This window comes from Protopterus annectens, chromosome 17.part0, assembly GCF_019279795.1.
Source record: "Protopterus annectens isolate FY-2018-M chromosome 17.part0, PAN1.0, whole genome shotgun sequence".
NCBI lineage: Eukaryota > Metazoa > Chordata > Ceratodontiformes > Protopteridae > Protopterus > Protopterus annectens.
In genome coordinates this window covers 187,338,262-187,410,350 of record NC_056751.1, presented here as the reverse complement: position 1 = coordinate 187,410,350, position 72,089 = coordinate 187,338,262, and positions in this window count along the sequence as shown.

The following is a 72,089-nucleotide window of genomic DNA, read 5'->3' as shown; positions in this document are numbered from 1 at the left end:
AGCTCAGTGAAAAGAGGGGAGACCTATAGGCACTGCCATAAGCATTTGGATGTGTACTGCAGCCATATATGGTCAATTCCTGTCTCAAACTTCAAAAGGAGATATTGTGGGAACTTAGACTCAGGTGATCAGATGAGGTCATTCTGCAAGTTATCTTGGATATTATATTTTACAGGCAGTAATCTCAGAATATAGAGTATTCTGTTTGGGAGCCTGACTAGAAAGACTGCTCACATATTTCATCTTGCCTTGCCCATGTAAGTTACTAGAGAACAGTAAAATTATCTTAGATTCAGTCAGGAATATAGTGAAGCTTAGTTTAGATATTGCTTTTCTTTATTTGAGTCTGTTCTTCAATGTTCTTTTCAATATTTTCTGTGATTTGAACTCTGTGGTTTACTGTGGATATATATTTGGTATTGTCTTGTTCTTTTATTATTTATTATTAAATATATTTAAACTTTTCATTATGGCTGGTCCTTTTTAGAAAGTATTAACCTTTCAGAGTACTTATATTTATTTGGTAACACTGTGTGGGCCACTCCAGAAGTCCTAGCCATCTTGGTGAACTACTACCATTTGTATTAGTATTAGTATTGCACAGTATAATTGGACACCCTTTGTTAAGGACCTTAGAGTAGCTGATTGTGAAGTGTCTGGTGGCAGTGATAACTACCTTATAGTCTGGGCAGAAGGGGGCATAACTAGTAGATCTGTGCTAGCCTTTTCCAGGTGTGTGTGTGTGTGTGTGTGTGTGTGTGTGTGTGTGTGTGTGTGTGTGTGTGTGTGCGTGTGTGCACGCAAATCAAATCTCTGAAATTCTGTGTGTGTCAGCTACTTGGGACAGGGACACGAAGCACTGGGTTTACAGAGAGGGTGCTGGAGAACTTGGCTCGGATACTAAGCTGAGTATCTAACCCTCCAGCTGTACCAGTGAGGACTCTTATTGGGGATCTGGAGGGAGACAGATATAGAGACATCCAGACCCCTGGCTGAGTGTATTCCTATGTGCTCTTAAGGGAAATTGTACTTGATGCATAGAGACCTGCATCTGGAAATACTGAGTGTATCCATTTGTATTCCAAGTGCACATACCTCTGCAGTGTCAGTCGTGAGGAGTCAGGCTCCTTCAGTACTGGCCCAGCGTAGGATGACACATATTAATGCCTATCACATATTGTCAGCAGTAGTGGGTATAACATAGGTATTCGCCTTTATAGTGTTATCATTACATCAGCATTAAAAAAATCATAAATATTTAACCGGGCAAGCTGACATTTCTGTTACAGAATATAGAAAGCCTGTACCTCATGGACTGACAAAGATGATGTGCTTTGTAAATCAGTAATGGGATGAACTGAAATGCTTGGATGTAGAATGGCATTCTGGAAAGTGTAATGGTCTGACTTTTTTTATTATTAACTACATTTCTGAAATTGGCACATGGCATTTTATAAACAGGTGGCATGACTACCAATTATCTCTGTGTTTTCAGAGGAGTCCTTAATTTTGCAACAGAATTGTACTTTGTCTCTCTCCAGTTCAGTGTTTTAGTTTATTTAGAAAGATGGACACATATATGATTATAGTTGACTTGCTCAACATGAATTGATGATTGATGTAATAACTGTAGAGCTCTTTGTGTGAAAGGCTGTTTGTGAGACCTTGTATAGGATAGATTCTGGATTGGTCGACAAATGTAAGTGGCAAGGTTGGAAGTTTGTTTGTGTTTTAGGGTAGAGTAAGAGTTATATAAGGGAAATATATAGTGTGAGCCTGAGTGTGAATGTTGTGAGTGTGAGTGTTTTAGGATTAGAGTAAGGGTGAGGTTAGTGAATAGATTTAGTGTGCATGTGTTTGTGCATATGGTTAATTTCTAAGCTGTCTTGTGTATTGGCAGTTTTATGGAAAGAGATATTCAAAGGTAAGCTGTATGGAAGGGCAAAGCTTTTTTCTGTAACACTACTTCTATTTAGACAAATTTGAGCTACATGTGTGGTAGCCTGGTAGGTTATAGGTAGTATATCAGAAAAGGAAATCCATTTCTTTTTTCAGTGTACTGAATGTCGATGTTTACTATTGTTGATATAATGAACTGCCAGCACATTATGCTCATTGTTTTTGTGTCGATCATTTAATATGCTTACCATTCATTTTGTGCACGCACACACACACACACACACACACACACACACACACACACACACACACACACACACACACAGAGATATTTTATCTGTGCCAAACTGAAACATTTTCTTTGCAGTTTATTATTGTGGGAAAGCATTATACTGCACTTTAAAATGACCATGGGGAAGCAACCTACAGCAGGTTGCTCTTGAAAAAAATATTTACTTTTACGAGTGCTGTAAGAAATAAAAATAAAAGCAATAAATTAGACCAGTATTTACATGATTCAATGTAAAATAGTTGTTAATGTGAAGCAAAATGCATTTTACAACTGATGAAGACGTTGATTACTCTTTTTTTACAGATTCTAAGCTAAAACATCCTTGCTTTGCAATTTATGATCATGGGGAAATATACTATGATAGCAGAAAGTCAACATAAACAAAATTATACTGCCACCACAAGCTCTCCCAGAAGCTCTAGCATACAGTTGAAACTACTGTTACCTAATCCAGAGTAAAACTATATCATAAGAAAGCAACACATATAGTTTTGCTCCTGATTAAAATATATAAATACTTCATATTGATTTCACAGGTATACATTTGTGTTTGAATTAATACAGTTTCAAGATCTTACTTTATTGACCCAGTGTGCTGTATGTATACAGCATACAACCTCACAATAACCAGTATCTTAGGGCAGTTAAGGTGAACTTCTTTTACATGTTTTTTACAAAAAATTTATCATGTAGAGTGTAAACATGTATATATGACTGGAAGTTATGGCTCTGTGCAGTTGTGTGGGAAAAGCTAATTATGATTTTATTGTATTTTCATGCGATACTGTGACATCATGCTGAACCTGAATGCTAGACATGACAATGAATAATTAGATCAATATGCCACTTTGCTATGAAGTATCAGCTATAGTACTCACTGGCAAATTGCTTCAGTAACTGGTACAGTTAGCCTGATCTCTTATGCTATTACTTCCTGAATGTGCAGTAGTCAGGAGTGAGCCACCACTCCATACATGTGCAATATGAACATCAGAATATATCATACTACAGCTGATGAAGTGCAATATTGTAAGCAATCACAATGTGAAGTCATAGTTTTCCAACACCTACTAGTATAATATTGTCTAATGTCTTTCTGTCCAATTGTGGTAATTTATTGTGTTAATATTTTAATTATTACTGTATGTGCATTAGTCTTACTGTCATTCAAACTATGTGTTCATTGTTATGTCTTGCATGGGGACCAAAGCAACGTAATTTCATTTGCACTGCTGTGCATATCTGATTGACAATAAAGTTTACTTTGAGTTTGATCATAATGCATGAGTTCCAATATTTACTTTTATGACTGAAATCCATTTGTGAGTCTTATAAGAGATGTGTTCATGTGTGCATGTGTGCGTGTGTGCGGGTGTGTGTGTGTGTGTGTGTGTGTGTGTGTGTGTGTGTGTGTGTGTGTGTGTGTGTGTGTGTGTGTGTGTGTTTCTTTGTAAGAAACAAGAGTATCCAGCAAGTGGATCTTGTAAAACTAACAAAACAGTAAAATGTATCCATGCTATTCTGGTTATATACAGAGAGGAAAAATGAATCAAGCCACATTTACAGCTCACCTCTTTTAAAACTTACTCACTTTTTACAATTTAAACCTAATAAATTATTTCAAACAAAATTGGAATTTTTATATTTACGTTATCTTTTAATATTTTTCTCAACATTTAGATATATAAATAAATATATGCACACAGGTCTACTTCATATAGTCGACTTACCATTTCTTCGACTTTCACATCATTGAAACCACATTGGCAAAAGTTTAAAATCACGAACACTTGTAGCATTGCATTTTCCCTTCAGAAAAGTAACTACTTGTCCGTCATGGTGAACATTGCCCTTTTCTCCACTGTCGTGCGATCCCAGAATTGGTATATTTAGTTAGGGGGCTGTGGGGGTGAAGACCCCCACTTTGGTGGGTTTAATTTTGTCACATTTCTTAGACATTGGTGGTCAACTGGTTACTTTCCTGGAGGGAAAATAAACTGTTCAAGGTGTTAGTGATTTTAAACATTCAACATTGTCATCGCAATGATGTGAAAGTCGATGAAATGGTAAGTCGACTATATGTAGTAGATCCATACACATACGTGTATAACCACACATCAAAAGCGCATGTTATTGAATGTCACATGATCAAATGCAACCAGTCATTCACCAGCTGATCAAAAAGCAAACAAGAAAAGTTTAAACATATTTTTGCACACCCCCTGCTAATTACCTATACCAACTCCGAGATCACATTACAGTGAGGAAAGAGTAAATTCCCCATTCCCCACTGTACTGCAATCTCGCACTGAAAAAAAAGCAGTACATGGAATTATCTGATTTTTGATCAGCTGTACTGGATTTTTTTCCTTTTGATAATTTTAATTTTCGATGAGTCGACTGCAACCCACATACACCTGTGTATATATATCTCATTTGATATGATTCAGATTAAAATACAGAATTATGAGGAAGCAGTATAAATTTACTTAAATTAGTTGAAACTGTGGTAATAAAAGAACAACATATGGAAAGAAGTATTGCTCAAGTGCAAACATACCAGGGTATACAATTTATAGATAAAATAAAGTACATATGATAGAAGGAGGTGCATTTCTCTGTGTAAGAGAAGGAATCAAAGCATCAGAACAAATCCATAAGTAAGAAGGTGGGAGCATGGTGAATCACATTGGAAACTGAAAATGGCAGGAGGGTCCTGAAAGGGGCTGCACTCACAACTTCATCCTCAGATGTGTACCCTTACAGTTATAGATATAGGCTTGTATTGCCGATGAGAGACTTTAGTTCACCACATATTAACTTGAGCACATTGACTGTTGCCTTTCCTAAGAGCAGGACCACAGCTGATGTCTGAAAAAGGACAGATGTCAGGCAGCTACTCCTACACAATGCTTCAAAAGTAATGACCTTAAACTGGTGGTTTAAAGAGGGATGGAAATGGGATGTCAGGCCTGGAAATAGCAGTGGATGAGAACAGTTAGTTATAAAAGAATGTAGCTTGATATCAGCTTAAAATATGGCTTCATAATATACATAGTATTTCCTTGTCCAAGATGATATTTTTCTTCCTAAAAATAATCTTTTTACTTCTGTGGCATTTCAGTGCGTATCATTGTCCTACCACATACCACATTACGTTTATAAGAAATGTCATGATACTTTCATTAGAAATTTGTCTTTAAGGCACTTATATTATACTAGCATTATTATTGTTATTATCATTGTTATTATTATTATTATTGTTGTGTTTCTTTTTAGCACAGGAAAAGCCCTCAAAACAAGGTATTTGCAGCTTTTTTTCCCACCCACTTTTCTCATAAACCTATTCAGTCTGGCATTTCACAGCTTTTTGTGCGGTGTGTGTGTGTGTGTGTGTGTGTGTGTGTGTGTGTGTGTGTGTGTGTGTGTGTGTGTGTGGCATCAGGAGCAGCCACAGACAGAATTTAGAGACGTGTGAAACCACTGAATGACAAAAGGAATGAATGAATGAAGGAAGGAGTCCATGCAATTAATTCTTTACATACTTACTTTCACAAAAATGCAATATAATGTAAGCACTTTCTGTAGCTGAAAAGAGGAGTCATTACAAAATGTAAAATGTGTGTGTGTGTGTGTGTGTGTGTGTGTGTGTGTGTGTGCGTGCGTGCGTGCGTGCGTGCGTGTGTGTGTGTGTGTGTGTGTGTGTGTGTGTGTGTACCACAAGACGAAGACCACAAATCCATGAGAGTCACCAGAAAACAGCTAATGATAATAAACAGTAATTCTGAATGCATGGTTGTCCTGTGCATGCATGTCCTGTGCATTCGCAAAAATAAACATTCAAAGGGCTGTACAGAGATCACGGAACAGTGCGGTTAGGGAAATATATCCCTTTCCTCACTGTAGTGTGATCTCAGAGTTGGAATATATAGTTGGGGGGGTGGGGGGTGCAGGGTGGGCTTGCCCCCCCCTGCATAAATGGTATGTTAGTTGTAGGAGTTTGGGATTTATGGCAAGGGTGGCATTGTCGTTAATTGCCGTAAAATGTCAAATTAGATATTTTTGGCAATTACTGCAGATTTATGACTAACTGAACAGTCGTAAATCTGTAGATTCGACATTAATCATCGACATTTAGGTACAAAATTGATTTTGAATTTCGTAATTTTAATAGTTGTTGTTTGTCTTTCGGCTTTTTCCCAGTAAGGGGTCGCCACAGCGGAACTCTGGTCCGCTAATGATTGGCAGTAGATTTTTACAAAATGCCGAGGTGCCAGCTCGATGCCCAACCTTCAACGAAGGCACACCCATTTACGCACGCATGTCTTTATTTTAATAGTAAACTATATAAATATATATATATATGTGTGTGTGTGTGTGTGTGTGTGTGTGTGTGTGTGTGTGTGTGTGTGTGTGTGTGTGTGTTTTATCATAGTAGTCCTTCAATTACCCTTTCAATCTAAACTAAGCTTTCTGGAGGCAAGCTATGACAAAATTAAGCAGTTCTTCACAGCAATCCTAACATACAAGGAAGTGGTGGTGAAAACAAGGGGTATACATAAAAAATGCCATCATAGGTTAAGATGGGACTGAATAGATCATTTGATTCTGGAACTCATCTCAACACTCGTTTTAGCCACTATTAAACTGGGATTAAACTTCCTAGTTTGTCATCTGTTGGTTTGTGTAAATAGAAGCTGGACATTGTGAGCAGTCTTATACAGAAAAATAAGTGTTCATCTAAGAATAAGCCTAACCTAGTTTTAGTTTAGGTAAATTACAGTCTGGCATAGAAAAATCCTGGATTTAATTTTACTTCCATAATGAGGTATTATTTTAATAGCTCAGGCATAGAAGATCCTGAATATAGTTTGAGGTCTGATTTAATTATGTCTGATCTTCAAAAACTACCTAATCAAAGTATATTACAAAGGATGCCAAAAGTTCATGGAGATTGATGACATTTTAATGAAACATTTTGACTGTCATCAGGAAATGTAAAAAGCAGGACTTAAAGACACCCGACAGTGCGTGGCTGCAATAGACACTCACAGGTAGGTGCTGTAAGTTTGCCCTAAGAGGGAAGAGAATTCAATCTGCCTTGAGTTCATAAGAGAGAGATTGTCTGCTCATACTGAGATTTTGCTACAGGACATCAAAGTATAAACTATGCATCAGGTGGTAATACAACACCATCTCTGCACTTGAATGCCCAACTTCTTTTGGTCAGGTTCAAATCTTTTGTGATTAAGGAAATAATTATTTCATTATTTTGGGCAGCAAGGTACATCATTAAAAGGGAGAAAGTTATGTTTCTTGTGATCACTATTACTCTTTGGTCACTGGGTCCAGGAGGGTTGCATTCCAGCCAAAAGTGTATTTATGCAGGCAAATGAAATGGACATTTAAAATTTTGCACCTTGCAAAACTTAGACTTTTGCCACCATCAGAGCCAAAAATGTTCAGTTTCCCTGATAACGCTCTTCATAGGATGAAACAGGTACACCCTTGTTGTCTGTTCCAGTGAAATATGCAGATGCAGCTGAGATTTTGGGGAAGTGACCATCTGTTCAAAAATTAAACAGAGGTAGATCCTGCTGTTTCCTAAAAGAAAGCAGGAGAAACAGTGAGTAGCTTTTGTCATGAAGAATAACAACAATGTTTGGGTCTGGCTGACATTTAAACATTGAAGTCCCTTCCTAATGAAAGGAAGTGCAATCTCTTGTGAACAAGCTTCTGAAAGAACAATATTCTGCTTGTTATCATGAAGAGCAGACAAACTGTATCTTACATTTATGCAATGGCCTAGTTACAGGGTTACAGGCTTAATCCTTTTGTAATCCCTTGTTTTTAATAACTTTTAAATTAACCAAATAGACTGAAAATTATTTTCTTATTAGAGTACGGTGTTCGGCATATGTGACATCAAGCTGATTAGTTGCATGAGTATGAAATGAGAAAAACCCAGAGAATTACAATTGTTTTTTTTTTTTTGACTGAGCATCTGATTTTGGGACAAAATATGTGGACACTTGGAGGGAATTTCATCATTAATTTAAAGTAATGTTAACAGCTATTTTTGATGAGTATTTACAGATAATACAACATGTAAAACCAAAAGCAGAACCAAGAAATCAGTGGAACAACACAACCCAATGCAAGCAGGATGGTAGATTCAACATCTTTTAATATCCAATAAATGCAATAAGGAACAAAATGTAACACAGCAGTACAGTTAAGCGCGCTTTCACTTAGTACAATACCAGGCTTCTTCAGAACAAAGAAGCAACCCAATTCCTTTCATTTAAATAGTTCAAATTAACAATCAAATCAGTAAATCAATTAAACTATGCAGTTACAAATGAAATAAACTTCATTAACCCTTTAAAACCCTACTAAATTCAAGAAGCAAATACAATAAAATACAAAGACTAGTATCAACTCACAGAATTTTATAATTCATACATAAATTACCCCTAATAGCTTAAATATCATACTAACTATAATATTAAATATTGAATCTTAAAATGCAGTTCTTAAAATTGAATGTGCAAACAAAATATGTGCAATAATTCATCATAGATACTTAAAAATATATATATAATCCTAAAACATGCAAAACAGTAACTACAGTCATCATAGCAGCAATATGTGTACTAATATCAAATTATATGGTGTATTATAATTTAGCAGCCCTAAGTTTTGAAACACCATTAATACTAATGTAATCACTGAGTTCAGGGGTTCTGCCTGCATCCAACTTCAGCTGCCAGAATAATTCCATGTATTCCAACCTGGACTCCCAGCTCCCACCTTGGGGATCAGCTAAAACTTGTTCCAACACAAAAAATGTGATTTTCATTTCTTTACAGGATAAGGAATGTCTAAAAAAGGCATTAGATTCCTTCCTTTTAGGAACTCATATAAATGCTCATAGACCATTTTCCTAAGTGGTTTCTCTGTTTTACCCATGTAAAAACTCTGTCAGATTTCACAAATCCCAATATATACCACCCCTTTCATTCCACACTTGTAATACTTACGCCTTCATCCTAAACCCCCTAGATGGAATAAATATTTCACTCTTGTTCAGAATGTACCCACGTTGTTGACAGGCTCCACATTTGTGGGTCCCACGTCTTAAATCACCACCTATCTGCATGGAAACCTCCTTCTTTTCAAAGAGTTCCTTAAGGTTAGTGTCCCTGCTTCTAACAAAAGTGGGGTGGTTCGGGAGGTATATACTGGTGTCCTCACTGACCATCAAAATAAGCCAATATTTTTTATAGTGTCCTCCACATGGGTAGATGTCATAGAAAAGGTGTGAATAAAGGCCCCCATGCTTAGATCCCCCCTCTTCTGATGTCTCAACCTCCACAGTACTAATACCTAACAAAGAAAAAAACTTTTTATCCTTGTTCATAATTACCTCGTTAGCTAAACTATCCACCATTTGTTTGGGATATCCTCTTTCAAGGAATAGTGATGTCAAAATCCTAACCTCCTCTAAGAATTCTGAATTCCCACTAGTCATTCTTGAGGCCCTAATCATCTGACCCTTCACTATCCCTTTCTTTTGATAGTGAGGGTGTCCGCTCTCAAAATGCAAGTATGAATTTGAGAACAAAGACTAGTTTAGACTGAAAACAGTTGTTAGTCACGTCCTTATACAGTGTAATATCTAACTAATTAATAATGAAATCACTAACTGTGTGTGTAAAAGACAAAAAGTCTGTAAACTGATTGAGATATATCATAAACTCATCAAACTTTTCTCTAGGGCCATCCCATAATAAACAAATGTCGTCCAAATAACGGGTGTAAAATGTAATATAACCCTGCCAATCTGTGTTAAGGACAAACTTCTGTTCCCAATAATACAATACACAGTTTGCATATAAGGGGGCACAGGCTGCCCCCATCACAACACCTTTCCTTTGTTGGTAAAACTCCCCATTGAAATAAATGAAATTATTCCTGAGAATGGTGTCCATGAATTCCATAATCAAATGTATAGTGTTCCCATCTAGGCCAGATTCTATTGATAGAATTTCCCCAAACCATTCCAGACCCAGCTCATGTGGGATGCTTGGAAATAACTCAACTACATCAATGATAACCAGCAAAATCTCTGGGCCATATTTATCCTTAGTTATCCTTTTCAAAAAATCCCATGAATCCTTTGTTATATGTACCACAGAGTTAATAAACTTCTTGAATTGCAAATCAACAAAAATAGCTAAAGGTTCAGTAATGCTACCAGCTCCTGCTACAATGGATCTGAATTTCATGTTGTCAATCCCTTTATGGGTTTTGGGGATCCCAAATATACAGGGAATCCTAGGTTGCTCAACATGTAAGTAGTTATATAACTTCTCATTAATACTACCCTGCAGTAGATGGTCCAATAAGTAATAATTAATTTTAGAATGAGCAATATTAATCTCATTACGAGAAACTACAGTATAATGTTCTGGGTCTTGTAAAATGTTTAACATATGTGTATCATAATCATCATTGTACATCAAAACAACCCCACCCCCTTGTCTGGCTTCATCACTCTACATTATTCTTCCCTCAGTTGTTTAAGTGAAGACATCTCTTCATCCAAAAGGCTGGTACTCGGCCTACCCTTAGTATCTAATTGCCTAACTTCCTTTTCTACCAGTTCTTCAGAAATGTTTAATGACTGGTTAACTGGTGGGTTAAACAGGCTTTTCCTACTCCACTCAGAACTGTTCAGCTCCTCCTCCGTAAAAAAGATCTGTAAATTGAGTTGTCTAATAAACATCTTGAGATCAATCAATGTATTCACCAGAAACATGGGTCTGAAGGGCACAAAATGAAGCCCTATAGTAAACAGTTTAAAATAGACATCATTAATAACCGTATCTGTAAAGCTGAATACAGTAAAATTATCTTTTTTACTTATTCTTTTATCACACTCTATATTCATACATAACTTGTTCACTGTGTGCTCATTCTCCTCAAGGGATGAAAGCGGTACCATTAAGTCTGTCGGTAGTTCCGACTCTTCCCTGGATACCTGCCCCCCTTCCCTCCCCTGAAATATTGGGGGTTTTGATATGAATGGTTCCTCTGCTTTTCTGCCAGTCTTTCACTTCTTCTCACAGATGGTTCCCCTAAAGGGTAACCTGCATGTTCATTGTTATTGATATTATCACCATCCATGTCCAACATTCCCAAAAACACATGATTGGAATTAGAAGTAGAAGGGCCAGTTTTAAAAAGGGGGTAAGCTGTCCCCTCCCTGAACACCAGCAGGTCTCTTTCTAACTTCCTAATTTTCCTACTAACAATTTTGTCACAAAAGTTATCCAATTGTCTAAAAAGACCATCAGATTTTACTTTATCAAAATTAAGCACACTCTCATTCGTAACCTTGTTATGTAAAGAATTCATTTCATTTAACAAAACCTCTCTCTGACTCTCATAATCTCAAACCATTAGTTTAAGCAGTTTAATCCCAGTCTTATTAAACAATTCCATTAGCTGCTGATAAAGCCAACTGATTTACTTTACATTGTTGGGACACTTAAAAACTCCCAGTCCCTTAGGGACTCGATTAACAGTAATGTACTCATTTAAATAATCTATTTCTAATTTATTCATCTTGAAAGCATATAACTTTTCTTTAAAAAGTTTAAAAGTCTCATCAAAAGTCTCAATAGTATTATTAAAAAAACTTTCATTAAAATTGAATCTCTGACTTGTCCAGGTATCAAAATTTAAATTATTGTCAGTACCTTTGTTTCCATTGCAGCCTTGGCTGTTTTGTTTGTTATTTAAGTCTTGTTTTGTTTGATTTTGATGCTCCGTACATTGTGAAAAGGCCGCCTGCCTCTCTCCAACTCCAGAAATAACTTGATTCGGTGTCACACGTAAATTACGTGTATTTTGCTGTTCAAGCAGCTGATTTTGGTTGCCCGGCAACCCAGTGTATAATTCAGAAGGTGAAACCCTCGTGTTCTCCACTAGCTGGGTTAAAAGTGACAGTACTTTGTCGAACTCGCCCATTGTCACTGGTGAGTTTAAAAGACGTTGAATCTACCGTCCTGCTTGCCTTGGATTGTGTTGTTCCATTGCTTTCTTGCTTCTGCTTTTGGTTTTACATATTGTTTTATCCATGGCTGAAGGAGTGGATTCTAATGTATTTATGGACACCCCAGTGATTTTGAAAGATGTCCTGGAGTTAGATGACAACTTGCCAGTGACAAGAGGCGAGTTTAACAAGGGACTGTCACGTTTAACCCAGCTAGTGGAGAACATGAGGGTTTGTCCTTCCGAATTATACACTGGGTTTCTGGGCAACCAAAATCAGCTGCTTGAGCAGCAAAATACACATAATTTATGTGCGATGACGAATCAAGTTATTTCTGGAGATGAAGAGAGGTGGGCGGCCTTTTCACAATGTACGGAGCATCAAAATCAAACAAAACGAGACTTGAATAACAAACAAAGCAGCCAAGGCTGCAACAGAAACAAAGGTTCAACATTAATTTCAATTTTGATACCTGGACAAGTCAGAGATTCAATTTTAATGAAAGTTTTTTTTTAATAATACTATTGAGACTTTTGATGAGACTTTTAAACTTTTTAAAGAAAGGTTATATGCTTTCAAGACGAATCAATTAGAAATAGATTCTTTAAATGAGTGCATTACTGTTAATCGAGTCCATAAGGGACTGAGAGTTTTTAAGTATCTCAACAATGTAAAGCAAAACAGTTGGCTTTATCAGCAGCTAACGGAATTGTTTAATAAGACTGGAATTGAACTGCTTAAACTAATGGTTTGAGATTATGAGAGTCAGAGAGAGGTTTTGTTAAATGAAATGAATTATTTACATAACAAGGTTACGAATGAGAGTGTGCTTAATTTTGATAAAGTAAAATATGATGGTCTTTTCTGAGAAGTGGATAACTTTTGTGACAAAATTATTAATAGGAAAATTAGGAAGTTAGAAAGAGACCTGTTGGGGTACAGGGAGGGGAGAACTTACCCCCTTTTTAAACCTGGCCCTTCTACTTCTAATTCCGATCATGTGTTTTTGGGAGGGGTTTACATGGATGGTGATAATATCAGTACCAATGAACATGCAGGTTACCCTTTAGGGGAACCATACTAGGAAACCACAAAGCGAGCTGACACCAAAGGAACAAGAATAAAATTTAATGTTGAGCACTTTTGTCACAAATTACAGTTGACTTCTTCAGAAAAAACAGAGCATCACCCCTCATCTCCTTAAATACTCATTACAAAGTCATCATTAACAGATGTGTGTTGAACAGCATTTCTATTTAAAGATACAGACTCCTTTTTTCTTACATACAAAACCACAAGTCATGTTGCACTGCTTATGATATCTAATAATGTTAAAAACTTCAAGCCTAAGATGTTAACATAAGTTATATAAAATAGTAAAATATTCTAATAATAATGTTGTAATAATATAATAATAAAAGTTAACAAATTACATAAAAAAGTTTGCTTTTAGTTTCAAAAAACTAGTCATTGACACCATGGCATTCAGTCCTGGATTACTATTGGCATTAACCCTCAATTGCCATAAAAGTTCTTTATATTCAAGTAAATATTCTATAGGGCCTCCTCCCTCATCCACCGTAAATTGTTCAAGAACTGTGGAACTGTGAATTTGAAATTGTGACCTGGGTAGGTATTGACATGTTTAGCCAGTAAATTTTTTAAATTCACTTTCCTAATGTCATATAAATGCTGGTAAATACGTGTTCAAAAGGCATTCTTGATTTTGCCTATGTAAAAACAGGCACACGTCTGACAAATACCTGCATATATGACATTCTTACTACTACAATTGTACTTATATAGTAGTTTCACCCACCCATAACATTTAAGGGATACACTATCACCTTCCAAGATATATTTGCAGTGGGTACACTGTTTACATTTGGACATTTTCCCTTGTTCTCCTAAGGTATTACCACCTTTTTTCCTCTGTAAGATGTTTTTCAACACAGATGTCCTTTCCATACACAAAAAGTGGGGCATCCCCAATTCTCTCTCTCAAATCTGGGTCCCCTGACAAAATAAACCAATTCTTGAAAACAATGTCCCAAATCAGTGGGAACTGTGATGTATACGTTAATATAAGGCCATGGTGGAAACTACCAGAAGATGAATTACTTTTCTCCAATGGAGCACACAATCTGGAGATGTCAATCCCTAACAACGGATAGAAGTGGCCCTCAAGTCTCTTCTTGGTCACTTCATCAAGTAAGGATGTCACAAAATGCTCTGGATAACCTCTTTGTACCAACATCCTGAATAAAACATCCCTTTCTTCATAGAAATCTTCTATCTGACTAATCATGTGGGCCAATCTCACTACCTGACCTTTAACAAGGGAGTGTTTTTGATGGACTGGGTGTCTGCTCTCAAAGTGAAGGAGGGAGTTTGAGTAGGTTGGTTTACGATAAATAGTAGAGCAAAATTGTGCAGTAGCATAATCTTTTCTTATCATAATGTCCAAATATTAATGGAATCTAAATGCATTTCCATGGTAAATTCCAAAAATGTGGTGCTGGAATTGAGGAACAGTAAAAAGTCATAGAACTGGTCTTGGTTGTCATTCCATAAAATCAGGATGTCATCAAGATAATGTCTGTAAAACTTACAAAATGGCATCCCTTCAGATGGAAAAACCTTAGAAAGTTCCCACTGTGTCAGGACTATGTTTGTAAAAACTGGTGCGCAGGCTGCACCCATAGGAACCCCTGTGCTCTGTTTAAACAATTGGCCCTCATAAATTACAAAACTATTCTCTAATACAAGTTCCATCAATTTCCTTAAAGTCATAATTTTAGTGTGTGAAAACTTGGTGTTCTGGCATAGAAAGTCATAAAACATATCTACACCTTCATCATGTGGAATTACATTGAATAAGTCTTTCACATCTATTGTTGTAAAAATAATATCACTACCAAAGTATTCCTGTTTTATTTTTTTAAGACAATCCCAGGAATCCTTGATAGTATGTGAAAAAGGACTTGGACAATTCTTTAACTGTAAGTCTAAGAATTTTGCAATTGAAAGGGTCTTAGATCCTATTGCATCCACTATTGGTCTTAAAGGTGGATACCGGATGTCTTTATTGATCTTGGAGATCCCAAAAATAGTGGGGATCCTTGGGTGTTTTTGGGTGCAATAATTGAATTCTGCTTCTGAAATTTGATTATTCAAAAGCAAATCCATTAATACCATATCCACATGTCTATATGCAATGTTTAACTCATTCCGGGAGACCTGCTGATACCCGTCCCCCAATAAATGACATAATGTACTATCAGTGTATCTTTCTTGGTCCATAACCACTAGACCTCCTCCCTTATCCGGTTTCATAACTCGGATTGTTTTGTTGTTTGAAATACTGTTAAGTAGGCAGATTTCTTCATGGGTTAAATTAAGTGGCGTGGTACAAAATTTCTTCTTGGAAAGGTTTCTGATATCATTCAAGCATATTCTTTGAAAAGTTGAATGGATGGGTGCAAAGGAGGGTTTACTGTACTGGCCTTCCTACATACCCCACCTAAGTTACTTACTTAGTTACCTTCCCCCATGGTCACACTGAAATTCAACTTCCTAGTGTATAACATTATATCTAGCAATGTATTTTCTATGTTGAATTTCCTTAAGGGTACAAAATTAAGCCCCCTTTGGAAGAGGTTTGCCCATTCCTTAGTTACTATTGTACTACTCAAATTATATATTTTAAAGTCATGGTGGTCATTTTATATTGTTTCCAGTGCACCATTCATAATGGCAGGTCCCGGGCTGAGACTCAGTGCCAATTCTCCCATCTCCCCCTCCCTCTTCCTCCCCCTTGTTGATTCTGTGGGGGATAAGCATGTTGTTCCCCTTGGTATGTCAAGTTCGAAGGTCTCCTGAACAGGTGGTTCTGCTGCTGAATTCTCTCTGACCTTCTCAGGGATGGTTCTAAAGGGATGGGACCGGGGTTGTTGTTACCATGATAGTCTGTTTCAACCATCCTCTCATCCATAAATACATCATTGTTATTAATAGATGTAGTAGTACCAATGTTAGTTTGAACATTAGCATTTAAAGGGTACCCTAAACCACTATCATATTTTTTGGCGTCCCTTGCTAGCTTCTTGTTCTTTTTGTCTTTGATTTTATCAATAATTTTATCAATATTCACAAAAACAGTGTTATATTCATTAAGTTTATCTGGAAAATTAAAATAATTTTTATTACAAACATCTAATTTATTCACAGCTTCCTGCATAATAAGAAACTTTTTTTCATTGTCTTTAACAAGCAGCTGTAACAGTTCGCATCCCTGGTGGTTAAATAATGCAACCAAATCTTTATGTAGGTCGCTGTTAAAAGTTAAGCCATTAGGAAAACGTCATTATCTTAAACCTTTAGGCACTAAAACCCCCAATATTTCAGGGGAGGGACGTGGGGGCAGGTTTCCAGGGAAGAGCTGGAACTATCGACAGACTTAATGGTACTGCTTTCATCCCTTGAGGAGAAAGAGCACACAGTGAACATGTTATGTATGAATATAGAGTGTGATAAAAGAATATGTAAAAAAGACAATTTTACTGTATTCAGCTTTACAGATATGGTTACTAATTATGTTTATTTTAAACTGTTCACTATAGGGTTTCATTTTGTACCCTCCAGACTCGGGTTTCTGGTGAATACATTGATTGATCTCAAGATGTTTATTAGACAACTCAATTTACAAATCTTTTTTAAGGGGCAGGAGCTGAACAGTTCTGAGTGGAGTAGGAAAAGCCTGCTTAACCCAACAGTTAACCAGTCATTAAATTTTTTTGAAGAACTGGTAGAAAAGGAAGTTAGGCAATTAGCTACTAAAGGTAGGCCGAGTACCAACCTTTCGGATGAAGAGATCTCTTCACTTAAACAATTGAGGGTAGAAAAATGTAGAGTGATGAAGCCAGACAAGGGGGTGGGGTGGTTTTGATGTACAATGATGATTATGATACACATAAGTTTAACATTTTACAAGACCCAGAACAATATACTGTAGTTTCTCGTAATGAGATTAATATTGCTCATTCTAAAATTAATTATTACTTATTGGACCATCTACTGCAGTGTAGTATTAACGAGAAGTTATATAACTACTTACATGTTGAGCAACCTAGGATTCCCTGTATATTTGGGATCCCCAAAACCCATAAAGGGATTGACAACATGAAATTCAGACACATTGTAGCGGGAGCTGGTAGTATTACTGAACCTTTAGCTATTTTTGTTGATTTGCAATTAAAGAAGTTTATTAACTCTGTGGTACATATAACAAAGGATTCATGGGATTTTTTGAGAAGGATAACTAAGGATAAATATGGCCCAGAGATTTTTCTGGTTATCATTGATGTAGCTGAGTTATTTCCAAGCATCCCACATGAGGTGGGTCTGGAATGGTTTGGGGAAATTATATCAATAGAATCTAGCCTAGATGGGAACACTGTAAATTTGATTATGGAATTCATGGACACCATTTTCAGGAATAATTTCATTTATTTCAATGGGGAATTTTACCAACAAAGGAAAGGTGTTGCGATGGGGGCAGCCTGTGCCCCCTTATATGCAAACAGTGTATTGTATTATTGGGAAAAGAAGTTTGTCCTTAACACAGATTGGCAGGGTTATATTACATTTTACACCCGTTATTTGGGCGACATTTGTTTACCATGGGATGGCCCTAGAGAAAAGTTTGATGAGTTTATGATGTATCTCAATCAGTCTACGGAATTTTTGTCTTTTACACACACATTTAGTGATTTAATTATTAATTATTTAGATATTACACTGTATAAGGACGTGACTAACAACTGTTTTCAGTCTAAACTATATAGGAAGTCTTCTTTCTTAAATTCATACTTGCATTTTGAGAGCGGACACACTCCCTATCAAAAGAAAGGGATAGTGAAGGGTCAGATTATTAGGGCCTTAAGAATGACTAGTGTGAATTCAGAATTCTTAGAGGAGGTTAGGATTCTGACCTCACTATTCCTTGAAAGAGGATATCCCAAATAAATGGTGGATAGTTTAGCTAACGAGGTAATTATGAACAGGGATAAAAAGTTTTTTCCTTTGTTAGGCATTGGTACTGTGGAGATTGAGACATTAAAAGAGGGGGAATCTAAGCATGGGTGGGGCTTTATTCACACCTTTTCTATGACATCTACCCAGGTGGAGGACACTATAAAGAAATATTGGCCTATTTTGATGATGAAGACACCAGTATATACCTCCCAAACCACCCCACTTTTGTTAGAAGGAGAGACACTAACCTTAAGGAACTCTTTGAAAAGAAGGAGGTTTCCATGTAGATAGGTGGTGATTTAAGATGTGGTACCTATGAATGCATAGCCTGTCAACAATGTGGGTACATTCTGGACAAGAGTGAGATATTTATTCCATCTAGGGGATTTAGGATGAAGGTGTCTAAGTATTACAACTGTGGAACGAAGGGGGTTGTATATATTGGGATTTGTGAAATCTGCCAGAGTTTTTACATCGATAAAACGAAGAGACCACTTAGGAGAAGTGTCTATGAGCATTTGTATGAGGTTTCTAAAGGGAAGGAATCTAATGCCTTTTTTAGACATTCCTTATCCTGTAAGGAAGTGAAAATCAAATTTTTTGTGCTGGAACAAGTTTTAGTTGATCCCCGAGGAGGGAGCTGGGAGTCCAGGTTGGAATACAGGGAATTGTTCGGGCAGTTGAAGTTGGATGCAGGTAGAACCCCTGGACTCAATGATTACATTAGTATAAACAGTGTTTTAAAACTTAGGGCTGCTAAATTATAATAGCACCATAGAATTTGTTATTAGTACACATATTGCTGCTATGATGACTGTAGTTACTATTTTGCATGTTTTAGGATTGCATATATTTATTTTTTAAGTATGTATGATGAATTATTGCACATATTTTGTTTTGCACATTCAGTTTTAAGAACTGCATTTTAAGAGTCAATATTTAATATTATAGTTAGTATGATATTTAAGCTATTGGGGTAATTTATGTATGATTATAACATTCTGTGAGTTGATACTAGTCTGTATTTTATTGTATTTGTTTCATGAATTTAGTAGGGTTTTAAAGGGTTAATGAAATTTATTTCACTTGTAACTGCTTAGTTTAATTGATTTACTGATTTGATTGTTAATTTGAACTATTTAAATGAAAGGAATTGGGTTGCTTCTTTGTTCTGAAGAAGCCTGGTATTGTACTAGGTGAAAGCGCACTTAACTGTACTGCTGTGTTACATTTTGTTCCTTATTGCATTTATTGGATATTAAAAGACATTGAATTTACCGTCCTGCTTGCCTTGGATTGTGTTGTTCCACTGTATTTACAGATAATGTTGTAGCCTCATGAAAGAGGTTCTCTAGTTCAGTTCTTGGCTGGGGTACCTTTTGTGTGAAGTCTGCATATCATCCCTATATTTGATTGGGTTTTCCAGGTACTCCAGTTTCCTCCCACACTCCAAAAACATGCAGTAGCTAGACTAGGCACTCTAAACTGGCCATAGGTATGCATGTGAGTGGTATGGAAGAACAACCATGGCAGGGCTACCCAACCTGTGGTGTGAACCGTGGCTCTGGATATCATCACTGTTAAACTGATACCTTGACCCCATATGGAAAATAAGGAAAAGGGTTGTGCATGAATGGATGGATTTACAATTTCAATAGTTTTTTTCTGCTTTGTGATGCTCTCTGCCACAAAGGAGGACACAACCCTGACTCCTCAGAGATCTGACCTTAATGTGTGTGTGGACTGATTAAATGAGATAGCCATGCAATACATATATGCATACATATATACATAAATAAATAAACCCAGTCATTAGTTATGATATGATTACAAAGGGCCTGAGATCTACTTTCAGTGTATATCATAATCTGATTAAACAAAAAGTAACTTGGTGATTTGCTATTCTTAGGTAAATGGTGATTTCATCACTCTTCTGTATATAAACAGATCTTCTTGCATATTAAAGCATGGAATATTCTAGAGATATGTTTATGTGCAGAAGGGAAAAATGACAGTAGAGGAAATATGTTACTCTACCATACTACAGTATTATTTTGGATAGTTTACTAAATTAAAAGTTAGTCATATATGATTTTGACTAAGAGGGGTTTCCATAGCAGTATGGTAAAGTTGGCTATAGCAGCAGTTAACCCCAAGATGTGACATTCCCACATACACAACTGCATCCAGAACTCCACTGCTAATACAAGCATCTTGACACCCTTATGGAAGTATTGTGAGAAGGGAATGGATGTAAATTGTTATATAATTGCTTTTAAACTTGTCAGGAAAATGCTGATTTGGGTATTTTCTAAATTTGTCTTTTGTTTGTTTATGGCATTTAAATTGTTGGTTTAGATGCATCCTTCTTGTATATTTAACTGTTGTCATGCCTCCTCATACTTATGTTTTCAAACACTACAAAAGAGAACTTACTTTTAGAAGGAACTCACTAACATAAGTAAATATACAGATTAATTTCTTGGAGTATAGATTGATCGACCAATCTTATCAAGCATCCTAGGTTTTTATAATTGTCAGAAGGCATAAAGCTAAATGTGTTTTATTTCAGGCAATTTATGATAATGGGATTGATAATATCATATTACAATGTTTGACTTTGTTTTGCTCTGTTCTGTACTCTCTAATGGAATATACTCCATTTGTAAGGGGTTTCTGGAAGTCTCCAAAGTTGCTCTGGTTAATATGTTCACCCCCAAGTAAAAATCAAACAAATATGTCCAAAATATTAGCAAATTATGATTTTTCCCAGGATTGGACTGTTAGCCAGTAAGGGGATTGCAATACTGTTTTCTCCCTAGGGAGGAGTGCACAAGTGCCGGTGCTCATGTACTTCCCCCAAGAAGCAGATTTATCAGCAGGTAGCTAGTTACTATATGAATGACTGATATACAGAAAATTTTCAGGCTTACAGAACTTCTACCTGTTTCTCATTTAGATTCCATTCTTATCCACACCCAGATAAGATTTTTCCCTAAATACAGTTTTATTGAAATGAGTTTAAATTGCAGGAAACAAGTAATGTATATATGACAAAAAGAACTTCAGGATATATAACACATGATAAAAACTATGTACAGTGTTTACATACACAACTGAATGCAATTTTTTAGCATGGAAAAAATAAACCATTAACAGAACATACTTTGACCCTTTTGAAAAGTTTAGCAAAAAAATGAATGCATTTAAACCATTTTGGTTTCTTAGGGACATGCTTACCTTTGTGGTAGTTTAGTGAGACACTCCATTTTTACTAACTAATCATGTACCCTTGCTACTTATATTTCATTGTCTGTGTGACCCAGTGCAAACACTCTTGAGTTTGAATTTATGTTTATGTAAATGTGACAATTTCAGGAAATTGCTTAAGCTTTTTACAGTGGCTGGTAGGGTTTGGCCTTCATTTCATAGATCCCAAATTTGTGTGATGACTTTACGGAATTATTGTTTACATATCTTCTTAAAGGTTTATACCAGAGAGAGTATGGATATGGCAAGTCAAAAGCTTATATATATAGTCAACATCATTTACTAGATCAGCAGGCTAAAGTGAGTCGTGGACAGGAAAATTACTCATGAGACTAGGGATAATATGATTATCTTACTGGAATATAAAAATGGTTATGTGAAAGGATATTGAATTTGACAGACTTTGAGGTTACCTCGTTAGTCAAAAACCCTGAAACCATAATTTTACCAGCAAGTGTCTCACAAGATTATCTGCAAGGCATGGGATAAGGATAGAGGTTTAATGGTGGACACTCCAAGAGTTACTTAATGTGCCCTTTTTAGGTGTTACAGTACACTTTATGCAATAATCTCCCAAGGTGAGGTTACAAAAGAAGATCAGCAGGGAATTTCGCAAACTTGAGGGTTTGTAAATTATTGCATGGCTAGGCACAGACCTTAGCAGCAGAATTAATGACCAAAGAGATTGATAAAGGTCTGGAAATATTAAAGATGGAAAATGCTCCAGGACCACATCTTTTACCTCCAGAGATATATAAGAAATGTAACCTATCAGATAACTTGATAAAAACAACATACAATATTGATGACACAGATACAAATAAAACTACCCAGTTGATAACCAACCCAGATGCAGAAAGGGCATTTGACTTGGTTGACTGGGTCTTTATACTCAAAGTATTGATGACATATATGTATAGCATTTCTAGTGAAATGGATGGATCTAATTCAGTCAAGTTAGATAAGCATCAGGAAGAAAAAAATTGGTGTCTAGACTTAGCCTATTATCTAACTGGAAAGTGCTACAAGAAGGGTATGCTTGCTTTCCCCATTTATATTAGTTCTGTAGTTACACTCAATAGCACAGAAGCTGAGGTCTTTGCCTATTATGGTTACAAGCTGGGTGGACAAGTTCAACTTTGACTTTACACAGATGACCCTTTTCTCTGTTTATCTAACCAGATAAGGACTTTCGAGTTACCTCCCTGGAGATGCAAAAGTTTGGTGAGATTTTCATGTTAAGAAATCAATGCTTCAAAGACAAAATGCCTCCATAAGTAATTATAATCCTTCTCTTCAGACTGCTTCAGAGACAAAGGCAATCACAATTAATTATATTCCTTGTCTAGAGATTTCTAAAGGGTGATATTCAGCTTATAAAAATCAATGCTTCAAAGATAACGGCCTTCAAAATTAATTATAGAGATATTCAGGTTATAAATCCAGTGATTTATAGATAAAGGCCTTCAAACTGAACTATATTCTGCATTTTCAGTGTGTTAGGATATTTCCTGTTTATTGGAAGGGTACCAATTAGCTATCAATGTTTAACGTTACTTACAATACTGTTTGCCTCATTGACCCTTATAAATGAATATATTTTATGCAGGTGTAAGGAATTCCTTAAGAGCTAGGAGGAACTAAGTCTAGCCCTTCAACAAAGTATCCCAGATTTGTCCTGGTTTTATCTGTTTTCCAAAGTATCCCACTGATCTCTTTTACTAAGCTCAAAAATATGCCTTCTTATTTTGACTGGTATGGCAAGAAACCTAGAATGAGCTGCAATGTGCTCACTTTGCCAATTCTGTCAGTAGGCCTTGAGGTGCCAGGTTTTGAATACTGCAGTAAGACAACTAGTTTGAAGATGTTTCTTGGGAACCTAGAGACTGAATATAAAGTTTTTTCCTGAAGAAAGTAGGGTAAATTAAAGGGTTGTATAACATTATCATGGAAAAAGGAGTTCAGGAATATACGTTAAGTCTCTTATATCAGCAGAGTTGGTCTAGCTGGTATTTTCTTTTTAAGGAGATTGGAACAATTAATTGGTTAGAAACATTTGTTATTTACATTGAGGTAGAATGCACTCTGTAAGAATCAATACATTTATTAAATGATGACCAATTCTTCTATATTGAGAGTAACGTCTTACGAATGGTAAGGTGGTTGACTGGGGTCTATATGAGTTCATCGTAGTTTAATTACAGTGAACGGTTGTTCATTGAACTGAAATCACTGAATGGCCATTCCTCAAATGTTCACATCAGCAAATGTTTTTCCCCAGGGAAGGAAATGCCTTGGCCAATAGACCAACAGACACACATACCGCAGTACATCAAACCCACCAAAGTGGGGGGCTATGCCCCACTCCACCCACAATCCCCCTACTTATATATAACAACTCTGAGACTGTACTACAGTGGGGAAAAGGACAAATTTCTGCATGTTAGCCAAGTCATTTGCTTCCCTGGGAAAAAACATTTGCTAATGTGAACCTTTGATGAACGGCCGTTCGGTGACTTTGGTTCGATGAACAGCCATTCGCTGTAATTAGACTTTGATGAACTAATACAGACCCGGTTGACTGGGGTCATTTTCCCCAATCTTTAGGGTGATTAATGAATGGAAACACATATCTTAAGAAGTAGTCAAAAATTTACACACACACTAAAACTATAATTGGGTTGCTTGACTGGTCTCTCAGGGCAAAATCATTCATAGGTAAATAGTAGGCGATCAGTCTGCCGACCATTAAAAGCCCAGCCAAAATCCCATATTCAAAAGTTCCCACTATCTTCAAGGAGGGCAAGACAAGGTAGACCAGGGGATAATTTATGACTGCCCATTCATTTATTTAGGTTTACATTGAAGGTAGCAAGGCTGCTACTCTGCTTAACAGGTAGTGGAAAATTATTTCAAAGGCAAGGGTTCATTAGGATATGAATGTACCATGTCAACATGCTTTAGTTATTTATTGATGAAGGTTTAGTTCTTTTACCTACCATTTGACATAATATTGTCCTGTGAGGGAATAAGAGGTCAAAGTGTTTGGATCTTTCATGGCTCAAAAGGTTAGAAACAGATCTATATGGAGGAGTCTGTAAGAGACTGAGTACAGAAAAACGGCTGTCAGTCTGTCCTGATAATTAAGATTTTTGAGGACACCTTTTTTTTAGCTATGAATCCCTAAGGTGTCTTAAGTCAAATGATATGTTTAGATAAATACATGCCAAAAGGTACATTACATTCAGTTATGGGTCTGATGAGATACACATAAAGGGGAATTAAAACTTCTTTGTATCTAGTGGAGATGCTTTTTTGTAATTAGATTAGCCAGATAGAAGGCTTTCCAAACTAATGTGAAGGCATAATTGTCTAATGATAAGAAATTATCAACAATAGTGCTTAGCTTTCTAACTATAGAATCTGAATGGAGGAGTGTCTCACCTATATGGTATGTGAAAATGTCTTGTTTACCAAAATGAATGTTAATCAACTCAAGGGCAGAACACCAATCTAAGAAAAGAGCAATAAGAACAATTCTGTTAGGGATAAGATTTAAAGTAATGAACAAGTGCAGATTAGGATAGGAAAGGGATCTTCAGCTACAGGTAACTCCATAAGGTGTGCCGCCTATGTGGAAATGTACACCATTAACTTATACCAACATGTACACAACTGCAGTGAATCAGCTGTATTCATTAGAAGCAAGCACAGGTCAAACCTAAAAAAAAAAAACAGCATCAGTAAGCTTTATAACAAAATGAAGAACCTTATTATTAGGCAGGACAACACTCAGCAGGATAATAATTTAATCATTGAATTAAATAAGCAAGTTATGAATCAAATTAAAACTATAAAAGCCAACTCTAAAAAAAAAAAAATATCCACCAAGGCCAAGAACAACTACAAGGCCTTTCTCAGCTATTTCCACAATCTCAAGGGCAATGCACAGCAGTGTGCTGAGCTAATTATAAACACAGCAATCTAAACTGAAGCTGAGGACATAGCAATCTTACTGGCTAGCAAATTTAGCTCAGACCTCACCCCTCTCTCACCTCCAGTAATTTCACAAGAAATACCAAAAACCTATGCAACCTCGGCTGTCATATAGGATGAAGTCCTGGAGGCACTATCAAAGGCCAGAAATACAGAATTTTTGGACTCTGACATCATCACAGAATGAATACTGAACACTGAATACATGAAGCACAATATTTCTATGCCCCTAACAATGCTGTTCAACTTTTACTTCCAAACGGACTTTATACCAAGTGAATGGAGGAAAGCAGCAGTCATAACTCTTTATAAGGGAGGGCCATCCACCGACCCAGGTACTTACCAGCCCATAAATCTAACCAGCCTCATATGTGAAGCAATGGAAAGACATATCATGTAATTAATCAATAAAAACAGGAAACCTCCATAAACTACACCCATCCAAGTTTAGTTTCATCAAAGGCAAGTTATGCCTACTCAAATTAGTGGACTTTTTTGAAAAAGTCACCAAAGTTATGGATGAAGGAAAGACAGTACACAATGCCTACCTTGACCTTATCAAGGCTTTTGACAGAATAGCCTACTCAGGCATTGTTGAAAAGTTTGCTAAATTACAAATAATCCCCTATGTCAACCACTGGGTTGCAAACTGGCCCACTGATAGGACACAGGAAGTCAAGATAGGTGAAGCCACCTCCACAAGAGTTGACAATAGTTGGGTCCCACAATGCTCTGTGCTGGGGGCACTCTTACTTGGCATCTGATTTTCTGAAGTCAAGTAAACATTAAGAGTCTTTGGTTGACTGAGTCCACAGAAGACTGCAAGTTGGGAGCAGTCATTGAGTCCCCCATAGACTCAGCATTCCTCAATAAGAGTTTGTTCCAAACTAATAACTGGTATCAGACTCGTAAATTAAAGCTAAATGCCAAAAAAGTACATTACTGTGTTCTTTGGAAAACTTACTGCCCCAAGAACAATCACATTGCTGGTATACCCCTAAGATTCGACCCAATAATAAGTGACTTGTAAATGTACGTAGACAGTGACCTAGCATTTGACCAACACATGTTAATAGGTTCAGAGGTTGGTACTAAGCTATCGGCTCTAGGGCCTATACAAGCCTAGCCATAACAATTCCCTGGCTATTTCTTCCCACACTATTTACTTCCCTGGACCCCTGTCTAGCAGGGTGACTGACGTAATGCCTGGGTTGAATTTCCTTTCTCCCATCCAATCGTCAAGGTTCCTTTTGAAAAGGGCCAAAGAGGCACTCTGCTTGACATGTATGGGCAGTCTGTTCCAAAGTCTGGGGATTCTCTGGGTCAGGAACCTATCCCTCCAGCATGTTTTGTTTATTGTGATGACAAGGTTTAGATCTTTGGAGCATGTGGCTCTGAGGGATTGGGATTTCTTTAAGTGTAGCATGTCCAACAGCTCTGGGTTTGACATGGCCTTGTATGTTAAGCAGAGATCGCCTCTGAGTAGATGATATGAGTATAGCTGAAGTTTTTAGCATAGGGCATCTGCTTTAGGCCTGTGATTCTTTTAGTGAAGCATTTCTGCGGCCTTTCCAGTTGTTGCAGATGTCTTGAGAGGTACATACCAAATGGGGCATTGTATTCTATAATGGGTCTAATGAGGGATGAGTACAGTGGGACAATGACCTCCTTTTTTCTGGATGAAAAGCCCTTAGTGATGAGGTGTGCCACATAGAAGGATTTCCTGACTGTTGTGGTGATGTGGTTATCGAAGGTGAGACCACTGTCCACTTGTGTCCCTAAGCCTCTTATCACATTTTCGGTGTTTAGTGTACGGCCACCTATGTGGTAATTCACGGGTACATGTTTTTTCCCAAAGGGGATAACTATGCATTTCTTGGCATTGAGCTTGAGCCCATGGCTCTGGCACCAAGCATCTGTTTCTGTAAGGCCCTTTTGTAGAGTATCCACATCATTTGGAGATTCAATAATGGCTCCCAGTTTGCAGTCATCTGCGAACTTTGTTAGCCAGAGTCCCTTAGTGTTGGCCTGTACTTCAGAGAAGTAGATGCCAAACAAGAGCAGTCCCAGGACTGAACCCTAAGGTACTCCACTTGTCACTTGTCTGGTGCTGGATTTGGAGTCAGTTACTTTTACAGTGTGGGTTCTGTCAGTAAGCCAGTTGGCAACCCATTGAGTGACGTAGGGATTAATGCCCAGCTTAGTCAGTTTATCTATGATTCCAGAGTGGGGGATGGTGTCAAAGGCCTTGGCAAGGTCCAGATAGGCTGTGTGGACGGTCTTACCCTCATCCACAGCTCTGGAGACTGATTCGAAAAAGTCAATCAGGTTCAGGAGACAAGATCGGCCCTTCATGAACCCAAACTGAGTGGAGTCCATTGTTTGAAGGTTGCCAGTGTCTTTGTTTATAAGTTCCATGATAATACTTTCCATGGCCTTGCAAATCAGGCTCATCAGACTGATGGGGCGGTAGTTCACGGGATCCAAGGTGGATCCCCCTTGTGGAGTGGGATAACTGTAGCTGTGCGCCATTCAGTGGGCACGAAGCCTGAGGTGAGGGTATGATTAAACATGACACTTAGGTGAGGTGCCATTTGATTTTGTAGTTCATATAGTACACAGCCCGGGATGTTATCTGGTTCCATGGATGCTGTATTCTTAGCTTTGTTTTTTACCTGTGTGGCCGTTATTACTGGAATTTGGCAATCTTCCGGCATTGAGATGGGCCATTTAGGGGGTGAGAGGGGGGTGATGTTGGCACTGAATCGATCTGCCAGGATATTGGTAATATCCTTGGGATCAGTATATTTAATGCCATTCTGTTGTAGCTCAGAGCAGATCTGAGCATTGACATTTAGATTCTTGACATAGTTATAGAATGCCTTGTTGTTGTCTTTGGAATCTTTGGCAATTTTATTTTCATAACTAGCTTTAGAGGACTTTCCTTACTGGGGGGTGGGGGTGGGTTGTGGATGGTAAGGGTGATTAGCTTATGGTCAGACCTGACCAACAAGGGGGTGACCATAGGTGTGGTGCATCGATTTCCCATGTTGGTAATGACCAGGTCTAGGATATTGAAGCCCCTGGTGGGACTATGGATTAGTTGACCCAGGGCCTTGGAATTTATAAATTCCAAGAAACGTTGGGCAAAGGTGTTGGTACATGAGTAGTTTTCCCAATTAATGGCAGGGTAGTTGAAATCACCCAGTATTGGTTACCTATCAAAAGATCTACTCTTCATAACATCTAAACTCAAAACATCAAGACCATAACATCTAAAACTCATAAACATTGAAAACTACAAAGCAAGCATAAATAACATCCCACAGAGTTTTTACTATGTTTATGCAGGGGGGCAAGCCCCCTGCTCCCCCACCGTAAATTATATACCAACTGGAGAAAAGTTAATTTCCTAACCCCACTGTGTGCGGCCCTGAGTTGGTATTTAATTTATATGATGGAGTGCAGGCCCCCCCCCCCCTAAACATAGCAAACAGTGTGTGGGATGTTATTTATAGTTGCTTCATAGTTTTCAATGTTTTGAGATTCAATGTTATGAGTTTTAGATGTTTTGAAATTTAGATGTTATGAAGAGCAGATGTTTTGATAGGTAACCCACAATATTAGGGTGTTTGGTTGTATCTTAATATTTTCCAGTATGTTTAGAAAGGTGTAGTGAGAATCTTGGGGCATGGTGGGGGATATGTAGCAAGCTACAATTTGGATTGCAGTCTTACCTAGTGTTAGTTGCATCTGGAGAATTTCAAACGCATTGTGTTGGGCAACTAGCTTGGTGGTGTGAATATCCTTGGTGAATATGGACACTCCTCCGCCTTTAGTGTTTCGATCCTGGTTTGGTGGCCGAAAAGTGTGGTAAGAGTTGTAGTCTGGTATTGCAGGGGTGCTCTCTGGAGCCTTGAACCAGGTCTCAGTCACTGCACAGATATCGATATTCTCCATTTTTAGGAGAGCCTCGAGAGAGTGCATTTTGAGGTTTAGACTTCTAGCATTGAGTAGCATTACCTTCAGATTTTGCATGCTTGTACCTGTTATGGTGGTGGTTTTGTCCTTTGAACTTTGCCTAAAAAAGGCACTATAGGGGTGGCAAGAGCCTTAGCCAGTAACCTGAATCCCAGGGTTGACAGGTGTAGACCATTTCTGGCAAATCATTGTGGTCTGTCGATCATGTCGTCTCAGGCAGACAGATACTGGATCCACTTTGAATGACACCAGAAGCTTAGCCAATTGTTGAAGTCAATCATTTTGTCCTTATATTGTGGTATAATTCTGGGTGAAGGCAAGATGCTATTCAGGGCTAGGGTCATACCTGCCTGGGCTATATGATCCAAGAGCTTTTCCATGTCTCTTTTCATGTAGTCCAGGGAGGTACATCTCAAGTCATTCACTCCAACATGGACAATGACAGAGTCATAGTTGTACTTGTTGTGGAGTGACTTGAGTGCATGCATTATGTGGCAGATCCTGGTACCCGACAGGCAGCTGAGTGTAATTTTCTCCTTGTTCAGCATGGTAAGTGGAACATCAGTGTGCCTGACTATAGAGTCACTTATGACTAAAATGTTAGGTACATTGTCTTGCCTTAGGGGCTGTTGCTGGGTGGCAAACAAGTGTCGTGAGCTATGTGACACTTTGGTTGTGATTGGTATTTATTGGCCAATAAATTTAAATAGTTGAAGGGGAGTGATTTCACAAAATGATAATTTTGTGCTTACTCTCACAAGCCAATGAAAGCAGAGAGGAAATGAGATATATGGTCAAATTAACATAAGAGGCAGGCAACTAGAAAGACAGTGGTATTTAAAAACACAACAGTAACAGGGTGGAAGGGTGGGGAAAAATTCTGCCTGACACACAAGAGACAGAGCTGTGGTCTCTTTTGAAGTTTTAATATGCAGTTAAAAGCAGAATACAAGTAAAACACAAGGTGAAGAAAACAAATCACAGTATTCAAAATATAAAAAGGCAAAAAACTAATACAAAATACAACAAATAAGAAGCAAACTAACCTTTCATTCACAGTAAAGTGTAGCAGAGTCTGTGTTAGTCTTTCTAATAAAGCTCTGAAATGTTTTATTTTACCCCTTAAATAGAAGCTTTAGTTCCTAGCTACACCCCCCTCAGTTCATAAATGATTAACCTTAAGAGACATCTTCTATCTTATGTATGAGTCCTTAATTGATCAGTTCTAATTTCTGCCTGACTCACAAGAGACAGAGCTGTGGTCTCTTTTGAAGTTTTAATATGCAGTTAAAAGCAGAATACAAGTGAAACACAAGGTAAAGAAAACAAATCACAGTAAGGAAGTCCATCTATATTGCACAGCTTATAAGTAAGAGGATAGCATCTAAGTCCAGAGATGTCAAGTGCAAGGCACCCAAAGGAAGGTAAGAGTCAGGAGACTCTAAAACTTGTTTGCTGTACAGTTGTAATGTCTTAATTTATTAACACCTCTGGGATCACACCTTTAGCAGGCTACCCTCATCTTACATTACAGAGCATCTTCTGGATTAAGCTAAACCACCTAAGCAAAACAAAAGGGAAGCTTTTGCAACAATAAATGCTATTAAAATGGTACAACCAGCAATGTTGTCCATAAAAAAGTTCTGTTTACAGTGATTACATCAGTGCATTCACAGTCTTTACATCATTAAAATATTATAATGCACCCAAATGCAGAACAATATTTTTCTCTAAAGTTTCACATGTTTTCATGTCTTGGAAGTTACAACCTAATAGTGTTAGAGCACTTTTATTCAGCCAGACTTGGACTCTCCCATGACAGGAAGCAATTTTTATTTACTAAGATAGTTGCATAAATATGAAAATGTATGCTTATTTGTATAGCTAGCAATATAAACAATGTACAGCTTACAGTGCAAATATCAATGACACTTCCTTCAACATCATCTAATTTCACCAGATGGAATGAGATAGTTTGCAAGTCACTTCCTTTTAGAAATATTAATGTACATAATGGAAGTATTGTATATCTTAATAATTATTAGGATACTAACAAGATCACCAATATAGTGTGTTATGCTTGGACAGTGACACTAGTTTTTTGTCTCCTACCATGACATTTCACACATCACTCCTCTATAACATGTAACTGTCTCAGTTAAAGTATACATGAAACTATGACTAACATGTTTGTGACAAGTGAAGTACCACAGGGTTCAGTCCTGGGTCGTCTCCTGTTTGGTATCTACTTTTCTGAAGTACAGGCTAACACAGAAGGTCTTTGGCTAATGAAGTTCACAGATGACTGCAAACTAGGAGCCATAATTGAAACTCCTAATGATGTGGACATCCTACAAACGGGCCTCATGGAGACAGATGCCTGATGTCAAAGTCATGGCCTGAAGCTCAATGTCAAAAAGTGCATTGTTTTCCCCTTTGGTAAAAACTCTGTACCCATGAGCTACCACATAGGTGGTAGTCTACTTAACACCGAAAGTGTGATAAGAGATCTTGGGACACAGGTGGACAGTAGTCTCTCCTTTGATAATCACATTGCCACAGTAGTCAGGAAATCCTTTTAAGTGGCACACCTCATCACAAAAGGTTTCTCATCCAGGAAAAAAGAGGTCATTGTTCCCCTCTACTCATCACTCATTAGACCCATTATAAATACAATGCCCCTTTTGGTATGTACCTCACAAGAAATCTACAACAACTGGAAAGGCCACAGAAATACCTTACAAAGAGGATTACCGGCATCAAACAGATGCCCTACGCAGACCGTCTCAAAAACTCCAGCTTTACTCCTTCGCATATCGCCTACTCAGAGGTGATCTCTGCCTAACATACAAAGCTATGTCCAACCCAGAACTGTTGGACATGCTCCACTTAAAGAAATTCCAATCCCTCTGAGCTACAATCTCTAGGGACCTAAACCTTGTCACTACAATAAACAGAACATGCCGGAGGGATAGATTCCTGTCCCAGAGACTTCCCATACTCTGGAACAAACTACCTATCTATATCAAACAAAGCTCTTCATTAGCACTCTTCAAGAAAACTCCTGATGATTGGATGGGAAATAGGAAATTCACCCTGGGGATCACCTCTGTGGCTCTGCTTGACAGGGGCACAGTAAAATAATTTTCTTGGGTGGCAGAAGCCAGGGTACCTTTTTGGCTAGGCTTACATAGGCCCTAGGGCCAATAGCCTAGTACCTACCTATGAACCTATGAACCTATAAACATTTACTAAATGGGCAAGTATACTATTCCAAGTACTCTCCTCTTTAGGATTTACTACTCGGGGGTCAAAGCTACTCTTAAGGTTTATTGCTGACCATGGTTGCAGATGATTATAAACTTGTGCCATCATAACTCCCCAGGAGACACTGAGATTCTCTAAAAGGGACGTTCCCAAACCAATAGCTGATCTTAAAACCATAGCCTTAAATTAAATGCCAAGAAATGTGTAATAGTATCCTTCAGCAAGCATAATGGGTTTTGTGCTTGCTGTACGATACACCCCAGAAAATTGATTCAGTGGCTAGGGACCTGGGAATCTACGCAGACAATGAACTATTCTTTGATTACCATGTATTCACTATTGTAAGAAAGTCCTTTTTATTGCAAAACGTATTACTAAGTTTGTGTCATCCAGATCCAGGGCTGTGATCATTATTCTGCACTCATCAGGCCGATCATTGAGTATAATGCCCCCTTCCATATGTACTTGTCCAAACATTTGACACAACTTGAATGCCTATAATTCTTTCTTACTAAACAAATCAAGGGTCTAAATTATAAAAAACTCTGCAGACCACTTCAAAGGCCTTCTCTCTCTTCTCAGAATCATACAGACTACTGAGTGGCAACCTCTGCATCAAGTATATAGCTTCATGAGACCCTAACCTCTCTGATGTACTGCACATTTGTAAGTCCAATAAGGTCATAAACACCCATCCAAGAGATCTAAATCTCTATTTTGAAATAAATAAAATGTTGGAGAGATAAATATGTATCCCATAGAATACTACTTCTGTGAAATCCTCTTTCTCGCCACATAAAACAAAGTACCTCACTTACACTATACAAATATAATCTGGACAAATGGATAGGACATAGCAAATTCTCCGCGGTTTAGCTCTCTTGTCCTTTATGGATAGGGGCAACATGTAAATATTCTGTTCTGCTCGTCTCTGGATTATTTGTATTTAAAATATAAGGGCTAAAAACTTCATGGGAATATATGCTAAAGATACTCACAGAACAATAGTTACTAATTGCTTACAAACCTATTAACCTAGTGAACCTCAAAGCCTCATACTTTACAGAGAGAGAGAGAGACAGAGAGAGAGATGGAATGAAGATTTTGCTCATATTAGCCAGACATCACACCCCCATGACTGGTAGTGGTTTGCAAAATATTGGTTGTAACATACAAAGCTTCTTTGCCATATTATGGACATAACTTGCCGAGCCTGGAGTTTCACTCCAACCATTCACATTAGTAATTTCAGCCCATGGGAGGTTAAACACCAAATCTTTTGTCAGTGCCACATTGGGGCCATTTTCCTTGATCTTAGTAAGACCTTTTGATAGAGTTGATCACTCTGTCCTTCTTTACAAACATCGTGAGACTAGTTTCTCTTCAAATGTCTTACAATACTTTAAAAGCTATCTCCTGAATCAGACCTTCACTCAGCTTGGCCCAAATAATTCTTGACCCAAATAATACTTACATCTTAGGAACATCCTGCAAAGGTGTTCCTCAGGGGTCTCTTCTCTTCTCGTCTCTTCTCTTCTCTTCTCTTCTCGTCTTCTCGTCTCTTCTCTTCTCTTCTCTTCTCTTCTCGTCTCTTCTCTTCTCGTCTTCTCGTCTCTTCTCTTCTCTTCTCGTCTCTTCTCTTCTCTTCTTGTCTCTTCTCTTCTCTTCTCTTCTCTTCTCATCTCTTCTCTTCTCGTCTCTTCTCTTCTCGTCTTCTCGTCTCTTCTCTTCTCTTCTCGTCTCTTCTCTTCTCTTCTTGTCTTCTCTTCTCGTCTCTTCTCTTCTCTTCTCGTCTTCTCGTCTCTTCTCTTCTTACTTTTCATTAATGATCTGTCCTGGACCTTCCTCATACCGACTGTATTTTTTATGCAGGTGACATTGTCCTCACTACTAGTACAAAAAAAAAAAAAATCCAAGCCTACTCAAAGATGAACATCAGTATGATTTATTTCCTTCTGGAACTAGTTCCACAATAATGAATTTACTATCAGTTCAAAGAAAAGTTCAGTAATACTATTTGGTATTCACCAGAGGTAACAGTATTCAAAAAGAATCACAATTACTGACTTTGTAGATACCCCTCTTCCTTTTGTAAAGGAACAAAAGTAACACAGTCTTCTTTTTTGGTTAGCACCATAGACATATTGAAACCCAAATACATAAGTATTTGATCAACTAATACTCTCGTATGGAATATTCAGTTTGCTTACTCTAGAAGTCAGACACGCCACTGTTATAAAAGTACTGTTTACAAAACAAAATCACTGGACCAAAGACCAGAGAAACATCAAAAACATTAAAAAGTTTTTTAATGTTTTTAATGATTTTAAATGTATTTAATGTGAATTTACATCCCATATCTAGCTAAAGTATTACTTATTATTTTTACACTTGTACTGAATGGTAGTTCTAATACCGCGATGGTGCAGCAGTAGCGTTGTTGCCTCACAGCAAGAGGTTCTCCCGTTCGATTCTCGGCTGGAGTGCGGGGACTGCCTTCTGTGTGGAGTCTGCATGTCCTCCCCGTGGTTGGGTGGGCGTTCGAAAGACATGCATAAATGGGCGTGCCTTCGTTGAAGATTGAACGTCGAGCTGGCACCTTGGCGTTTGTCAAAATCTGCTGCCAATCATTAGCAGACTGGAGTTCCGCTGTGGCGACCCTTAACCGGGAAAAGCCGAAAGAAAACAACAACTGAATGGTAGTTCTATTCAGACAGGATCTGTATGCATTGTTTCCTATGACACCTTTTAAACATTTTAGTTTGTTAATATGTCTCTAATTGTGGATTGGTTACTTAATGGACCTATTAAGGACAATATATAAAGGACTCATTTTTGTTGGTATGCTCATCTGATGAAGTTGCTGATGAAAACGCTGTGGTCCAGTTTTTTTGTGTGTTCATTAAAATTGGTTTGCTACCTGGAGAACCCTCAAGTGCCTTATTTGTCTTTCCACTGTATTCCAAAGAGCCATAATACAGTGTCCACCAAAGCAATCTGTGTTGCTATTTTGAACTTGGCTGCTCTTGAGCTGTTTGTCCTTACTACAAATTTGTCTTTGGGAGCTCCTCCTTACTACATATTTGTCTTATTTATTCATACTAATGAGCACTAGAGGTTCAACCTGGGAAGTACCTCCCATTTGACTGCGAAAGCATGAGGTACCCTCTCTTTCATATCATCATTTCTGCTTAGTGCTGAATTTACTTTATCGTTTAAACTCTGAAGCACATAATGAAAGGTCAACCTGCTAGTTTCACCTATTGCTAACCTTTTGGCATAGGTCTCTTAAGTCAGTGTATAAACTACCTTAAGCTCATAAAAAAATGAACTTATGCTCAACAATAATAATTCCATCAATAATAGGTGTAAATACTTATTTAACCCAGAATCTTTCCTCTCACCTAAAATATTTTCCCATGGGTTTTATACACCCCCAAAATGTTACTATAAAACAATCACTCCCAAAGCCTTCTAGAATCAAGAAGATTAAGTCTCAGCAAACATTAGGCCACTTATTCGCCTTATGCATTGCATACCTCCCATAAAGAGTCACCCTGAGGAAACATTTTCCAAATCTATCATTTTTGAACCACAGCAATAATAGAACTGTTATAGTGATAGGTGAGTTTATTGTCAGGCACACTGACAAGGATGGACAAGGAGAGGGATGCAGTGAGTCATCTTTCAGATTCCAGGATTTCTGACATTGCAGTGGTCCTAAGGACCCTAACGTCTGACAAATACAACTCTGGCATGGTTTTGCCACATGTCAGATTGAACAGCTTGATATGTGAACCCTGAGGGATATGTGGAGAGGCATGTCAGAATTTTCCATACATGTTACTAATGCAAGTAAGACACTGGTCTAGAGTGGAATCCTTCATTGCTTCTACTCCAGTGATGCCTAGATTTAGAGAAAAGATAATTGGCTTCAATGATTGGCTAAATAGCTGGTGTCATTCCAGGATGAGTAGTTATGGCAGCATCAGATGAAATGCTCAGCACTCCAGCTTGCTTCCTTAAGGGTGGCCTGCACTTCTCATTTCAAAGCTTGCCTATACTGACTAAAGCCTTTACTGCCCTTCATTGACTTTTTTTAGACATTTCAATATAACTAACATATCAGTCCCAAAGTCGGAGTTCATTGAGGCAGCCCTCCTCGATGCCAGAAGTATAAACAATAAATTGCCTGATCTTAAGAAACTCTGACATTTGAATAACATTTGTGTCTCCGTAGTTACTGAAACTCGGTTTATATGTAAACAGCACTCCCTCTATACTAGGGTTTGTGCTTCTCATGCCTTCAGATCTGATCACAGCTGTTATAGAATTGCCATATTTCAAGGAACATATTAGCTCTTGGCATATCCCTGGGGACTAACAAACTGAACTCACTGAAATACAGATCACTCTAAACAGGAATAATTATCAGCTTATTTCATAACACATGCTTTGTCCCCCCATCACCATGTAAGATTCCCTTGTTTTCTAAGTGAACTCCCTATTAGTAAAATCTCCCTTATTTTGGATGACTTTAGCTATCTTTCAAACAGGGACACCTATACCTCCAATGTAGGATATCACTCAAAATGTCTAGATTCAATAAACAAAAAATTCTCTGGGCAGTAAGTATATGAACCCACTAGAGGACACAGCATTTTTGACTTGATTTTTACAAATATTGCTACCTCTTGCACTACTCCACTGATATCTCCTTTCCCAGTGATGTCTAACTATAAACTTGTGACCTCCTTTTAACTCCCAAAAGCTCCTACACCAAACACCACTGAATGTAAGGACTACAGGTGTGCCATCCTCATTCTATTATATGACAAAATATCAAAATTTACTTACGACTTCACCTCCTCAGCAGCAAGCTTCACTAAGGAATTCTTCATCCATTCTGAAAAAAAAACATACAGCAAGCAGTCTCTATCAGAATCAAAAATCTCAGGAAATTCAAAAACAAACCATTATGACAGTCTATCACCATAAATAAACTATACAACAAAAGAAATAAACTCCTTAAATAATTTAGTAGATGCAAAAGCGTTAGAAGAAAAGCTGAAAAATACTATCAGGTCCACTAAAGGAGCCCATGAACATAGGCTGCTCTCTGAAGCCAGCGATAATTATGAATCCTTCCTTAGCTATGTCAGAAAAAAATAAAACAATACTCTAAATTGTTCTAAAGTTATTTATAATAATGTCTTCTATTCTGACAAAACAAACATTGACAATATCCTTGCAAGTAAATTTAGTGAAAGCTTCACCTTTAAGACTTCTATTCAAAGCCTCAAAATGTCTGAATCCATTGCTTCCTTAATTATCTCAAAAAAAATCATTTACTGGAAGTGTTAACATAAACATGCCGTTCCAGTCCCACTCCTTAAACTATTTAACTTACGTTCAGTTGCTGGTTTTTGTTTCTGATGAGTGATACGCTGCAAGGGTGATGCCTCTCCATAAAGGTGGCCTTACAACTGACCTGGGTAATTATAGACCTATCAGCTTTACAAGCCTCATCTGCAAAGCAATGGAATGTATTATAACTGACCTCATATACAGCAATATCAAGAAATTGATCAGAATTACAAAGAGAAGATGATGGAAGAGTTAGCAGTAATACAGGAAGAAAAGAGAAAGTGGAATAGTAACAGGAAAGAATGAGAGAGGGAGAGGGAAATTAGGCACATAATACAGAAATGAGAGGATGAAAGGATCTAAGAGAAAAATAGCAGTAGATAAACTATATTTTAGAACAAACTTGAGAGCAAACAGCTCACTGGCAGATAAGGCTGAAAACGCAAGAGTTAGAAAGAGGGGATATAAAAAAATCAGGTTAGGAAGAGAAGGACAGATTGGAGAGATGATAGAATATATCTTAGAAGGATTTATTGAATACTATCAAAACTTATATAATGAAAAACAGGAGGAAATGGGGCTAAAAGAAAAGAAAGAGAGGAAATTGAGTTGTTCAACACTTAGTCTGGGAGTGTAAAGAAACTAACAGGTTTGGTAGAGATCGAATTAGTAATAAGTTTGTGGGCAAAAATGGTGAAAGGAAGTCACTAGGAAGTGATGGGCCATCTATGGGAGAGGAAGGAAACAGAAAGAGGAATAATGGGAATGGGGAATAAGTAAGGAAATGGAAGATGGAGTGATACATCAGGAACACAAAAATAAATAGCATGAAAGCAAGGAAAGGAGAAGAAAATACATTAGAAATTTCAAAGAGAAAAGGGATAAAGACTTAGGGTTATTTATTTTTATTTAGTTCTATATTGTTATCAGAAACTGGTTAGGTGTTACCAGATTAGTAACATAATAAGGTGCAAGATTCCTAGGGTAGGAAGGCAAGAAGGAATAATAAAGAACAAATAAAATAATCATGCAAAAAGAAAATCTGTTGATTAACATAAAAGAAAATTTGTAGCTAAATAATAAGGGGAAAAGAGGCAGAGTAGAAGGGGCTAGAAAGTTACAAAAGAAAAGGTGATAAGGAGCTAATAAGTAACTGACTGGAGTGAAACTTAAGTAACACATATTATCTAGGTTTGTTTAAAGCTATTAGGGTTTTTAAAATGAGTCCTGAGGAAAGATATTGGAATAAGGGTTATAACACAGTACTGAAGAATGTTAATGACTGAATAAAGTAGAGACAGCAGCGATTGTTTAAACAACTATGTATCAGAGGCAATGTTTAATTAAACCTCTCTAGTAAAAAAAATAATAGCTTAAAAATCACCTTGTAATTGAGGAAGGAGACTGACTGAAACAAACGTGGCATATAACAAAATAAAGAACCATTTTCTTTAAAAATTCACATTAGACTTAATCCCCCACAATGTGGCTTTATGACGGGTAGATCCTGTCTATATAATATGGTAAATCTCTTCAAAAGAAATTCCTAAGCAATGAAACTAGGATAGCCATCTCTAGAACACACCTTCTCTCTACACTACTTTGCTTCTCCAATATTGACATCCTTAAAGAGCTCAGACTTGTGTAAACTCGAAGCTTGAAAAATAAAATGCTAAAATAGCAAAATTTGCTACAGACTCTGCTTATCACTCACACCACTGTCTAGCCCTGAAACAACTCTCTTGGCTTGAACTCCCTCACCTACTTGTCTATAGTCAATTGATGATAGCTCAAAAATTACTTTACAAACCAGAAAAAAAACAGTTCTCCAAAACGTAATTGAATCTTACTCAAATAATTGAGTTCTATGCTCCACTAACAAATCACTATTAAAAGTTAATAAAGCTAAAAACACTGCTGGAGAGACTCTTTTCTCAAACCACATAGCCAAGCTCTGGAACTCTCTCCCTCAAACCATTAGATCCACCACCAGCACCACATAGTTTAAAAATATTTAGAACACACTTATCTAGCACATGGCTCTGCTCATGCAACAATTCTGGATAGATAAGCCCTTCCTCAATATTTTTCTTTTTCATTTACCTTTCTGTTCATTTTTCCTATACTACCCTACTCTATTACCTCTATGCCTCCCTCTTTTCCACCTACCAGTTCTTCATTTTCTCTTTTACAAATACAAACTAAATTAAAAACCTCACAACTGCAGAATTTATAACATTTATAGTAGTAACCTACCATATGTCATTGCAGTCTGTGCTCATTTGGCAAACTGTATTTTACTCTGAAACAGACAAGATTAAAAAGTGAATGCACAATGGACAATGTATACGTAAATCTTCAAATGTTTTGTAACTATATATAATTTTTGTCTTATCAACTTTTTTTATTGCTGCAAATATGTACATCAATGATTTTTCCTGTATGTCTGCTTTTCATAATTTCCTGCAATCTTCATTTGTCTCTCTTATTTTTTTAATTGTTGTATGTTATGTGCGGAGCTTTTCTCCCCGGGCTTCCGCTGAAAATGGGTTTTCTACCCAGTCAGACTTTCCCAGTAAACAAATGTAAAATACAATAAATAAATAATAAATAAAATGATTACAGAGACTGTAGACAGAGGTCATGCAGTGCAAATGGCATATCTTGATCTGGCCAAGGCCTTTGATACCATTCCCCATGCTGGCATCATGCAAAAGCTAAGATGGATAGCAAACAGGCTAAGAAACAGAACCCACACAGTGTAAGTTACAAGTGCCTCATCAGAAAGATTGAAAGTAACCAGTAGTGTTCTTCAGGGTCCATTGATGGGACCTCTCATTGTTGGAATTTACTTCTTATATCTTAAACAGAGAACCAAGACCTCTAGGTAGCAAAGTTGTCAGATGACTACAAACTGCTGGCAGTTGTTTAGTCACATTATGAAGTCCAACCCCTCAAGAATTAACTCTCGGTAGTAAACTGTTTGTGTACTAGAAATGGGCTCAAACTAAATGCTAAAAAGTGTAGTATCACTACTTTTGGTTGATGACTCCTTTACTCATCATACTGTATAGACAACTAACTAATGCAAACAAAATTAAGTCATTGACTCAAATACTTAAGTTGATAGCTTCCACTCTTCTAACCATCATGTGACAACGTTTTTCAGAAAATCCTTTATTTAGCCCAGATAATTAACAAATAAATATAATCAAAATCTAAAGAGGTAACAAGTCCCTTATCCTCAGCATTGATCAAGCCAGTTATTGAGTGCAACCTTCCCTTTGGGATGAACTTTACTAAACGTATCAAATAACTAGAAAGACACCAGAGATTCCTAACCAAAAAAGATCACAAGCCTAAAGTCCCTGAGCTACCAGCATTAACTGGAAGTGCTATCTCTTCCTTCAGAATCTTTTACATTTTTGAGGGGAAATCATTGTCTCACTTACTATTCCATTAGAGACCCAGTTGTCCTGAACTTCCTCTTTCTCTGCATGTCCAATATCTCCACCAATACTACAACCAGGGACCTAAATCTTCACCAAAAGATAAAGAAAACATGTTGTGCAAATAGTTTTTTATCCCAGCACCTCTCAAACTTCTGGTATAAAGTTCCACTGCATATAAAGCACAGTGAATCATTATCTTCCTTTAAACATAAACTAGATTTATGGATGGGTATCCATAAATTTACTTTGGGATTGACTTGCATGACCCTCTGGGAGAAGAAAGATGCAGTTTGAAGGAGAATACTGGCAAGGCGTTAATGGTCATGAGACTCGGTGGCCTTGGAATATCTATGAATTTATGAATCATCAGTGGTGTTGCACATGGCTCTGTCCTAGGTTCTCTCCTCTTTGGTATACACTTCTCTGACATGAAAGCTGATATTAAGGAGCTGTTGCTAATCAGAGTTCCTGATGGGTTACAAATTGGAAGTGGGTATCCCAGGCAAGGGCTGGACCAAACAAATGCTTGGTGTGTTGATCATGGGCTTACCCTCAATCCCAAGAAATGCAGTATAGTTCCCTTTGTTAAATATGGCATCATGACTGCATACCATATAGGTAACATTTCTCTTAAATCAGACATAGTCATCAGGGACTTGGGTATGTCTGTTGATAAACTCTCCATTGACCATCATGTCATAGTTGCACACTGCATCCTCCATGGTACCACCTCAAGGTCCAAAGAAGCTATAGTTCTTCTTTATTGCTCCCTTATCACATCCATCATTGAATATAGTGTCCCATTTGACATGTACCTCACTAAGTACCTAAACTAACTCAAGAGACCTCTGTAGTTCCTCACCAAACAGATCTCAGGACTCAGTACCCTTAGCTACTGTAATAAAGTAAAAGCATTGTCGCTCTACTCAGCACTGTACAAACCTCTAAAAGGTGTTCTCTGTTTAGCCTTCCTTGCTATGAATGGCTCAGCATTCCTTACGTTTCTTCACTTAATTAGGACCAGTAGTTACTCAAAAATAGTCTTTAGAGACCTAAAGTTATACTACCACACCAACACCACCAGATGGTGTGAAAGGTACCTAACCCGATATATATCCCCCATTTACACATCAGCTTCACTGAAAACCTTTAAACCCAGTCTGGATAACACTAAGGTTAATGAGAAATCATCGCCAGGTCTACGTTAGGAACATTTACTAAATGAAAGGCACTTAGTCTACCACCAGTAGTGAATAACATGGTTAAGCTTCTTGATGGCAGTAAGCTTAGTAAGAACCATGAACCTATGAGATGCTTTGGGATTTGTTGGTCATCATTCTTTTTGACTAGGCTGGAGGTATTCTCAGAGCTTGTGTGATAAAAGGTAGAATATAAGGTCAGGAACATTTGCATAGGTATTGATATATATATTGAATCAGACTACATTGACACATCAGGAATCAAATGAGTCTCAAACCAGATATAAAGGACATGGTTTTAGCTTGTATCAGATGTAGTTGGTCCTTAAAGAGCCCTACAGACCAGTGGTTTAGCAAGGTATTGCCTGGCACTGCTCTGCCACTAGCTTTAAACTGAAGCATTTAGCTGTATGATGCTTCAATAAGTTTTCCCTTGTCTGTCCATCCTATTTTTAACAGAGTTAGTGTTGAGCATAAAACTACATTTAATGCACCTATATTTTTTGCCAGGCCTTAGCAGCAACCTATCTCTACATTTGAGCCAGTATTGACCTCTGACCACTATGCTATAATGTAAGTATAAAGCCTAATGTTTTTTTCTCAAACAGTATCTCTGCTACTATCCCTATGTGTGACTTTCACAGCTGCTGTCTCATTTTAGGCTGAAGTCTTGTTTGTTGAAAAAATTGTTGAATCACTTTCTCTTTCCATCTTGTGCCCAAACAGTAGGTTTACAAGTTTTAGTTATTCTTTAGTCTTAAGTATCCTGCTTTTTCTGGGGAGTCACAGCAATATGTTCTTCAACCTGAGTAAAACTAGCAGCTGTACTGAATACGGCATGCAGTCTTAGCTGGTACTACTAAGTTACAAGACAGATTAATATATAATTAAGGCACATTATACAATGACCCCCCCCATTAATATTCCAAAACGCGCACACTGATTGGTCAGCGTGCACGTTGTAAATCAGACTTATACTAATGGAAAAAGGTCCAGTCGCCCAGACTTTTTCCATTAGTATAAGTCTTTTTTTTTTTACAGCAACGGAGAATGCAAGATCTCTGTTGCTTTTTAGAAACTGTCTCGCTATGTTAAATGGGTTTAACATAGCAAGACAACTTTAAAAAAAGCAACAGAGATTCTCCGTTGCTTTTCTTAAAGCTGTCTCACTATGGTAAACTCCTTTAGCATAGTGAGACACTTTGTAAAAAGCAACGGAGATCTTGCTTTCTCCATTGCTTCCACCCGAAGCTCTGATGTACTGCGTAAGCATACGCATGCGCAGTACATCAGAACTGCAGCAGAATACTGGACAGCTGTGGAAGGGTAGCACGGAGGCATTATACAATGCCATTATTTAAGAAAAGTAAGTATTTTTTTTCTTAAATAATGTCATTGTATAGTAGCAATAACCCACTTCTGGGTGTGGGTAATGTTGGATCTACCAACAGTTGTCATTGTTTGGCCACTCGGGCTTCGCCCTCGTGACCAAACCACACCAACCATGGATAAATTCAGCATTACCCACATCCAGGCATGGGTTATTGCTTAAATAATTATGCTAAGGTACAGAAGGACCTGACAAAGACTAGCATGAGAGTCATTTAAGAAATGATTTAATTCTGATAAATTTTGGCTGAACACTTTGACTGTCCTTCAGTTATGTTTGTGGGGTTTGTAAAAATCAAAAAGTGATTTGGGCTCTTTTACTCTTTCATGGCAGAGAATTTCATAGTCAGGTATTTATTTGTTTTGGTTTTTTTTAATTATGATAGTAAAAGAAAGTGGAGACTTTTTTTTTACATTGAGCAAGGACCTGATCCTTCGGCCTTGTCTGATGGAAAAATTAGTACGAAGAAAGAGAAGCTGCTTGTGGAAGGCTCGTTATTTGTTTATTTATTTAGAGTCTATCATGTAGCCTGTCAGATGAATTGTTAAGCAAAGAAGGTAAGCTGAAAATGGGAAGAAAAAAGATGGACTGTATAAAGTTGGAGAGTGGCACTTACTGTGTGGAAATCTGTAGGAGACTGATAGTAGGAGAAGAGGGTAGCAGTGTGCAACTCATATTTCTGCCACGACTAAAAGGAGAAATCTCTAATAAAATCCAAGTGCAGGCAAAGGTACACAAAACTAATCCAATAAAGCCATGAAAGGTTGCACTGAAAGTGACCCAATAAAGCCACGGACGAAGGCAAACAGTATATGTAACATTTTATTAAAGAATAAATCACACTAAGAACACTCCATCTCCATTAACGCTGTTTAAAAATCCGTTTTCGTTTCATCACACTTCATCAGATGTGGGTTAGAGTGAAAGACTGCCCTTTTATATACAATCAAACCTGTGGTGTGGTGTCCTGAGTTATTCAAGATTCTCCCTTTAACCACTCCTACTGCCTTCAATTTTTAGTGTGATTTATTCTTTAATAAAACATTACATATACTGGTTGCCTTTGTCCATGGCTTTACTGGGTCGCTTTCAGTGCACCTTTCATGGTTTTAAAAGGAGAAATCTCCCAGATTAAAATGGGAGTTGAGGGCAATATTCTGTTTAATAAGTCTTGAAGAAAAGAGTATAGCAGGATTGTCACCCGTGCGGAGCACTGTCATAAAAATATGTTGAAAGATTTTGATTCAGCACAGTGAATAAAGATTATCCGCGGTGGTGCAGTGGTAGAGTTGTTGCCTCACAGCAAGAGGTTCTCCCATTCGATTCCTGGCTGGAGTGCAGGGAGTGCCTTCTGTATGGAGTCTGCATGTCCTCCCCGTGGTTGGGTGGGCATTCGAAAGACATGCGTAAATGGGCGTGCCTTCGTTGAAGGTTGAACGTCGAGCTGGCACCTCGGCGTTCGTGAAAATCTACTGCCAATCATTAGCGGACCGGAGTTCCACTGTTGCGACCCCTAATCGGGAAAGGTCGAAAGACAAATAACAACAGTGAATAAAGATTAAAGATGCCTTCCTTTATGCATACATGTCTTCTTATTTGTAAGGTTATATAGAACTACGACAGGAAATAGACTGATGATGCTTGCATGATAAGGGACTATTTATAGTAGCAGATCTGGAAGCAAACTGGAAGGGAAACGAATGTCTTATGATGAGGAGTATGAATCATTTAAGTGAAATAACAGGAGATGTAGAGTTCTTCTAGCTATTACTTGCAAAAAATAATCGAGGAGAAGAAGGAGGCTATAATTAAATGGCAAAACTTAAAAGCACACATGAGACAAGATAGTGCAAGGAGGCACTCTGGAGACTGCATGAATTGTTGACCAGTGAAGACTACATCCTGTGAAGAAAGATGATCAAAAATTAGAAGAAAGTTTAGGCCATAAGGTTACTAACAAATGATTAAATAACTGAAAGGCACTACCTAAAGTTACAAAGGTGAATGACAAATATCACTTTTCCTTCCTGAAAGAGTCTTAATTGCCACGGTGTGCCATAAAAATTAAAGAAATGTGGTATTATCCAACATAATTGCTGGTGTTGTGGGGGGACAGTATTCACTTTCAACACTTTATGTATGAAGGTCTAGGTCTTGCAACCCACACTAAACTGCAGACATATAAATGGTATGGAATGTGCTAGAGATATTTCTGTCCAGAGTACCAGGGTCACTTTTTTCTTAGAGAAGTTCCAGAAAGGGTAGCTTTTGGATGATGGTGGGTGTGTTTGATGTCAAAATACAACTACTATATACAGTGAGATGGAAGAGACTCTTTCTCTGGAAGACTGGATCAAAAGGTAGAACCTTTTATAAACTTAGAAAGATGCTGGAAAAATAAGTATGACAAAGTACAGTTGATTTATGGAGAGAGAGAGATTTCAGCATACCCTGGCCTGAAGAGATCCCAGTATAATCTAACAATACAAAGAAAATCTACAGAGGTTATGCATAAAATTGAAAACATAGAAAAGCCATTCTTATCATATCTTATGATAATGCAAAATGTTTTTTTAGAATAGGAAAGTGCAGGTATGTTGTCTGACTAGTGCGGAGCAACTGATAAAGATCATAAAATGAACAAATGAAGCAGTGTTTAGTTTGTCTATGTATTTGTTTGTTACCAGGGTAAGTGAACTGGTCCTTTTCAGACAATTTTCAGCTATGACAGACACTGCAAGGACAAGAACAACTTTGATTAAATAAATAAATAAAGCGAGAGAGAGAAATAGAGAGAGAGAGAGAGAGAGAGAGACAGTATTCACTGCATACCTTAATCCCCCTATAATAGGTTCATAGGTAGGTACTAGGCTATTGGCCCTAGGGCCTATATAAGCCTAGCCAAGAAAATTATTTTCCTGTTCTCCTGAGGAGCAGAGCCAAAGAAGTGATCCCCGGGGTGAATTTCCTATTTCCCACCCAATCATCAAGATTTTTCTTGAAGAGTGCTAATGAGGAGCTTTGTTTGATATAGATAGGTAGTTTGTTCCAGAGTATGGGAAGTCTCTGGGAGAGGAATCTAACCCTCCAGCATGTTCTGTTTATTGTAGTGACAAGGTTTAGGTCCCTAGAGCATGTAGCTCGGAGGGCTTGGGATTTCTTTAAGTGGAGCATGTCCAGCAGCTCTGGGTTTGACATAGCTTTGTACATTAGGCAGCGATCACCTCTGAGTAGGCGATATGTAATGTAGTAAAACTGGAGTTTTTTGAGACAGTCTGCATAGGGCATCTATTTGAGGCTGGTAATCTTCTTTGGGAGGTAATTCTGCGGCCTTTCTAGTTGTTCTAGATGTCTTGTGAGGTACATACCAAAAGGGGCATTGTACTCTATAATGGGTCTAATGAGTGATGAGTAGAGGGGAACAATTACCTCTTTCTTTCCTGGATGAGAAACCTTTTGTGATGAGGTGTGCCATGTAGAAGGATTTCCTGACTACTATGATGATGTGATTATCAAAGGAGAGACTACTGTCCACCTGTGTCCCAAGATCTCTTATCACACTTTCGGTGTTAAGTAGACTATTGCCTATGTTGTAGTTCATGGGTACATAGTTTTTACCAAAAGGGATAACAATGCACTTTTTGGCATTGAGCTTAAGGCCATGGCTTTGATACCAGGCATCTGTCTCAGAGAGGCCCTTTTGTAGGATGTCCACATCGTTAGAAGTTTCAATTTTGGCTCCTAGTTTGCAGTCATCTGCGAACTTCATTAGCCAAAGACCTTCTGTGTTAGCCTGTACTTCAAAGAAGTAGATACCAAACAGGAGAGGACCCAGGACTTAACCCTGTGGTACTCCACTTGTCACTGGTCTGAAGTCAGATTTGGTGCCTGCTACTTTCACAGTGTGGGTTCTGTCAGTGAGCAAGTTGGCAACCCATCTTGTGACATAGGAATTTATACCTAGTTTAGTGAGTTCATCTATAATTCTAGATTGGGGGATGGTGTTGAAAGCCTTGGCGAGATCTAGATAAGCTGTGTGAACCACCTTACCTTCATCTATGGCTTTGGTGACTGCTTCAAAGAAGTCTATCAGGTTTAGGAGACATGATCTGCCTTTTATAAACCCGAACTGGGTGGGTTCCAGAGTTTGGAGATTACCAATGTCTTTGTTTATAAGTTCTATGATAATACATTCCATGGCCTTGCAGAGCAGGCTTGTCAGGCTAATGGGGCGGTAGTTCCCGGGGTCTGTGATGGATCCCCCTTTGTGGAGTAGGATAACCGTCACTGTGTGCCATTCAGTGGGCACAAAGCCGGAGGTGAGGCTATGATTGAACATGGTACTTAGGTGGGGTGCCAGTTCATTCTGTAGTTCATGTAGAACATAGCCTGGGATGTTGTCAGGTCCCATGGATGCTGTGTTCTTGGCTTTGGAGAGTGTGGTTTTTAGCTGTGCAGCCATGATTGCAGGAACTTTGCATTCTTCCAGTATAGAGATGGGCCCTTTAGGGGGTGAGAGGGGGATAAAGTTAGCACTGAACCTATCTGCCAGGATGTTGGCAATAACAGTTGGTTCTGTATATTTAGTACCATTGTGCTGTAACTCAGAGTAGATCTGAGTATTGCCATTGAGATTCTTGACATAGCTATATAATGCTTTGTGGTTGTCTTTAGAAACAGTGGTGATTTTGTTTTCATAACTAGCTTTAGAAGATTTTATGAGGGATCTCAACTTCTTACTGAGGCTGACCAGGGAGTTCCTCCAGTCATGGGATTTTACTCTTTTTTGCAGCAGTTTCTTTCTTCTGTTGTAGAGTTTGTTTATGGCAGGGGACCACCAAATTGGCTTACTTTTTTCAGAGGATAGCATCTTGGTTCTGTTAGAGATAGCATGACTCATGCACTTGTGTAAGTGCTTATAAAGTGCATTTGTGTAGGATTCAGCAGTCGTATCTCTATTGTCCATCTGGACAGGAGTCGTGAAGTTTGCCACTTCTGTCTTAAAAAGCGTGAAGTTGGCTTTGGAGAAATTTTTTACGTTGGTTTCCCTAATGGGAGTAGGGGTGGGATGTGGATGTCTAGGGTGATAAGCTTGTGGTCGGATCTGACCAACGAGGAATTGACCTCTGGTGTGGAACACCAGTCACCTATGTTGGTAATGACCAGGTCTAGGATATTGCTGCCCCTGGTGGGGGTGTGGATAAAATGATCCAAGGCATTGGAATTTATGAATTCCAGAAAACGTTGAACAAAAGAGTTGGTACATGAGTAGTTTTCCCAGTTAATGGTGGGGTAGTTGAAATTGCCCATTATTAGGGTGTTGGGTTGTACCCTAAGATTTTCCAGTGTATCAACAAATGAGGAGTGGGAATCCTGGGACATGGTGGGGGATCTGTAGCAAGCTACAATTTGGATTGTGGTCTTGCCCAGAGTTAGTTGTACTTGGATAATCTCAGATGCGTTATGCTGAGCAACTAGCCTGGAGGTGTGGATATCCTTAATGAATATGGACATGCCTCTGCCTTTAGTGTTTTGGTCTAAGTTAGGTGGACGAAAGGTGTGGTATGAATTAAAGCCTGGTAATGCAGGAGTGCTCTCTGGAGCCTTGAACCAGGTCTCTGTCACTGCACAGATGTCGATGTTCTCCATTTTAAGGAGTGCCTTGAGTGAATGCATTTTGAGGTTTAGACTTCTAGCACTGAGTAGTATTACCCTCAGATTTTGCTTACTTGTACCTGTTACGGTGGTGAGTTTGTCATTTGAACCTTTCCTAAAAAGGCACTATAGGGGTGGCAAGAGCCTTAGCCAGTATCTGGAATCCCAAGGTCAACAGGTGCAGGCCATCTCTGGCAAAGCATCATGGTCTGTCTGTCTGTCATGTCATCCCAGACAGACAGATACTGGATCCCCTTAGAATGACACCAGAAGCTTAGCCTATTGTTGAAGTCAATCATTTTGTCTTTGTAATGTGGTATCATTCTGGGTGATGGCAGGATGCTACTCAGGGCTAGGGTCATACCTGCCTGGTCTACAAGATCAGGGAGCTCTTCCATGTCTCTTTTCATGTAGTCCAGGGAGGTACGTCTCATGTCATTCACACCAACATGGACAATGACAGAGTAATATTTGTAGTTGTTGTGGAGTGACCTGAGTGCGTGCGTTATGTGGCGGATCCTGGCACCCAACAGGCAGCTGACAGTAACTTTCTCCTTTTTTAGCCTGGTGAGTGGAACATCAGTGTGCCTGATTATATAGTGTCACCTGTGACTCTAGTGTTGGGTACGTTGTTATGCCTTATGGGCTGTGGTTGGGTGGCACACTCATTTTGTGGGCTATGTGTCATTTGGGTTGTGTTGGGGGTGGATGCTGCTTGTGTCTCTGTTTTGGAGGTCTCTGTTGCTTGGGCAGACTTTTATTGAGAGTTTCCGTGAATGTAGGTGTGTGTTTTGTGTTTTTATGCATGTGTTTTGGTGGTGTAGGTTTTGAGGGACTATGTGATGAGTGTGGTGTGGTGCAAGTGTTTACCCTGTCCTCTTGACTGTCTAGTCCAGTCTTGGGTGAAGAGAGCTTTGTTCCAGTTTGGCTATATATGTGCATCTCTCACAGGCTGTAGTGTTGGGTGGTAGGAGGAGAGGGGTTTCTGTGTACATGAGGCAATTGCTGCATTGCCCCAAGATGCCCAGATTCATCAGGTAGACAGGAGAAAACACTGGGAGCTGACCCATAGACGTGCCTGGATAGGTGCTTATATATTAACTTCCATTGGGCTATATATAAATCGTCCCTTAAGGGCATCAAGTATTTCAGCTACATGGCTTCTAAATGTCCATGACTTTTTTGCTTTTAAAGTGTTTCAGCTACATGGCTTCTGAATGTCCATGACTTTTTTACTTTTGAAGTCTTTATGGTTACATTCAGGTCAATAAAGCCAAACTCCACTAGCTGTGGACATACATGTTTAAGCCTTTTTATTAACTGCATCAGTACATCATAAAAGGGTAGTTTGGCTATATTCAGAAACACAGGATCTTTAAACCTAGTTGATGTCCATAAAGATTAAGGGGTCTGCAAAGTATCCCAACTAACATCCAGTTCAAAGGGGAAAGGTCATACAGATAAACCATTTAGTAAAAAGTGCAAGAAAAACCCACACAAGCTAGAGTTTTTACTGTGTGATACTTTAAACTCCTGCAGTGGAGGTCCATAGGATATATGCAAACGATGTATTAAGAACAGCAAATGTTTCATTTACATGGCCTCTGAATGTCCATGATTTTTTTTTTTACTTTCTACGTCTTTATGGTTACATTTATGCCAATAAATCCAAATCCCACTAGCTACGGACATTCATGTTTCTGCCTTTTTATTGGCCTCATCTATGCAGCATCAGTGGATAGTTTGGCTATACTTCAGAAACAGTGACCTTCTTACCCTCTGGTTTGGATATTTTTTGGAATATTTTGCAGTCACCTTATTCTTTATAGGCATCAGCTGGGTTTAAAGACCCTGCAATTCTGAAGTATAACCAAACTATCCACTTAATGCTGTATTGATGAGGTCAATAAAGGATGGAATATGTATATCCTCAATTAGTGGGGTCTGGTTTTACTGGCCTGAATGTAACCATAAAGACTTAAAAAGTAAAATGTTATGGACATTCAAAAGTAATGTAACCAAAATGCTTGATGTCCTTAATGGGTAATTTGCATATATCCCATGGGCCTTCATTACAGGAGGTTTAAGGTACCACTCAGTGAAAACTCTACCTTGGCTGGGTTTTACTTGCAGTTTTTACTGAATGATCAATTAATGTTTTTTTAGGCTGTGCTATGTGAATGATGACCATAACAGACAGGAAAAGAAACAAAGTCTAAAAGGGACTCCAGCAGAAGTATGTCAAAGGAAGATACATAAGAATGAGAGAAACAAGGAATCAGAACAGAGATGGCAACTTTAGTGGAAGACATAATTAAATAAATTGCTTTAACATTTTCAACTTTGGCATAATTGTATTCATTTTTACTATAATTGATAGTTTTTATTGCTTATAACAAAACACTGCTGTTTGTATATACTCTGCTCTCTGAATTAATGGTTAATTAGCAATTAGCTCAATGAAGATTCTAATGAGAAAAATGAATTGAACAAATTCACATTAACTGCAAAGTGGTCTCTTACTTTCTAATTAAATAGACATTGATCAAGTAGCTGTTTCTTTGGTTAATTTTTTCTAGGTGGGTTTGCATATTTTTATGGAAGTGTTTAGCCCTCACTAATTAGAAAAAGCACCCAAGATGTTACTGAGAACTTCAAGACTGTATTTTGCCAAGCTCTTATCAGTGCAGCCAGCCAAACAACCTGCTTTCCACATGTTATTTGATTAAAGTGTGTTTTAAAAGGCATGAATCACTGTATGACATTATTGTTTGTAGGTATAATGGAACAACCATCAGTAAGTATCTCATGAGGGAAATAAAAAAACTGAGCATGCCAGTTCATTCAAATGTATTGTAGTGTATGCTATGACTATCAACAAGTTTTAGACTTTACAGGGTCCAACAGATCAGATAAACAGCACACAGCATATAACTGAAGAATAATACATGGTATGACTGAAGAACCAGATCTGAGTGCACAAGTGCGAAACAGATGACTGATTACATGATCACAAAACATTTACCTAAGGCTGCAGACCTTTATTTTCATGAGACACAGTCTTAAAAGCTGCTCCTCCATGTTAAATATTTTGCAATTTTGTATTTCGTTCAACCTTCTGTAACAGAAAATATGATCTTACTTGAAAACACGTCAAAGTAGCCATAAAAGCAGTATTCTAATTAACTCTTTTACCATATCCAGATTCAGACCTTATACTGCACATCATTGCCAATGCGAAATACCCTTCAAGGATAACCTAGGTTAGAATTCTACACATGGCTAAGGCATTAGTAGTTCATTAACTGGTAAATACAGCAATCCGTAACAGCTTTGTCAGCAATGAAATTGTGTTGCCATATTACACATTTACTCAACTGAGCCATTAGTAGTTCATTAACTTGTTTATGCTTATCAAGGCCTTAATGATTTTGTTACAGTCAGAATAATGGCACCAGATTACATACAGAATGAGTGAAACATTTCTGAAAAGCACTTCAAAGAAAACATAGTTTATTAAAACAAAAAACAAAAGTGAATAAAATATAGCTGACAAGAAATTAACATCAATGGTACATTCTTGAAAGCATGTGGTTAATTAACAACCCCTTTTACTATTCATTCTATTCATTGATTTGTGCACTAATGCAAATCTGAAAATTTGAAAACAGTTGCATGCTAAAGTTCCCTTGCTTTTCTTCATGGCTGATGTGAAAAATAACTTTAGGCAAGCAGTCCAAAATGCCTAGCTGAACTGTGGTGCTGTCTCCTGGCTATTTGCTAGTATATCTTTAAGCTCACCTGCGAGATCTCACATACATGGAATGATACTGCCGGAGGTCACGATATTTTGTGCTTATAAAATGAATCAGATACCAGAGTTTCAGTAAAAAATGAATTTGTTGTAAATGATTTAATCAATAGTGCCTGTACTTCACAGTTAACGTGTTAAACACTGTCTAAGAAATGAAACTAATATATAATAAAATGTTGCTGTCAGGAGGGATTACTACACACACACACTCACGCCACATGCACACACACACACACACACACACACACACACACACACACACACACACACACACACCTTTTATTATATATTATTAGCATCCCATCCTTGCACCTTTGAGAAAGTGTAGATTCCAATACAGTCAAATTTGTGATCTGCAAAGTGTTGTTGTTAAGAAATATATGCTATAGAAAAGTTGACCAGTCAGATGAATACTAAATGAATCTCATGTATAAAAGTAACTTGACTGTGCTGAGGATGTTCTCCTTCTGCACTTCCATTAACTAGGTTTGAATAGTGCCCTGGATGCCAGAGGGTCACCTATCCCTGAGGGGTTGCAGAATTTGAGCATCAGTCACCAAGTACCAGCTCACCACTCATGGATGGGCAGTAAGCTCCATGGCACTGTTTCTCAAGTTCAGATTAGTGGAAAATATGGTGGGCTACAAAGAAACATGAGAAACAAGCCCTTTACTTGAGTTAAGGTTCATAAGACATGGGAGGTTTTGTGCTATAGAATGCAGACTTTCAGATACCAGTATTTGCTAAGCAAGACTATTAAATCTCCTCAGAGCATCACACATTTACAGTTCATATTTCACTTCAGTTGTAAAATCCTTATTAAATAAAATTTGCTTTAAATACACCAACCCCACTTTAAAAATGTTTCATTGCATTTCATATTATTTTCCAATTACATCTTCTTGGCTAGGGAAAGCCGTCTTTGAAAACAGGGATTTCCTTTCCTCTGAGAGGAAATTGTACTTTTTGTTTGAAAAGGATGCCCAGGGATTTGCTTAGTTAAATGAAACATAAATAACATGGCATCCTTACCGCAAACATTACTGTTTTTAACGCAGTAATAACTATCATACTTTTACTTCCAAGCAGCACATTAAAGATATCCTGTATGTCTCCCTACACAGGTGTCAGAAGTCTGAAAGATAGCAAATACATGCATAACTATATCACATGAAGCAGACTGAAATATGAAGTCCTGCCATAACTAATTACAAGTAGTCCTAGATTTGTATATTCAAGTGCTAAAGAAGGAGGAGGCAGAAGCAAATGTATAAACATCTCCTGAGACAGATGAACATGAATCCTGGGCAGAAAGGAGTCTATTACCCCTTCCGAATAGTTACAGTTGTACAATGTGATATTCATTTACACAGCTTCTCATGAGGCAGCTTGTTTGTGCCACATTATTAAAGTACTGCATAGCTAGTGGATCCCATTTCCTACTGGGAATGATGTACTGTGGTATCCTTGAGGGAATAAAAGGTCCTACTGATGTTTCTGCTACATTAAATTCAATCTCAGAAGTGACAGCATATAAAAAGGATTAGTGAAGGTTATGAAAACTGCAATGTTTCAGATAATGCCTTGGGAAAAATAAAAACCAAGATGTGCAACCAACACTATACAATGCTTCTTGGTTTATTACAAAGGGAACTTGCCAAATGTATGAATTATATAAAGACATAACATGCTGTAATCAGATCATAAAACTATGGTCTTAATATCATGTGTTTGATCATACAGCTATTGCTGTTTCCTGTTTAACTTATAACACCACTGGAAACTAATGATACATATGTGCTGAGACCTTTCATGTCCAATTTTAAGATATTCGAACATTACTATCTGTTCTTAAACTAGCCTGTGTTGATTCTAGACAGAAGCTTAGCATATGCTGCATCTTTTGCCAGTTATGTTTAGGTTTACCTGAATCTACAACTGTGAGTGTAAATGTGTAAGTATGAAATGTGTCTTATTAAATGATACAGGAAACTTTGATCTAGTAGTGAGCTCTGGGCAGGTATCAGTGTAACCTTGAGCTCACGGCAGGTTTCACCATGACCTGCAAACAGCAGAAGCAATTAATGTAATAGATGCACTGGTACAGCACTGTTGTGACCTGAACACCTGACTTTTGAACAGAGGACTTAAGATTACAGTACCCCGCCTCATCCAAGATGCCAGATGTAGGCGTAGCCATCAGTTCACCATGCTGCTAACTGGATAAAAAACAGCAATAATCTGCTACATTTGGGTATGGTCTCTGATGCTTTCAGCTACAGCAGAGACTATTTATATCCCACTGTCTAAGATATATGAGGTAAAAATGGAGCTGCAGGTAATGTTGAAACCAGAGCCTAGCATAAAAATGGGCTCCCTATTGTAATTGTGAGACTCGTAACTGTGAGTCTACAAATTACAATAAAAGTAGAAAAATATAGAAGAATAGTGAATTTTGAACATTGATATTCTCCCTTTAAAGTTGTCTTTTACAAGGAGGGCAAGCTCACCTGCACCACCTAATGTGGGAAGGCAAGCCTTTCATACCCCCAAACTTATATATACCGACTCTGAAGTCACCATACCTCAGAGAAAAGGAAATACTCAAAAAACATCAATCTCAGACTTGGTATATACAAGTCTGCATTTTCACTCATATAGTCTCAATAATCTGGAGTGCACATTTAAGAGTCTCAGAATGTCCAATGGGCACCTAGAGGACTCTCTATTGTAATTTAGGAGAAGAGCGAATGTCAAACATCACTGTTCTCCCTTTAAAGATGCATTTTGTAGTGGGGTAAACCCCTTTGTACTATCTACATCACCCAAACATAAATATATCAATTCTGAGATCACCATAACTCAGAGAAAAGGAAATAGTCTGAGAAAGAGCAGTTTCAGAATTGGTATATACAATTTGTATTCTTACTCATTCAGTTTCACTATTCAGGGGGTTGAAGTTAATGAGTCTTTGAATATCAAATGATTACCTAGAAAAGGCTGAGGTGGAATATGTTGTTGTTGTCTTTCGGCTTTGCCCGGTTAGGGGTCGCCACAGCGGAACTCCGGTCCGCTAATGAATGGCAGTAGATTTTGATGAACATCGAGGTGCCAGCTTGACGTTCAACCTTCAACGAAGGTACGCCCATTTACGCATGTCTTTTGAACGCCCACCCAACCGTGGGGAGGACATGCAGACTCCACACAGAAGGCACTCCCTGCACTCCAGCTGAGAATTGAACGGGAGAACCTCTTGCTGTGAGGCAACAACGCTACTGCTGCTATATGTATTGATAATGGTGCAAATGCAACAGCTTGATAGAAAAATTGCCCATGAATAACAGCAAGTAGCATCACAGCTGTAAGAAAATATACAAGAAAACCAGTTGTGAAAAACTGAAAGGCTGCCAGCCCAGCTAGATAGAATTTTGCGGATAATGCTGTCGTTGTAAAATTTAATATAATCCACAGGCTGTTTTACAAATGTAAGAAAACTAAATGTAAGAAAAACTGTGTTATATGTTCTTAACTTCAACAATGTAACCACAGTGTACCCTGCTGGAAGAAAGCTGATTAAGTAAAGCATTTTATGACTGCTTGATCTCAAAGCTCGGAGACAGGATGCCTGGATGAAGGAATTATTTCTATTGTTTTGAGACCAGAGTTAATTGCTAGATTTTAGATGTTTAATGTCTTTTATTGCTGTGGCTTCCTGACCAGGTGCAAGGTTACTAAGAAATGTACATTTAGAGTTTCTAGTAGCCTGTGAACCAGAGAAGTGTCGAGAATGATGTAATCTAAAATGAGTCAGCAGTGATGTATTATCAATTTAAGAGATCTCAGAGAGAAAGAGATAGCATTTTGCATTTGTCTTCAGAACTGACATCACCAGCACTCTGCCTTTGCTCTCTGTGTATGCAAGTTATTTAGAACATTGTTTCTCTTAGAAATAGATAGAAAATAGTAAGATTAGACTAGCTGTTTTCCATATGTGTTTCAGACTATTCTACAGTATCATTTTAAGCATTTTTCTGTGATTTCTGAACTCTTGACTAGCACTGTTTTAAATTGAGATTTGTATTGTGTTTTTATTATTTATTATTAAACATTTTTAAACCTTTCAACTGTGGCTGTTTTGTGTAGAGATAATTTAAGCTCTATAGTACTTGCATGTATTTAGTGATACTGTACTAAGCCACTCCAATAGCCTTAAAAGTTCTGGTCACACTTGCTAATTGGATAATAATATTGCACAGTAAAATTGGACACCCTTTGGTAAGGGCCTTATTAGCAGCTGATATTAGTGGTTGGTGGCAGTAATTACTACCTCATAGTCTGAACCGAAATGGGGCACAGCTGGAGAGCATGTGCCAGCCTTCCCCAGGAGTGTCTGTGTGTTTGTATATAAATCAGATCTTAAAGTGTGTGTGTGTGTGTCAGCTACTTGGGCAGGGACATGAAGCCCTGGTTTGATAGAGAGGGTGCTGGAGGTTTTAGCTTTACCACTAGGCTGAGATCTGGACCCTATAGCTGTGCCAGCCCCCAGACTGATTGTGATCTCTGTGTGCTCTTAAGGGAAATTGTACTTTACTGTGTATGTATTTGTTATCCTTCCCAATGTGTACACCCCTCACTGGTGCTAGTGGTGAGGATTGAGGCTACTTGATTACTGTGCCAGTGCATGGGCGTCACACCAGTGCAAAGAACTTTGCTGCTACATATCTTGTAAGACAGTGCACTTCAGTGTGGTACTTCTCACTTGCAGCATGCAGAGACTCTGTTACTCAAATGATAAATGTTAATCAAACAAATCATTCTGACTTGTCCAGGTACTGTTTTAATCTCAATTCTTTTATCCACGCTGTTTTCATAATGCTTTACCAGACACAAAAATGACCAAAAAATGTCACAGTGGTAGGTTCAAGCAAGGTCTTGGCACTTACATGCCTGTGATGTGCAGTCAGGAAGCCAGAAGCCCAGAATGAAACATTGGGAGACACAGTAATGAATGAGATTTATTGATTTGTTTGTTTGTTTAAATTGCAAATGCAGATTTATTTACTTGTATAACAAATGCAGGTTTATTTATTTATTTACTTATTTATTTCTTTTTGTCTATTTTTGTTTGTTTGTTTCTTTCTTTCTTTCTTTTAATGTGGGGTCATATTGTGTACAAAGCTCCCACAATAGCAAACAGTCTACTGATGAAGAAGGAGCAGTCTGTATTTCTCTTGCAAAGCTGTGGCGGTCGTTTGGATAATTGTTAAGAGTCTAAGCTTAAAGGCAAGGTCTGAGAGGAATCAAGTGTCTGCCATCATGTATAGGGGAGTAGATCCCGGAACTTGAGATAATGCGTCAGGCTTATGAAACTGTTGTAAGAACTGCTGCGGGAACAGCCTGGCAGCATTAAACTATAGATACCATGATCTCAGAGGAGTCAGTTGAGTGCTGAACACATGATAATTAGGGTGAAGGCAACTGAGTGTGATTTGTAGCATTTGTCTGTGGTTAGAGGGTTCACTTACATAATACATAATGGGGATTATTGTTCAAGTGGATATGTCTTCTCACAGGGCTGCTGAGCTACCTGCAGTGCTACGCTTTTGCTGAAGCATTACATGTTATCATCCTTGTATCGCTCATGGGGCATGCTGTAGTCAGTGCTGAAAAAGATCATTGGCTGTTCTAGAAAAAAATGCACAGACATTCAAAACAAGTCTTCCAAGCTACTGCTTCTTTGTGGGACACTTTTCAGAAATGGATGCAGTAAACACACCTGCTTATTCATTTATTTCTGCATTGTTATGTTACCCTTCTCAGGGTCTCGGGGAAGCCAAACCTTCTCCTAACAAGCTGAATAAAATTATGTTGTAGACATTAAAATGAGAGGCTACATACTGACAGTACCTGTGAAAACTACAGAACACATATGCAGAGTGCTGGTGGTGGAATGCAGAAGTACAATGCATTATCAAAATCAAAAAGTGGACGGTAGAAAAGTTGGACAGGCGAAGAAACAAAACCGGTTGGGTAGCAAACAGACTAAGAGATCAATCATAATGACAAGGAACAACATATAAGAGAAACTTGACCAGCTTCTGGAAAGTGACTCAGCAGATACCACATAAAAGCTCTATCTGGGTTGTAAGACAAAGGCGTAAAGGTAAAGAAGGTAGGTCAGATGTTATTCATAAGGGATGCCAGCAACAATCTGCTCACCAGTTCAGAGGGTAGCAAAGAGAGGCAGAAGGAATGCTTTAAGCAGCCTCTAAATGAAGAAATCCTCACAAAAGCTGTACTACCCCAGAACAGCTTACAATGAAAGAAGAATATTCCACCTGACAATAAGTATGAAGACCATTAAGGAAAGCCAAGTCAGGGAAATGGGTAGGCTCAGATGAATTTACAGCAGATATAATTAAGGCACTGGGTTATTTAGGGCAAACATGGCTCCTAAAAGTGCTCAGTGTGGTATGGAATGAAAAGTATATCCCAGATAACTGAATAATAAATACTGTAGTGCTAATAAGCATTCACAACTGTGGGCAGTATAGAGATGTCAAACTCTAGTCACGCTGCTTAAATGTGCTGCAGAGGGTAATTGATAAATCAAAATTCATAGTAGAAACTAAGATGGGAAATGAGCAGTTTTGATTCAGTTCAGGATGCAGTACAATCAGTGTGATATTTGAAGTGAGACAGATAGTGGACAAAAAAAAGTGGAGATCAGGAAAGAGTACAACTGAACATTCCTAGACCTAGAGAAAACATATGACAAGGTTACAAAAACACTGATATGAGTGGTCTTATAACAGTTTAAATCTCCATAAACATTGGGAGAATTAGTGCAGGCTATGTACGAGGACTCAATGACACCAGTACAAACAGTTTTCAGACTCACAATGGGATTTCCAGTGGGAGTGGATGTGCATTGGTGTACAGGTCTGAGCCTACTCCTGTTCATAATGGTGACAAATGTCATTAGCAAAAAAGTTAGAGGTGGCAAATCAGCAAAACTGCTGTATCCAGACAATGTGGCACTTACAAATTGAACAAGATGTTTAGCAAATGATGGGGGACTGGAATGCAAAACTGAAAGCACATGGGATGAAGCTGAGTACAGGCAAGGCAGAGGTTATAACGATTATGACATCAAAGGTGGGGGCACCAGAATAAGCTGAAAATTGAGATAGACGGGAAATAATAGAACATTATAACAATTTCAGGTATCTAAGAACAAAAACAAAAAACTGACTGACAAAATCAATGGCAATAAACGGCACCTTGCAGCAAAGAAAGATTTTATTAAGCGCTTTTTTCCTGAGGTAATACCCAAACTTCATCAAATAAAAAACAAGAGCTAGAACCTCATTTTAAATAGTCCTCCCAAAGTCAAATGATGTATCTCATTTTCAAAATACAATACACATAAGCAATCTTCAGAAAAAATGTTAAAAATATATGTAAAAATATACATATAAAAAATACACATAAAAACCCACATAAAAAATACATTTTTTTATGCATCCGAAACTTCCCCTAAAAACATGCTGCACATTAAAATGTTTTATCTTTCAAGACTTTTTAACTTTAACAGACAGGTAATGGAACAGATATCGTTCAAAATTTCAGGTATCTGAGAGGTGTGCTTGAGGAGAAAAGAAGTATGACTGAGGAAGTCAAAGTTAGAATTAGAGAGGACGCAGTCACCTGGTACAGGGTGTCAGGAGTAGTGTGTGACAGAAGAAGACAAAAGAACCTGAAAAGTAAGATGCCCAACACAGTGGTGCAGCCAGTGCTTCCATATGGCACAGAGACCTTGGCAGTGAAGGCAGAGCAGCTGAGGAAGACTAAGGTAATAGAAGATAGAGATGTATGAAATACATTGTGGGACAGATGAAGAAGTGAGGTCATCAGAACATAACCCAAAGTAGCCCCGATTTCAGAGAAAGTCAAAAAGAACAGATTGCAGTGGTTCAGTCACATGGGCAAGAGCACAGAGGTGGTTCAGTCACATGGGCAAGAGCACAGAGGTGGTTCAGTCACATGGGCAAGAGCACAGAGGTGGTTCAGTCACATGGGCAAGAGCACAGAGGAAGATTTGGTAAAGAAGATTTGGTAAAGAAGATTTGGTGGAGAAAGGAGGAAGGCAAGAAGGAATGAGAACATCCAGTCCATGGCTGAAAGGTTTGCATGAGAGAAAACCTACAGCAGTCAGACGTGACTGTCAAAGAAGGTGGAAACAGCTGATGCATCAGCCTTACCCCATGAAGAAATGAGAAAAGGAGGGTTAAAAAGGCTAAAAATGATGACTGACATAATGGTAATGGTGACTATACCATACGGCACAATGTAGTAAAAATTAAATTTCACATCAGGCAAAGGTCTTGACTTACATGGGGCAAAAGGGCAACATTTACAGAAATAGGTTAGCATTAGACTGACATCTTGTCTGAAAAGTCATGTTACACATATGGATTTGATTATAAAAATGGAGTTATATTTTGAGATCCAGAAAGTGGCAGGTGATATAAACATGAATATAGGAAAGACTACTTGTATTATTCTCTTTGTATTCTGTTTTAATCTGTTCTTTTTTTCCCTCATCTTATTTTTTGATGTTTAAGTATAAAAACAGATGAACATGTGATCATTGTATATTTTACTTTTTTAATTATGTTTTTCTAGCTCCAAATTTATGTTTTATTATGTTAGAAAATAATAACATGGACCATTTATTTATCTGCAAAACTGGCAGCAGAAGGTCAGCCTTGAGACAAAATGTACACTCAGTTGCACCTGCAGGTTGACTCCCAAAGGGAATAGATGCTGTGCTAAGTCAATCTGTGAGAAAATTGAAAGTTGCAGAACCACAGCAATCTGCAAAGGGAGTTTATAAGCTGATAGTAATATCTTTATTTAATGAAAGAAAGGTAACATTAATGGAAATATTTCAAATTGTAGAAGCATTAGTACAAAGCAGTATCTAGTCCCAGTTCGAATTGTTTATAATTTAGTTTATAACAGAAAACACATTTCATGGATTTTCAAACTACTTTGGCTTCACAGTTTCTCCTGCCACTAGAGATGGCAGTATCTAAAAGTTTACTGATGTAGTGTACTATGAAATCACCATCAAAACAGTGCCACGCAGAGAAACTAAAATCATGAGATTGATAAAACTCTCTGACCTAATTTCACATTAAACCTGGCTTTTATCCATATTTTTTTTACAGTTCCAAGAAGTTTTGATCATATACTGGGTGGCCACAGTGGTGCAGCAGTTAGCATTGTCACCTCACAGCAAGAGGTTCTCCGGTTTGATCTTCGGCTGGGGTGCCTTCTGTGCAGAGTCTGCATGTCCTCCCTGTGGTCGTATGGGTTTCCTCCAGGTGCTCCTGTTTCCTCCCACATCCCAAAGACATGCAGTAAGTGGATTGGACACTCTAAATTGGCCCTAGGTGTGAGTGTGTGCATATGTGTACCTTCTGTTGAAGGTTGGGCACCTGGCTGGCAACTCAACACCGTAAAACTCCACTGCCAATCGTAAGCGGACAGATGATCCACTGTTGCGACCCCTAACTGGGAAAAGCTGAAAGAAGAAGATACTAGACATAATACTGAGTAACAACAGATGAAGGGTAAGGTGTCAATAATCATTTGAAAAAAAAAAAACTCTGGAGTAATTACCAGGAGAATAGTGGCAAAAATAAGCCCAGAAGAGACAGAGCAAGTGACTAGAAGAAGAAACTGGAGGCATGTCCACTTTATTAATATGGCAGACATTACACTGAAGATAGCCAAACAAAATTATCTAAAATCAATGAAAATACAATCCTCATTTGAGATTCTAAATGCCCATATACTGACTGGTTAAACTTATTATAAAATCATTATACCCAAATATTGACTGACTATGCTGCTCAAAACAATATGGAACAAATAGTTTGAATTACAAATAAGGATGGTCACATCTTCATGACAAGCTTTACTTAAAACCAGAATCAATCCTAAATAAATTCTCCTTCCTAGATCTTCCTGTCAGATATGTAATAGAAAAGGAGCTAAAGGAAAATTCAGCAGTCCCCTACACTTTAACTTAACCCTCAGATTGCTTTTCTCCCTACAATATGGTATTGTGTAGGAAACAGAAACCTGATTGTACTTTATAAAGCTTTTATTTCATTGCCTTAGAATCAAAGGAATTTAAAGAACATTCACAGTTCTTTAAACTTAGCTTCTCTTATACTTGGCAGAGGAATTCTTCTCCACCTGCATGACATGCCAAAGAAACAAAGAAATATGCCCTATACCATGTCAGGCACTGCCCACAATCTTGCAGCATAGGAAATTATTCCAACTGATGTCAACAGATCAAGTAGCTGATAAATAAGTGTTGCAAAACTATTTCCACTGTTTCTATAATGAAAAGGGAGTAAAAACCAAAGGAAAAATCTAGCAAGGCTAGACTTTCCACCTCGTGAGTCCTTAAACCTCTTGTATTAGAGGCAACATGGGGTATATGCAAATGTCCCTTTAAGGACATCAGATGCTTCAGCTATATGGCAGATCTGAATGTGCATGACTTTTTCTTTTTAAGTCTATTCATAGACAAATTCAGGTCAATAAAGCCAAACCCCAGTAGCTGTGGACATGTATGTTTCAGACTTATTATGGCATCATCAGCATAGTATAAGTGGAATGATTGGCTAACCTTTAGAAACACAGGGTTGCCGTACCCAGCTGATATCCATAACCATTAGGGTGTCTGAAAAATATCCCAACCAACAAATTAAAACAATGAGTAAAAAGGTCACACAGAAAAAACAATCAGTAAAAACCACAGGGTCACCACCTGTCACTGTTTCTGCAGAGCAGTATTGATTTGAGTAGTTCTGTCTGGGGGAAACATGAAAAAGGCAAATGTCTTAATATTTTACAAGAAAAATATTTTTTAACTTTTCTCTAAATGTCATTGAAAGCTTTGACTACCTTTAAGTCATTTTAATACCATATAAAGTACTATAGCTAACCAACATTGGAGTCTTTATATTTGGTAATAAGATAAAAATAACTATTTTCACTTTAAGCATGGAATTTTGTTTTTTTGTTTGCCTGTTTCCTACTCAGGTTCAAGTTTCAGTAAGAACATCCCACTTTGGCCATATAAAATATGACAATCCCAATAGCTGTCCACATATTTTGTATAGCAATCTACTGTACTTGTAAGTAGTATTTTTTGTACATGCAAAAGTTTTATAAAAGGTAGTGTTAGTCTTACAGATAGAGCTACAGATTTGCAATGCTCAATGATGTTGGGTTTAGCATAATGGTTAAGGTGTTTACCTCACCATACACAAGGTACATAGTTTGATTCTCATCAATGACGGTGATTGACTAGGCTTAAAATGGCCGACAAGGGTAGCTAGCATAGTTTGTGTTTGAAGGAGGTTGACATAATGATTAAAGTATTTACCTTTCAAACACAAGGTGCAGGGTTTGATTATCACATGAGGCAATTAGCTAGGCCTGAAATGGCCCAAAAGGGCAGCTAACTTAGTACTAATCTATAAACCTATGGTCTTGATGAAGTTAGAGCTTGTTACAATATAACAAATCAAGGAGTGGCAATGCAATACAAATGGAAAAATGTAATTTATGAAAGCATTTATGCCACTGTTTAAAAAAAATCTACTAACAATTTTTTTTTTCAGGCTTGTTGGCTGTTGGTGAAGCACCCACCAAGAGGAGAAAACGCTGAGAGAAGAAAGGAGCCACTTTTGAGATTTTAAGTATTTTTCCTCTGTTTATTTGCTATGTTTTTCTGCATAGCCGCCTATTTTGAGCATTTTCTGGCTTGTTAAATTTGATTTCTGCATTAGTAACTGTATTTAGAGCACAACCTAGAGCTGTTTACTGAATTTCCTGTTTGCACTTATTTTTAAAATCGTTTTTTTCTCAAAACTTGCATTTTATCTGCCTTTGGCCTAGCACTCTTGTGTGGGGTCATTTACTGCACTGTTATAACTTGTTGATACTTGTGAACCTCTGCTATCTCTGAAAAAACAAAAAAAATCTTGCTTTTTCCCACTTTTCTGAGATTTAAAAAAGTTCAGTTACAGGCTTGCTGTTACTGTTTGTAAGTTTCTGTGAGGCCATTTTTTGCTTGGGCTAAAGGGAAGTCTCTCTGTTGATCAGTGGCAGTGAAAAACATTGAGCAGCCTGCCTGCCCCTGTGGGAGTGGTTACTGACTTGAAACTGTAGTTTTATTGGCCATTTTGGGTCAATTCCAAAACTCCTTCATCTTCCTCTCTTAAAACCTGGTTGCCTCATGGTTTTGGCGTCTTTTCAGGCTTGTTGGCTGTTGGTGAAGCACCCACCAAGAGGAGAAAACGCTGAGAGAAGAAAGGAGCCACTTTTGAGATTTTAAGTATTTTTCCTCTGTTTATTTGCTAAGTTTTTCTGCATAGCCGCCTATTTTGAGCATTTTCTGGCTTGTTAAATTTGATTTCTGCATTAGTAACTGTATTTAGAGCACAACCTAGAGCTGTTTACTGAATTTCCTGTTTGCACTTATTTTTAAAATTGTTTTTCTCAAAACTTGCATTTTATCTGTCTTTGGCCTAGCACTCTTGTGTGGGGTCATTTACTGCACTGTTATAACTTGTTGATACTTGTGAACCTCTGCTATCTCGGAAAAAACAAAAAAACAAAATCTTGCTTTTTTCCCACTTTTCTGAGATTTAAAAAAGTTTAGTTACAGGCTTGCTGTTCTTGAACTGTTTGTAAGTTTCTGTGAGGCCATTTTTTGCTTGGGCTAAAGGGAAGTCTCTCTGTTGATCAGTGGCAGTGAAAAACATTGAGCAGCCTGCCTGCCCCTGTGGGAGTGGTTACTGACTTGAAACTGTAGTTTTATTGGCCATTTTGGGTCAATTCTAAAACTCCTTCATCTTCCTCTCTTAAAACCCTCTTTTGCGCAGTTTTGCACGTTTTTGTGCATAGCGCAACAGCGGGCAGTGCCGCCTAATTGTGTTTAAACTATTCCTGGCGCCACAAAGTCTGCTCTTCACTTTTTCCCTTAGAACTGCTCTATCTCTCAATTTAAACACCATATTCTCATTCTAAAGCCCTTCACTGGTCCAATTAAGTAATCCTACAAGTTAGCACTATTAAACCATAAGCACTACTTACTGTTATACTCTCTATGATTACCCTGTCCTCTATTGGTCCATCTTAAATTCAGTTTCCCTATTACTCTAGCATGTCCAAAGGTCAGTAAATGGTTTCCTCTTCAGTCCAGCTGGTGAATCTGGGAATTTTGAGGCAATGTTACAACTGTCTCATGTACACGGACAACCCTCTCCTCCTCCAAACAGGTTCAAATATATGTGAGAGATGCAACTATTTAGCCAAACTGGAGGCTGAGCTCTCTCATCTCAAAACTGGTGTAACCAGTCAGGAGGAGAAGGTAACCTCACACAACACAATTCCAGTATCACATAGTCCCACCACATCAGCGAACCAAACACATAAATACACAAAAACATACTCGGAGGCTCTAAATAAAAATCTACCTAAGCAACAGAGACCTCCAAAGCAGACATCCAAGCAAACGCTACCTCAAAACAAAACACACACAACACATAACCCACAAAGTCAGTGTGCCAAGCAGCCACAGCCCTTAAGGTTGAATAACACACCTGATACTCTTGTTATAGGTGACTCTATTGTCAGACACACTGACGTCCCGCTCACCAGGCTGAATAAAGAGAAGGTCACGGTGAGCTGCCTGTCAGGTGCTAGGATCTGACACATAACGCAAGCACTCAGGTCACGCCAAAGCAAATACAAATATGACTCAGTCATTGTACATGCTGGTGTGAATGACCTGAGATGTACCTCCCTGGACTACATGAAAAGAGACATATAGGAGCTCTCTGATCATGTAGCCCAGGCTGGTATGACCCTGACCTTGAGCAGCATCTTACCCTCACCTAGAATGGTGCCACAGTACGAAGACAAAATGATCGATTTTAACAATTGGCTAAAATTTTGGTGTCATTCAAAGGGGATCCAGTGTCTGTCAGCCTGGGATGACATGCTCGACAAGCCACGTTGCTTCGCTAGGGACGGCTTGCACCTGTCACCACTGGGCTTTTGGATATTGGCAAAGGCTCTTGCTACCCCCATAGTGCCTCTTTTAGGCAAGGCTCAAAAGTCAAACCCACCCCCATAGACAGCACAAGAAACAAGAAACTAAGGGTAATGCTGCTAAACGCCAGAAGTCTTAACCTCAAGATGCACGCACTCAAAGCTCTCCTCAGTATGGAGAACATCGATATCTGTGCAGTGACAGAAACCTGGTTCAAGGCTCCAGAGAGCACCCCAGCACTACCAGGCTATACCTCATATCATGCTTTTCGGCCCCAAAACCCAGACCGAACCACAAAATGAGGGGGAGTTTCCATATTTATCAAGGATATCCACACCTCCAGGTTAGTGGCATTGCACGAAGTATCGGAGACCATCCATGTGCAACTAACAGTGGGCAAGACTGCTTTTCAGTTTATAGCATCCTACAGACCACCATCTCAAAGTCAGGAATCCCACTCGGCTTTCCTGAAAACATTGGAGAACATGAAGATCTCTCCGAACACCATTATATTGGGTGACTTCAACTACCCAAACATTGACTGGGAGCACTACTCAAGCCCCAGCACCTTAGCCCAAAGATTCCTGGAAATTATAAACTCAAATGCTATGGAACAACTAGTCACCACTCCCACAAGAGGGGACAACATACTAGACCTGATCATTACCAACATGGGGACTCTATGCTCCACACCAGAAGTATATCCCTCATTGGTAAGATCAGACCATAAATTAATTTCACTGGATATCCACATCCCGACCCCACCCCCAGCCCAGAAAACCACAGTGAAAAACTTCTCAAAGTGAACTTCTCACTTCTCAAAATCGAAGTGGAATCCTTCAAGACCCCAGGGCCAGTGGAAACTACGGCCCAAACTGCAGAATCCTATATAAATGCATTCTACGGACATCTCCAGGAATGCATGGATCATGCTATCCCAAACAAAACCAAGACCCAATCATCCAAAGGCAGGCGTCCAGTCTGGTGGACCCCTGCCATAAATAAACTGTACAACAGAAGGAGGAAGCTACTACATGACAGAGCAAAATCCCTAATAGGGAAGGCATCTCTGATCAGTACTAGCAAAAATTACGATCCCTCATAAAATCCTCCAAGGCCAGCTTCGAGAGAAAAATTGCACAGGACACCAAAGACAATCATAAGGCTTTTTTCAGTTATGTTAGAAACCTGGGATGCAACTCCCAGACTTGTTCTGAGTTGATTCTAAACAACAAAAATACACTGAACCCACAGTCATTGCCAATATCCTGGCAGACAGGTTCAGTGCAAACTTCTCCACCCCCTCACCCCCAAAACAGCAAGTATCTATCCCGGCAGAGGGCTGCCTCCCAAACATCTCAGATGCTCAGGTGAAGGCTGCCCTCTCCAAAGCAAAAAACACTGCTTCCATGGGACCAGATGGCGTCCCAGGTTGCATCCTACATGAACTACAAGAGGAACTAATCCCTCAAATAAAACAGCTATACAATCTCAGCCTCACTACAGGATATGTGCCCACAGAATGGCATACAGCAACAGTGGTCCCACTCCACAAAGATGGAGCCTCTACGGACCCTGGAAACTATCACCCCATAAGCCTGACTAGCTTAGTCTGCAAGGCTATGGAGAGGATCATCATGGAGCTCATAAACAAAGACATTGGGGACCTACAGACACTAGATCCTACCCAGTTCGGCTTTGTCAAGGGCAGATCCTGCCTTTTGAACCTGGTTGACTTCTTTGAAACAGTCACCAAAGCCATAGATGAAGGGAAGGTAGTCCACACAGCCTATCTGGACCTTGCAAAGGCATTTGACACAATACCCCACTTGGGCATCATAGATAAGCTATCCAGCTTAAATATAAACCCCTATGTCACAAGATGGGTCGCAAACTGGCTCAAAGACAGAACCCACAGAGTGAGAGTTGCTGGAGCCATGTCAGACTCGAAACCGGTCACAAGTGGCGACCCACAGGGTTCTGTCCTGGGACCACTCTTGTTCGGTATATACTTTTCCGAGGTACAGGCAAATGTGGGAGGACTATGGCTCACCAAGTTCGCAGACAACTGCAAACTGGGCACCATAATCAACTCTCCAGCTGACACAAACATCCTTCAAAAAGGTCTCACAGAGACAGATAACTGGTGCCAGCGCCATTGTTTAAAGCTAAATGCCAAAAAATGTATAGTCATACCCTTTGGCAAAAACAATGTGCCAACAAATTACCACATAGGCGGAAACCCATTAAGTACAGAGAAAGTTATTAGGGACCTGGAGACCCAAGTTGATAGCAATCTCTCCTTTGAAAACCACATTGCCAAAGTGGTTAGAAAGACCTTCTACATAGCCCACCTCATCATGAAGGGTTTCACATCTAGATCAAGAGAGGCAATCATGCCCCTTTATTCATCCCTCATCAGGCCCATCATAGAATACAATGCCCCTTTTGGGATGTACCTTACCCGACACCTGCAGCAATTAAAAAGACCCCAAAAGTATCTCACCAAGAGGATCAAGGGTCTCAAACAGATGCCATATGCTGCTCGGTTAAAAAAACTCCAGCTCTACTCAGATGCATACCACCTACTTTGAGGCGATCTATGCCTTTCATACAAAGCTATGTCAAATCCAGAATTAATGGACATGCTCCACCTCAGTAAATCTAAATCCCTTAGAGCCACATGCTCGAGGGACTTGAACCTCAGCACAGAAATAAATAGAACTTGCTGGAGGGACAGGTTCATAACCCAGAGGCTCCCTTCACTCTGGAATAGAATTCCAGTTCATGTGAGGCAGAGCACCTCACTGAATCCCTTCAAGAAGAATCTCGATAAGTGGATGGGGGATCGTAGGTTTGTCCCAGGGATTACTCCCGTGTCACTATTAGACAGAGGGACAGTAAACTAAACCTTAAAAAGGGCACAGTATACTCAAATCAAGGGGTGGTGTAAGCCATACAGAATCAGGCTAGGCTTATAATTGCCCCAGGGCAGATAGCCTAGTATGAACCTATGAACCTATGAACCTAAGAGTAGGTAGTTGTATTTTTTGTACTGTGATTGTAAAATAATTTTGAACACACAAACAGAAAGTGCATTAGCGCATTTCTTCAACATTAAGGATAACAATATTTTCTTACTGCTGCAGGGATTGATCTGAGGAATGGCAGTACAAATTCTATGAAGTGTTGATTAAAAGCTCTTATTACAGTGCTTTGATACCTCAGGAAGAGTGTTGGGGAGGTCTGTCAGTGCTCATAACACAGAACTACACAATGGCAATCCTTACAAAAGCCTTTAATTTAGCTACTTTCTTTGACTGCAATTGCAAAATGAATCTTAAACAGGCTCTGAGAGAAATATATATGATGGTTACTGGGGTAAGAAATGCAATCACTCCTTCAACAGCCTTGTTTCACCAGTGCCTGTGACTCACACTGCCTCCATTCTACCTCAGTGGGCTAGGAAGATAATATAACTTCCTTACGTCTAGCATGATACATATAGAATGACATGAAATGGATTCTGGGAAGGGGAAAGGGAATGGGAAAGAAATCATGTTAATATGTCAGGCCCCATGTCGGCCATTTTGTGGAAAACCATACTATAATTTTATAAGAAACGCCTAGAGTTATTTTAATGCATTAAATAGTCCATAAAACAAACATACAATGAATAAAACATATTTTGAGCTCCAAGGTGGAGTTTTCAGCATAATTGTATCCTTGTATCTCCCACAGATGTGCAGCAGCAAGGCCCACCCCACACCCTACTCACCACCGTACACCCAATGATGTGTACAAATATTTAATGAATATTCATGGTGATGTCTTCATCAGCCTCAAGAACACACATTAGGTATTTGCAGGTGTGTATAGCCTAACTTTAAGTGAATTAAACAATTTATATAACAACACTATAACTATAAACATACTACAGAAATAAATATACAACTGTTGTCACTTACCTAAAGACATTTATGGTATAAGGCATGAATATGGTATAACATGGAGTAAAAAAATAAGCCATTGTTAACTACAACAAACCACATGCGGACACAGCTCTGAATATGAAAATAGGGAAAAAAGAGAGACAAGTACTGTAAAAACAAACCAAAAGAAACAGTAAAATACCAAGCAAGAGAACTACTGTAAAAACAAATCAAAACCGAAATGGTGCACTGGACAAGCATTCTTATGAAGAACTCTAAACTGAAATGAATGTGAAGTACACATTTTCTAATGTATAATAATCA